The following is a 72,089-nucleotide window of genomic DNA, read 5'->3' as shown; positions in this document are numbered from 1 at the left end:
ACCAGCACTCACCACCGAAGTACCTACATACAGTATACCAAACATTCACTCCACTGACTCTCCACAGTTCCTGTTCCTTTACCAGCAAGTGCCCTGAATATCACCACCAATACTTCTTCCCTGTTTACTAAAAACCCCAATTTCCATGGCCTTTCCCCTGTTAAATACTATCTTTTCCAACACCTGACTGACTCCAAACCTACAACCTTCTTCCTGATCACCCATGCTAATTATATCCTCACCCACAATTACTTCTCCTTTGAAGGCATCATCTGCAAGCAAATCCATGGTACAGCAATAAACACCCACATGACACCATCCTATACCAATCTATTCATGCGCCATCTTGAGGAATACTTCTTAAGCACCCAGAATCTGAAACCTATCACCTGGTTCAGATTCAATGATGACAGTTTTGAGATTTGGACCAAAGGTTGTGATGAAGCAAGCTGGGATCTCTTTACTTCCTCTCTTGTTTTGCCATCTGCCTCCTTAAATTCATTTTATTTTTATTTTTGTCTAATTACCATGAACATGCATGAGTATAATCTGCATTTCCATAAGAAGGAAAGGTGGGCCCTCAGTACTAAGCATATAGCACCAGGTCTAATTTGGTGCTTTCGTGTATGTAATTAATTTCCTAATTTATTTTGACCAGCCTAGTTGTAGGACAAAATCAGTAATTGTTTCATGACGTAGTTTCAATTGTTGACTTATGCCTTTGTCTGACAGTTCACCTACAACCAACACTGATAACTCTGGCACCTCCAGTTGACACGAGTTCACCACAACAATGCTGTACTCTGTGATTGCACATCTGTCTACACTGACTTCATCCGCAACCTGGAACATGTTGGTATCCTGCCTCTCCATGGTACCCACTCCACTACAGGTGGTCTCTGCACAGACATTGCCCATCAAAGTTCTCTGGCAAATAAATTACTGGTTCACATCACCCACACTTCCTCCTCAACATACACCATTCCTTTGATCAGAATCATCATGCTATTATCTTCACCTCTGACACCATGCCCCATCTCTTTGGTCAGAACCACTGCTGTTCCCTGTGGTGACACTTTCTTCTTCAGCTTCAGCCATACCATCCGTTCAGCATCCATACCACACCAACCACACCTTGAAGAAATGGTCCAGTCATGACTCACAGAAGTGCCAGCCAACGTATGACAGTCATGTGCGTCTGCACACCATCACTTCAAGAAATGGTGCAGTCATGTCTTGTGAAAGTGCCAGCCATGGAACCACTGGCGTATTGTAATAACTGGCACCCAGGGAACGACAGTTTATCAGCCACCTCCCCACCCCACATCAGTATTTGGAGCTCAACACACTACTGGCACTCCCCTCCCCCCTTCCCCACCTTCCTCAGCACCCATTGTATGACACTGCACTTTACTGATGTCCTGTCCCCCATTCCCTCCAGAAACACATATAGTGATATAATATATAGAATTTACTTTAATAATAATGTATTTTCTGGAAAATCTTGTTTGTTTTGGAACCATTTGCTCTCCCTCTGCAATTCATGTCCGGGGCATGATAGCCCCCCCCCCCCCCCCCTTTCTTTCAAGAAATACATGAGTACTAGTGCACAAAGTGCCAGCGACTGCCACAGTTTTTTTCTTCTTATTGTCCATACTTTCTAATATATGAACTACTCTTGAAGTGCCAAAATGTACTAAAACAAATAAAATGTCTATAAAATGCCAAACCTTACAATCTACCTCTAGTGAGACAGTCACAATTCCTGAAATTCATCGCCCATGGCCTCTGACCTGCTAGGGAGCACCACAGTCCTGGTTCCATGAAAATCCACCACATTACGCCATACACAGACAGACCCAGTTTGCAGCCAGATCAGTGAGACTAGATCTGGCAGGCATAACCTGCACATTAGTGGGAAAATATGGGCTTCAGATTGGCAGGCCCAATCCGTTAGAGATATCCACAGAAATAGCCTGTGATTTTGACTCGTCATGGAAGTCCACTCATGTAGTCAGCTATTCACGTGTCAAAGACACCATGTTGATGAAATGGGACCACAGAGATCACCCACACAACAGATAACTTGCAAATATACTCTGAGAATGAATACTAATGAGAATAGGTAGCAACTCACTGTAAAGATGATCACTGAGCCACAGACAGGCACACAGAAAAGACAATCACACTCTCACAACTAAATTTTTGGCCATAGCCTATGAAATGCACCTGAGTTGGGGACGGCATGTTGCTACCAACTACTGGTATACCTGAAAACCCAGCAGACATATGCTAGAGGTGTTTAATGGTGCTGTATGCATGGTCCACCAGGTACAGCTTTTGTTCCAGGGCAGCGTTTTTGTGAGCCAGCAGATGTAGCTGAAGATCTGATGGCAATTTTACAAGCCACAATGACCAGAGTATGAGGTTGGGTAGTTCGTCATGCTGACCTGAGCTGGTAAGTGACACCAAAGTTGAGAATACATATTGGTCCCTAAAGACACTTCATGAATAATAGACTGGATGGTTTCTGCAGGGGGCCACATTATGCAGTGGGTCTTTGCAGTTGCATATTTGTGCTGGCTTGGTGGCGTGAGCAATAGATCACTGACCAGATTTGGCTCATTGTGTACTGACAGATAAAGCATGCATCATCTTCCAACATGCAATGTATGTCCAGGATAATATCTATCGAATGAACCATGTTGTAAGGCTGTCCTTTTGAAGTTGTGGAAGCTTCAGAAATCGCCCGACAGATGGCTGCTGTAGCGTCATTGTCAGATGGTGTTGGGAGTGGGGGTAACCAGAAACTGGTATACGATCTGTCTGTAATTCAGCACAAGTAAGTGTCTGTCCACACAACACATGAGGTATGGGAGAAAATGCAGTCATAGGTTGTTGATGCAGGAATGTAGTGATATATGAGTCAGATGGAAGTACATGCTCATGTGTCGGGCTGGCAGGAAATGTGTTTCCTTCAAATGTTGTGGGGCACTTTAGTGATGCCAATTCTTGTTTCAGCTGTGGTACAAAGTCCGGGAACTGCCACATGTGTAGACATGGTGCAGTCTGTGTGTGCCATAGATCGTGGACAGTACTACTGGTTAGGTTATGTTGTGCTTGTATGGGAACACATGGATGTGAAAATGCACTTGGAACTTTTGATGTCTGAACTATCAGCAGCTCATCAGTGGAAGAGGCTTTAGACAAACTCATGGCTGCCTTCACATCACACACCACATGGTGGTTCATTAGTACTACTGCACATGAATAATGCAAAACGAGAGTAGCAAAAACAGGTGTGTGGTCGTGTCAAACAAGTCTGGAGGCACCACTGTGGAGAACAGGTCATACTATTATATAAGATCCTGAACACCACTTTGTACGTGAAATCTGTATTTGTTGAGAACAGTGTACACAACATACCATCACAAGTCAAGTGCCAAAATAAGACTAAAGAACAAAATCTTAATGGTGGCACTAGTTTGAATAGTCAAAGACTTGATTCTAGTGGTTGATTACCACCACAACATTCTTGAGAATCTCCTCACTGTGGATCTTACCTAGTCTAATCTATGGTCTGGGAGTTTATTCCACTTGTTGTAAATATAGCCACTCATCCTTGTCTTATATTATGCCTATAATAAAGGCATAATAACTTGCATCCATTTAGGTGGAGATGTTCATTATCTGTGACTTCCAAAAGATGTTCTGTTGTTCATAGCACATTAGTAGAACTCAATTTTCAATATCTTGTAGTGATATGACAATATTACCTTGTTTATTTGAGGGAGAATCCCAAATACAGGGTGTTTCAGAAGGCATAGTAAATATTTTAGGAGTAATTCAAATGAACCATTCCATATAACAAATATTCAGATATTCCTGGCTACAGAGATACAGTTGTTTACAGAGAAGTTTTTGTTTTGCTACAGGTTTATCTGTCAACCATAATTTTTAATCATGCATCAAGTATTTATGCATGCTGAACATTCCAGTGTGGTATTTATGTTTTGGTTTCATGACAGAAATGCTGCTGCTGTTTGTAGAGATTACAGTAGATAATATCCCAAATGCAGACTACTAGATTCAAGATTGTTTTCTTTTCACTAAACTACATGAGACTGGTGCAGTTTCCAGCAATGGTATCTCATCTGGACTTGTTGATAAACAAGTATGGATGAAGTAGAAGACATTATTCAAATGAGTGATTACAGTCCTTCAACAAGAACATACAGAATATCGTTGTTCTACATACAAGAATATGGTGGACATTATGTGTGATACATATTTACAGTCTCTATCCTTATCATTTACAGTGGATTCAACACCTGCAAGATGGGGATGAAGGTAGAAAATTGGAATTTTATTATTGGCTTATCGTTAAATTAGACGTTGTGGCCAGTGGTAAGGCATCTATAAAGGCCTTCATTCAGTCTTCTTGCTAATCACAGTAATAACAGCTGTGATAATTCCTGCTATCAGCTCTTATATTATTAAAACAGACATTTCACACAATAAGCTACACCTTAGAAAATCTTTGTGCTGGGATGACAGGTACAAAACCTTTAACAATGTGAACATCTTCCATTTTCCCAGAGCTATTACTTCAATCCACACTTAAAAAACAAACTAACAGTCACCAGTTGGGGAGGGGGGGGGGGGGGGAGATCTTAGAAAAATTTAAAGTAAGATAGATTGGTTCACTGCTTAACCTAATATGGCATGTTAAAATTTCATATGAACCTAAACACTGATGTACACGATACAATAAGTATATATTGAGTAGTGCCCCTTTGCCTGTCCACCAACTAATAAAATACTTGCTTACTATTGTATTATAATGGTAGCAACTTCACTAGCATATCCCTCCACTATGTTGAAGTGTTCCTTTGTACACTGATATAGAATAATATGAAAATAATAATACTCATTCTTTTTATTATTAGTTAAATGGCAACCCTTTATCCAAGAGTCCAGCAAGTTGTCAGAAATTTTTGAATATAGCCTACTTTTACACATAGGATTTTATAGCTCATTATTCCCTCACTCAGTCAAGATTGGTCTAAAGTTTTGAATGTTATACATACCTTACTGGATCAGTTAATACTACTGCTTTTGGGAGTGGAATTTTAATGACCAGAAATTGTCCCTCATACAATGGGTAAATTTGCTTATGGCTTTCTCACTTTTAATGCTTCCTTTGTTAGAAATTCATTAACGTTATTGTATGATACTGTGATGATATTATCATTTTCTTCCAGCTGTTCAGTCCACCTCAGAATTTGTTCTCCTTCTACTCATGCTCCTACTATTTCTACTGGAGAGACTTTTGTTGTGTAGTGTGGTAGTTCACCCAATATCTTTTCAAATTCTGCTACTACTTCAGTCTATCATGAATGACTGTTTGCAGAATAGTTTCAGCATATCCTGCATATCTCATACATGACTCTCTGAGTGACGTTGCTTTGCAGATGTCATCTAGAAATTAAAATATGATATATATTTTTGCAAACTGGAAATCCTTTGAACCATTTCACCATGGACTGTGTTCCATTGTCAGACAAAAGATTGTTAGGTTTGCTAACATTTTCAAAACAATAATCTCTTAATGTAGTTATCACACTGTTGGTCATTGCTTTGCTCTTTTTAGTGGATACAGATTATTCAACTTAGACCAGCATTCCAACACAACAAAGATGTATCTCATTCCTTCACATCCACAGAATTCCACTGCTTATAATTCCAATAGCTTGCTTGGAATAATAGGCTACAGCTTTGTGCATACTCCAGTAGTTTACATTTTAACTTTTTGACAAATCTGACAAGATTTTAATGATTCCTTCACTTGGTAACTTATATATATTTACAGTAGCAATACTTATTCATATGCATGATATACACACACCAAAAAAAGTTTTGCATCACCCCAGTTCCCAGAACTCTTGAAGATAGACATTGACTGTGGGCATTGTATCACAGACACAATTTCTTTGACTTTTCAGAGAAGTCACTAAACCCGCCCAAAGATATAAACAACCATGCATGAGCTGCACCAATTAGACAGAGGGGGTCTGACAGCTGATCAGTTCCACTCATTACACCAGGAAGGAGGTACACGGCTCATGTTGTCTGTAGTTCAACCATGCCTAGACGGTCAATACCATAGTCTGATTGCCTCCGCATTGTTACTTTGTGCCAGGAAGAACTCTCAATGAGGGTAGTGTCGGGGCACCTTGGAGTGAACCAAAGCGATGTTGATCAGACATAGAGGAGATACAGACAGACAGGAACTGTCAATGACATGCCTCACTCAGGCCACCCAAGGGCTACTACTGCAGTGGATGACCGCTACATATGGATTATGGCTTGGAGGAACCCTGACAGCAACACCACCATGTTGAATAATGCTTTTCGTGCAGCAACAGGATGTCGTGTTATGACAAACTGTGCGTAACTTCACTCCTGACGTCCATGGTGAGGTCCATCTTTGCAACCATGACACCATGCAGTGTGTTACAGATGGGCCCAACAACATGTCAAATAGACCGCTCAGTATTTTCGTCATGTTCTCTTCACCGATGAGTGTCGCATACTCTTTCAACCAGATAATTGCCGGAGACGTGTTTGGAGGCAATCCGGTCAGGTTGAACACCTTAGACACAATGTCCAGCAAGTGCAGTAAGGCGGTGATTCCCTGCTGTTTTGGGGTGGCATTATGTGGGGTTGACGTACACTGCTGGTGGTCATGGAAGGCGCCATAACGGCTGTACGATACGTGAATGTCATCCTCCGACCGATAGTGCAAGCATATCAGCAGCATATTGGAGAGACATTCGCCTTCATGGATGATAATTCGCACCCCCATCGTGAACATCTTGTGAATGACTTCCTTCAGGATAATGACACTTTCGACTAGAATGGCCAGCATGTTCTCCAGTCACGAACCCTATTGAACATGCCTGCAACAGATTGAAAAGGGCTGTTTATGGATGATGTGACCCAGCAACCACTCTGAGGGATCTATGCCAAATCACTGTTGAGGAGTGGGACAATCTGGACCAACAGTGCCTTGATGAACTTGTAGATAGTATGCACACGATAAATACAGGCATGCATGAATGCAAGAGGATGTTCTACTGGGTATTATAGGTACCAGTGTGTACAGCAATCTGTACCACCACCTCTGAAGGTCTCGCTGTATGGTGGTACAACATACAATGTGTGGTTTTCATGAGCAATGAAAAGGGGGGAAATGATATTTATGTTGATCTTTATTCCAATTTTCTGTACAGGTTCCGGAACTCTCAGAACTGAGGTGATGCAAAACTTTTTTTGATGTGTGTATTTTTGAACAAAAATATGCATAAACTGTATGTATGTACCAAGTTTCTGATTTTATGGTACCTTGTGGTACACATAGTAATCATTTATATGCATTGTTTTTCCTGTGAAATAAGATTCCCGTGTACAGTTTCAACTGCCCACTAGTGTTTGTATTATTTTGTTGTAAATTGTCAATATGAACCCTTGAATGTACATCTTGTCTTTGTTCTTTTTGTAGATAGAAAGCTCTCATATCTTATTGGTATTTATTAATTAAAAAAAAAAATACATTGCCTGGTATTTATTAATTAAAAAAAAAAATTACCAAGTTTCCTCTTTCTTTTATGTCTTGATTTGAATGGAGGCTTACATTTAGTCTACATAGTTCATCTGGTACCATGTTACCTTGTCCTCTTTCGTAGGTAATAGAAAATCTAAATCACTCTAGAAAAAGAGCCCCTCTTGTGAGTGTACAATCTTGTAGTTTGCTTTTCAATAGAAATGTTAACATACTGTGATCAATGTGTGTTTTTCTTTCATTTCCTACTAATAATCAAACAATGGAAAATTCAGGATGTAATGTAACAATATTAGAGAAGGGAAGTTGCTACTCACCATATAGCAAAGGTGCTGAGTCGTGATAGGCCTATCTTTCCAGTCTCCCACAACCTCCCAAAATCCCACAGTTCCTCATAACTCAGTAACATCTGGGACTGTAGAAACTGAATTACATTCTCTGCCAGGGTTTTGATTACCTCTCATCATGCCCTAAAATGAGAAATGTCCCCCACTATCCTTCCCATCCCTTCTACAGTGGTATTCTACCGTCCAGCGAACCTACACAATGTACTCATCCATCCTTACACAACACCTGCTCCCAATCCCTTACCTCATGGCTCATACCCCTGTAATAGACCTAGATGCAAGACCTGTCCCGTACACCCTCCTACCACCACCTACTCCAGTCTGGTCACTAACATCACCTAGGCTGGTCACTAACATCACCTATACCATCAAAGGCAGGACTACCTGTGAAACCAGTCATGTGATTTACAAGCTAAGCTGCAACCACTGTGCTGCATTCTATGTAGGCATGACAACCAACAGGCTGTCTGTCTGCATGAATGGCCACCGACAAACTGTGGCCAAAAAACAAGTGGACCACCCTGTTGCTGAACATACTGCCAAACATGATATCCCTCATCTCAATGACTGCTTCACAGCCTGTGCCATATGGATCCTTCCCACTAACACCAAATTTTCTGAATTGTGTAGGTGGTAACTTTCTCTGCAACACATCCTACGTTCCCATAACCCTCCTGGCCTCAACCTTCGTTAGTCACTGTCCTCACCCATCCAGCCCCCTCTCTGTTTCCATTCCAGCACTACACAGCATTCATTTCACCACCACAGCCAGCATTTACGTGAGTGTGTGTGTGCGTGCGTGTGTATATGTGTGTCTATAGCTGACAAAGGCCTCAACGACCAGAAGCTATAATTGTGTGAATCATTTTGTTATTTACTACTAATAGATACTTAGATTTCTGAAACACACATACTACACACAAAATCCCTTTTTCTGTTACTTTGCAGTTCTGTACGTGCTCTGTAGGCATTCTCCTGGCAAAAGCTATTGTTCTGTGTTCTGTTGTATTGTATTCTTGAAATACATGACATCCCAAGTTGTAGTCTAATACATCCACAACTAGATGGAAAGACAGAATGAAATTTGAGTGAAATAGTAGAAGTGGGTTTGTTAAAATTTCTTTCATATTGTTGAATGCCTCTTTGCAATGTATATCCCAGTTCCATGCTGTGTTTTGTTCTAGCAGTTTCATTAAATTAGATGCATAAAGAACTGCATTTGGAAGTAATTTTCTGTAATATCCTACCATTTGTAGATAAGATTTAAGGATTTTTTAAATGGATCTAGACAGAGTTTAGTTGCATCTAATCTGTATGGATCAGCCTTAATTTTTACTATGTTTATAATGTGCCCCAAAACTTTACTTTGTTTCTTCTGAATAGTTATTTTGACAGCTTAATTATAATACTTAGGAATTTAAACTAAGGAAAAATTCATTGAAAGTTTTGAGGTGTTCTTTGCGTTTCGTGGATACCGCTACTGCAGGATCCATGTATAACAACAATTTAATACTTCATTCATTACCTGTCAGCTTAGTCAATGCTCTTATGAATACTGATACAGAAATATTTAGACCAAAGTTTTGTACTTGGAGCTGGTATGATCGTCCTTCAAATAAAACTGCTGTGTATTTTCTTGAATCATTGTATGGTGCAATTTGCCAATATTCTGCATTAGATACATTGTGTTTATGTACATTGCACTTGCATACTTTGTTAACATTCCTCTATGTTCGTTTCTGGTTCAGTTATTTTATTGACAGTGTGAGCATCCAAAATCAGTTGCATCGTTCCATCTGTTTTTTTAACAACTGCTATAGACTGTTGTAACAACTATCACATGTCTTTATTTATTGGCTCAAGACTCAGTTTCGTACATTGTTTGTACATGTGATATAGGACAATGGTAAACCTAGTTAGTTTACAATACAGTACTCATTTTGACTACATTGTTGACATAATAAAAATGCATAATGATGTAGGTTGGTGTACTACATTGCTTCTACATGTGATAATAGCAGTCATTACGTGAGGTGACATGATAAGCACAATGTAAACTATATTATGAATTGACAATTAGTGAAATTTGGCAAATGAGGTTTACTTATTATGTTCCATAAACTCAGACAAAGGCTAGAAGCAGTGGTCAAGCAAGAACTGTTTTAACTTTATTTTAAATGCATTTAATATTGATATGCATTTTAGGTAAGAAGGCATATAGTTATATAACATAGCTCCAGAATTGTACACTCCTCTTTTGCATAAGTTTGTATTTACTGTGTTCCTGTGTAGGCTCATTTTCTGTCTAGTTTCATACGTGTGTATATCATAGTTGTGTTTGAAGAGATTTTCCTTTTTTGAGATGCTCCCTTTTGTGAAAATTAGTGTTTTGTATACATACAAGCAAAGCAGTGGCAATATTTTCAGAGTTTTAAAAAGGAGTCTGCAGGAATCCTTACATTTACCTTTTTTATCACCTAGATAATCTTTCTCTGTATTTTAATTGTTTTTGTAGTATTTGTGGAATTCTCCCAAAAATTATTCCATACATAAGTAGTGACTCCATACTGCAATGATACATTGTCAGCACTGATGAGCAGCTTGTATTTTGAGTAAGGATCCTAAGACCCTATGCTAGTGAATTCAGTCTCTCATTTAAATTGTTTAGGTGTACCTCCCACTTCAGATCTGCCTGAACATGTACACCTAGAAATTTTCTATGACTGACCAACACATTTTTTCCTTTGATAGTGAAAACAGGGTTTGCAGAATGGAGGTTTTGTGTGGTATGAGATTTAGCTGAGACAGTTTTTTCAGACTTAATGATGAGCCTATTGGTCTTGAACCAGTGTGTTAAGGTACGTGTAATTGATACTAGAGCCTCCGGCAGATTTTCCTCATTCTGTGATTTAATTCTAATATTAGTGTCATCTGCAAACAGTACAGTGGTTCCATCACGTATTTTACTAGCAAAGTCATTTGCATGCAGCAGAAATAGGACAGGTCCTAGAACTGACCCTTGTGGGACTCCATACCTGATTTTCAGCTCATCACGGTAAAAACTTGAAATTTTTTGTCTTTCACTATCTTTGTATTTTATATCTGTAATCTGCAAACGATTACTGAGGTATGACTGGATCCACTTTTCAGACTGGGCTCTAATTCCATAATTACTTAATTTACACGAGAAAATGCCATGATCTATTACATCAAAGGCTGTACTTAGATCCAGAAATATCCCAGATACATGTTATCATCAACTGCTCTTAATACTTCATTTAAGAAGGCAAAAATTGCTTCCTGAGTTAACTTTCCAGCTTTGAACCCATGGTGGGAGTCACTTATCAGTCTCTCTTTATTTAAGAAAACTGTTAATCTTCTAAGGAACATTTTTTCCATAATTTTGCTGAAGCCTGACAAAACTGAAACCGGTCTATAATTATCAATATCACTTTTTGCACCCTTCTTATGCAAAGGTGTTACTTTTGCAGTTTTTAGATCATTTGGAAATAAACCACTATGTCAGCTAGTGGTTCCACAATAAATGTTGCACTAGCTTTGATAATAGCATCTGGTTTCTCATCAGCACCCACTGAATATTTATTAGCTAATTCTTTTAGGATCCTTCACAGTCCCTCATGTGTTGCTGGATACAGGAATAATGTGTTTGAATGAATTTTTTGATCTGAGTGACTGGTTGGCTGTTTGTCATGGTGTGTATTTATTAACTGCTGTGCTATATTTGACAAATAATTGTTGAAAGTGCTAGCAACATATTTGGGGTCATTTAGTTTATTTTTATTCATAATCAGCTCTATATTACTGTGATTAACTGGCCTGGTATCCATTTCTTTTCTTATAATTTGCCAGATTGCTGTAGTTTTATTCTTGGAATCACACAATATTTTGTCATTTTCTATTTTTTCCCCTTTTAAAATAACTCTTGTTTGAATTCTTTTGTATCTTTTGAAATATGCAATAAAATCAGGACTGGTATTATGCTTGAAGTACTCATACAATCTCCTTTTATTTTGACATGATATGATTATCCGTTTTGTAATCCACTTGTTTGTTGTTTTAGTAGAGTTCAACATAGTTGTTTTCTTGGGAAAAGCCATTTCAAAAAATGTTTGAATGAAGCCATAAACTTATCATATTTCTCATTGGTCTCATTACAGTCATATACACCTTTCCAACTTTCACCTTCTAGGAGAGAACAAAGATATTATACATTTTTTATACTGAAATTCCTTACAGTGTGTTGTATTCAACTGGGAATTTGGTGTCGTGAAACATTCATTGCAAGAATGTGAGCATAGTGATCATTAAAACCCATGTTTACAACTAGCTTGTTATAGTCATGTTTGCACATATTTATCGAGATCTGATCAATAATAGATGCAGAGGTAGGTGTTTCTCAAGTTGGTTCAGTTACCGTTGGACTGATGTTGAACGATTGTAGTAAATTTATAATGTCATCTCTGAATTTATCAATATTAAAGTCACCACATATAATTATATTTTTCTTGGGGCGAGTGAATTTCTTCCAAGAGTTCCTCCATGTGATTGTAAAACACTTTTTTGTCTGGTGACCTGTGTACACAAATAATAACTGTATTTTGCCTTAGTAGTTCAGCAATAGAGAGTTCTATATCTTTTTCACAGGACATTTTATAGTATTTAGTTACACTGTTGAATTCAATATTTTCTTTAACATGTATACAAGTACCCCCATGACTCAATATTTTCCTACAAAACATGCTTGCTAGTTGGAACTGAGGAAGGTATGTTTGCTCTAACATATCTTGTTCGAGCCAGTGTTCTGTAAAGCATAGTACAGAAATATCATTTGCATCATTTAATATTATTTCTATTTCATTTAGTTTATTTGGGAGCGACTGACATTTTGATGGAGTAATTTAAGATTATGGACAGTGAGGGAATCATTTCTTGCTTGACCACTTACCTCACTATTTGAGCTAGTGTACTTAGTGGTAAAAAATCCTCATGTTTTCCAGGTATGGTATTCATGGTGTTTGCCGTGTGGCTTGCTGGTTCACCGTTTGTTATATTGTACTTCACTATAACACTCTATTAATGTCCTATTGTAGCAATGGCTTTGTATATACTGGTATAGAGAGAGTATGGTCTTATGGAGAATTGGCTGCGAGGTTTAATCTTTAAAGTACAAACAAAATATTTAATAATTCTTAGTCTCATTGACAAGACATTTATGTGTTTACATAATAAAGTAATCAGATCCTCTTTCTCCAGAATGAAATTTTTGTTCTACAGCAGTGTGTGTGTGTGGTGATATGAAACTTCCTGGCAGATTAAAACTGTATGCTAGACTGAGACTCAGACTCAGGACTTTTGCCTTTTAGAGGGCAATTATGAGGGTCACTCCAAAAGAAATGCACACTATTATTGTAAAAATGCAGTTTTCATTCTGCATATGTCAAAGTTTTACAGTGTGTAGATACATCCTTCCTCAAACTTGGTTCAACCTGTTCCCGTGAGTGGTGCCATTGCAGCATGTGTTCAAGATGGCTGCTACACTTGACGTTTGTCAGAAGCAACATGCTGTCATACAATTCCTGTGCTGTGCAAACGAGACAGTGGGAAACATCCACAAGAGATTGAAAAAGGTGTATGGAGATGCTGCTGTCGATCGCAGTACAGTTAGTTGGTGGGCAAGCAGGTTATGTGATGAAAGCAGGCACGGCAATACTGTGGATAGTCCTCGCAGCGGCATGCCTCCTACTGCACTGCAGAGAGTTAACGAATTGGCGACTGCTGACAGACATATCACAGTGAACGAATTGTCACACTATGTTGGGATAGAGGATGGAAGTGTTTGCAGAATACTGAAAGTGTTGGCATTAAAAAAGGTTTGTGCCAGGTGGGTTCCCAGGATGTTGACAGTGGCTCACAAAAAAACAAGAAAAACGGTATGCAGTGAACTTTTGGAACAGTATGAGAATGGTGGAGATGAATTTCTTGGAAGAATTGTTACAGGTGATGAAACATGGCTCCATTATTTTTCACCAGAGATGAAGAGGCAATCAATGGAGTGGCATCATGCAAATTCACCCAAGAAATTCCAAAGGACTCTTGCTTGTGTACATCATGCCAAGTGGAATCATCATAAATTGTGATGCATATGTGATGACACTGAAGAAACTTCATGCTCGACTGAGTCATGTTTGACCACATTGGCAAAAGCAGGATGTTTTGCTGTTGCACAACAATGCACGGCCACATATCAGTCAAAAAACCATGGAGGCAATCACAAAACTCGGATGAACAACACTGAAACACCCGCCTTACAGTCCTGACCTGGCTCCATGTGACTATCATGTATTTGGGAAACTGAAAGACTCTCTTCATGGAACAAGGTTTGAAGATGATGACTCCCTTGTGCATGCTGCCAAACAGTGACTCCAACAGGTTGGTCCAGAATTTTACCATGCGGGTATACAGGCGCTGGTTCCAAGATGGCGTAAGGCAGTTGAGAGGGATGGTAATTATGTGGAAAAATGAAAATATTGTTCCTAAAGGATGCATTGACACACTGTAAAACTTTCAAATATGTAGAATAAAAGATGGATTGTGAGGAGATGAAAGGAAAAAGTTGGCGTAAACAGTTGGATGGGAGGTGTGGGGACCTCAGATTACTGTAGGATGAGGCTGGGATGATCTCAAGAGTGGAAATTGTTCAACAAATTTTGCATTCATGGTAGTGCTTGGAGAACCAAAACTGGAAGTTCCTTGTCACCAGAATTGTAACCCTCATTTTTGAATGAACAACATTCAATGAACACAAAAAGCTTATAGTTCTTGATGGAAATTAAGATAAACCTTAGGTCCAGGGAGTAAATATGCAACAGTTCCTGACTGAAAATGATGTAAATCCAGGAACTACTATTTCATTAAGTAAGCATATTGCAAGTACAGTATTAAGAAAATTTACCTTAACCTTTAGGGTGTTGGCAAACACTTACTTGTCAGTCAGAGCACTATGCAACACAAGTCTGAATCTGTTGAGGTAAATGGGAGACACTGCCATAGTTCATTTGCAGAAGCATAGCTGGACAGTATCAAATTAACAGCTAGACCACTACCTGCCTACCTTACATTTGCCTGCAATGGAAATTCACATGAATGGCCCCCAATACTGCAGTGTTCTCACTGCAGATGCTCTTTCCAAATGTGGGCCTTGTTACATATACTGATACATCCATATCTTCCATTTACATCCCTGGCTCACAGTACAAAGCCCTGTTTGAAGGATTTCCTTGGACCTAACAAATCAGGTAAAAACTGGACAGGATTATCTACATATAAAGAGCTATAAATGTCTCATATGGTGTATCTACTACACACATGAAATTTGTCCTCTTTGGAATTTTCAGGACTACACGAGTCATCATGTTACATCAAAAATGGTCTTCCAGATATCCCTTATGCATGTGCAACAATTTCTGTTAAGAGTTTACTAAGCACCATTCAGAAGCAAGAGTTAAATCCATTGTGTATAAGAATAAAGAACATTGAACAACTTCCTGTTGAAACTTTAAGGAGTCATGGGTAAGCATTATGTGTGTTGATGCAGTAATGATAGTCTTAAATGATGCAATGAAACATGAAATTCTGGAGCTGTTACTTGACTATGTTACATTGTACAGTACCACAGAAGGAAAGTTGCTATTCACCATATAGCAGAGATGCTGAGTTGTGACATTTACAATAAAAAGATTCACACACTCATAGCTTTTGGCCATTAAGCCTTTGTCAGCAGTAGACACACATACACACACACACACACACCCTCATGCAAATTCAACCTGCACACACTCTGCTTCTGCCACTCACAATGCCATGCTTCACTAACTGATCGACACAGCATCTGTGCAACTGGCATGAGCTCATCAGACACTACATCAGCTCTCCATTAAGCATTCATCACACCCCAACAACACTTTGGCACCTATGTCCACGCCTCCTCCATCACCACTCCTGCACAGTACTCGAAGGTCAGTGACACTTTGCTGCCCGGTGATTCCTCCCAGTGCGCCCTCAGACCAACAGTGACATTACTTCCACAGGTTCATGTGATGCATGCATAGGTGCAGTTACTAACGGTACTTCTCACAGAATCAATACTATGGAAAGATCCCCCATATGATACAAGGCTTGCCACTTATGATGAATCTTTTGCATTTCTTACTTTTATGTTTTCATTTTCCCTCTCCCTGAGGAACACAAACACCATTTGGCACATGGCCAGGACACACTCCAGAACAATATTGTTGAAATTAACAATGAGAAGTCTCATTTATCTCATGACAGTGTACATTTCTTGGCTGTATGGTATTGACTAAGGGCACCTGTCCAACATCCAACACATATTAAATTTATCTGTAACCTCTCTCTATTAAAAGACTATCATGAATTGTGAAGATTCCTAAGCATTATAAACTTCTACCAACATCACCTCCTTCACACTTACCAAGGCCCTTATCGGTAAAAGTACCTTGAGCATGAGGAATGTTCAATGGACTGATGACATTATCCAAGTATTTAAGTCCCTCAAGTCTGCTCTCACCGATGCCATCACACTGGCACACTTTGTACCTGAGGCATGCATCATCATCACTGCTGGTGTGAATAATACATCAATAGGCAAAGTTTTTCAACAGCATATTGGATGGCCAATATGCTGTTGAAAAACTTTGCCTACTGAACATCAATAATTTTTCTCCAAAAAAATCTCTTCATCACAATGAAAGTGGTCTATGTTAAACTGTGAACTCCTCATGGTCTATGAGCCAATCAGAATTTTCGTGATTACATGAAAGGGTGTGAGTTCACTAAAGACAGTGTCCATTGGTCATTTGCAGATGGCATCCACAATCTGAGAAAAGATGTACCTCCTTGACACCTGCAGCACATAGACCTATCAGCCAGTATATATATATATGAAGTTCTGACAATGTTGTCACTGATTACCTGTCCTGGATTAACATTATCGTGTTCCCCACTGACTGAGTAGGCCCTCCCGTCTCCGGCCATCCTGATTTAGGTTTTCCGTGATTTCCCTAAATCGTTTCAGGCAAATGCCGGGATGGTTCCTTTGAAAGGGCACGGCCGATTTCCTTCCCAATCCTTCCATAACCCGAGCTTGTGCTCCGTCTCTAATGACCTCATTGTCGACGGGACGTTAAACACTAACCACCACCTGAGTAGGCCCTCCTGCAAACCACTGACACTGAATTGGCAGACATGCTAAAGGACACAAAATGTGCAATGACTCTTGAGCCACACCAAGTACCTGGCCCATTGTGTGCAACACTTTGATAAGTACTCTCCAACCAGTGGTACAATCCCATCTCCAATGAGCAGTTTTCAGCTCCTTACACTCTCTCACTCAACCGGGCATTAAGGCTACCACTAACTGGTTACAGAAAGGATTATCTGGCTGGGGGTTAAGAATGATTGTCATGATTAGGTGTGGGCCTGTGTAACTTGCCAGAGAAGTAAAGTTGGATAACATACACAGCTACTTCTAGAACAGTCTAGCATCCCCAAAGCATGACTTCATCATACACACATTGACATCATTGGCCCCCTCCCTCACTTCCAGAACTTCTGATATACACTGTCAATCATCCATGAGATGGACTGAGGCCATTCCTTTATCCAATATTACGGCTGATTTGGTTGCCCATTCCTTCGTCAACTCCTGGATTTCTCATTTTGGTTGCCCTTCATCTGAAACGACTGACCAGAGCCACCAATGTGAAGCCACATTGCTCTCAAAACTTTGTGAACTGTGTGGTGTTGAAAAGTTCCACACCATGCCTATCACCCACAGAGCAATGGCACTGTGCCCTTAAGGAGGCACTAATGTGTCACCGCAGTTCCAGGTCAGAAGCACTACCATAGATCCTCCTCGGAAAATGAACCACCAACAAAGAAGACTTACATGTGTCAGTTGCCAACATTCTCTGCAGCAAACCTGGCCAAGTTCATCTAACACTCCCACCTCCCAAATGAGGATCAAATTCCTGTTCTAGTCATCAAGTATGTGAACGCATTTCATACATCCATACTCCTCCATCAAAACTGTGTTCCCTACCATGAGTCTTATTTCAAAAGCATCTTGTATCCTGTGATTATATTATGCTTTGCAAAAACTCCATCCATGCATCCCTTCAGCCGCTATATGCAGGCCCTCACAAAGTCCTCGGCTGGGGACAGAACATACTGGATGTTCTACTGAACAGCAAATGACAAACAGTCTCATTAAATATGGTAAATCCAGCATGGTCATGAACAGATGATGTATAGCTGTCTGTTCCCACAGCTTCACCAACTACAGCTGATGCTGCTGCTCCACAAGACACAGCCTTGCAGTGTTTGGCAACTTCACCTCTCAGTGTGATATCCCCCATTTAACTCTTCTCCCCCCCCCCCCTCCCCCCTGCCCCCCTCTTGATTTAGTGTTTAGCATTGAAATCACAGATATCAACCTGGATGACTTCTCTGCTGAGGTTCAAGAGAGTACTGCCCTCATTTTCAGTGTCCTCGTATCAACGGAACACAATGTCTCAACAACTCTCAATATATCATGGTATATGTTATCGTGAGGGTGTCATATAAGAACAATGCAAGCTGTATTTATTCCTTATTACCAAGCAAACTTAAATCCCAGCAATATAAGATTCCCATCAATTAGAAATAGAGACCACCAGAATAACACCATAGGCTTTACAATAACAATCATGGTGTGCACTTCACTGCTTGTGATAACACTGACATCTTGTGGTATGCATTCTACTGATTGCATTAACATTGGCTTGGACCAGCTCTGCCTGGCTTATGAGGTCCGTTCAAAAACCTCTGGAACATTTGTATTTCGCACCAGTAATGTGTTGGAGTGAAATTCAGAGTGTGTTGGAGTGAATGCAGTTGGCATCCCTGCACACATCTGTGTTTCATGTGTAACTGCCAGAAGTTTAATTGGTGTGTGTCTGCTAGCTATTTTTCAGTGCTGTATTGAGTAGAACATTATGTAGCATAGTTTGTGAATTTCAAGATGGCAAAGTTAAAGAGCAATGCGTCGGCATTAAATTTTGTGTGAAACTCAAGAAAACCTTCACAGAGATACATTAAATGTTGCAGTAAGTCTACAGTGATGAGTGCTTAAGTCACACTCAATGTTACAAATGGTTGACATGGTTTAAAAATGGCTGGATGGATGTTGAAGGTGACCCTTGTCCAGGAAGCCCTTTGACTTCTACTGATGACACTCATGTCAGGAACATCAATGAAATTCTGCATGGCAGTTGAATACTGACTGTCTAAGAGATTCCAGAAGAATGAACATTTCAGTTGGATCATGTCAGAAATACTGATCTAGCATCTTGGAATGAATTGTGTTGCCACTAAGTTTGTCCCATGGCTCATGAGTCAAGACCAGAAAGACCTTCGCCTCACAGTCTGTGAAGAGATTTTTAGTTGCAAATGAGAATGACTTGTTCCTTAAGAGGATCATAGTAGGTGATGAGAAGTGGCTCTATGGTTCTGATGTTGAGATAAAGGTTCAGTCTTCACAATGCATAGGGAAAGATTCTCCAAGACCAAAAAAAGCTTATCAGGTCAGGTCAAATGTCAAAGCCGTGCTGATAGTTTTCTTTGACTTTGAAGGATTAGTTCATCGTGAATTCATGCCACAGGCACAAACTATTAATTGATGGCACTATCAGGAAGTGTCACAATGCCTGCGAGTAAATGTGAGAAAGGAACAGGGTGAAATGTGGTGAGACAATTGATGGCTTTTGAATCACGATAACAAACCTGCAGTTTCATCCCTATTGGTGAGTGACTATTGCACAAAAAATGCAACCACTGTGCTGCCTCATCCTTTGTACTCTCCAGACCTGGCCCCTGCATACTTTTTAATTTCCAAAGTTGAAAATCCCATTGAAAGGACGAAGATTTACAATGATAAATGAGATTAAAAAAATTCGCAGGTGGTGCTTCGTGTAATCCAGCAAGAGGCATACTGAGACTGATTCCAGAAGTGGAAACAGCATTGGATGTGTGTATTAATTGTGGAGGAAAGTATTTCAAAGGAGACCATGCACAATAAGTAAAAGGTAACCACAGAAAAATTTTGTGGCCAAAGTTCTGGAATTTTTTGAACAGACCTCCCATATGTTAGAGCCTAGTGTGGTCCCATCAGAGGGTGTGCCTAATGACTAGCACCATCTGAGTAGTGGTACCACAGTAACCTACAGAAACGTTGTGCCAACTTCTTTGTTCCCAAGGTAATGGTGACACTACAAAGTCTTAAGCCCACAAGAGTACATGTTTTGATTTTTAAAAAGTCAAGATTAGCACGACAGCTATGTGTAAGTTTAATACAGCAACCAGTTTCAGTCAGACAATAGATCATTGTCACACTTTGAAAAAGACTGTACTTAGGTACAATGATCACAAACAAATAATTACATATTATATCTACACAACATTTGTCATGTAAAATATACTTCCAAAATGATGTCAATAACATGACATATGTCAGATCATAACAAACTGTAACATATATAGCTCAATGTTAAAGATTATTTGTACTATAACTGTGGAATGCAGGAAAATATCCTACTTAAACAGATGGTAATCGATTAATATGGTGAAGCACACTGCCAGACTGAAGACTCATATCTCCTTCTGTCACAGAAGCAGTCTCAAAGTTTGTACAATCCATTCCAAACACGTTCTCTGTGGACAAATGACAATTCATACAACCACTATGTCAATGAAAGGTACAAAATTATTAATGGCTACATAACATATGGTAACTTAACATCTTAACAGATAAAAATTAATGTATCTAAGCCAATTACAATGTGCTCATATTTATATTTATGGAAAATAAACTAATATTAGCTTGTTGCGTAGTTCAATGTAAGCATAAAGGAGAATTCATGAATAAATATTGTAAAAGAAACATATTGCATGTCATTATGGTACTTTATGTTCATGACATATCAAAAACAAATCTGGAAACCAAAAACTAGCTGTTGTGTGATAAAAAATAAAAAAAATATTTGCATGACATAACAAATGATAAAATTTACCTTTTACATATCTGTAAATGAGTATCTACGTTTTAAGAAACTGGAATCAATGCTCCCTAGCTGTAAAAGAATTTGTCTTTGGAGGAAAAAAAACCTTCACAGCATGAAAGACCTTGAGTGCCAAAACTCCCTGCAAAATGTATATCATGCAAAACAAAATATTGACTGCCTAAGTCTATACATTCATTAGACTCTAGACACTGAGATCGAGTGAGATGAACATGAAACAGGTTTGAGGGTCCACTCTAAGAACCAAAAACAAGAATTATTTGAATAATCCCTGGAGTGGATTGTAAGCAATACAGAGGAAACTTTCTGCATACCTTTTATAAACAAATTACCAGATGATGTGTTGCAACTGAAAATCAAAAGGTTCCGAGAGGTAAAAGGATCCTGACTCGAGACTAAACTTTGACGAGTATTTAAATAGTAATGCATACAGCCTTTTAATTAAATAATAAACAAATAGCTAATCTCTGTATAATTTGTAAGAATGTATACATAAAAGCTGTAGATAGCATAAGTGTAAACTGAGCTGAAATGTTGGGTGTTAATTTACAAGTACATTTCCCTGTATTAACATGAAACCATGCACTTGTGTATTAACCAATATAAACTGTATTTAAACATCTGAAGTGTTATTTCTCTGTAACTGCAAAAAATGTTTTATGTAGCTTGATAACTGTCTCTTGGGTAAATAAAAAGCTTCGATGTTGTTAGCTTCAAACAGTACAGAATTTTTTCTGAACATTGAGAAGTTTCCAAATAAAAAGAGAGCTGTTCTTAGCTAGCATCAAATACTTAACCTGTGTTGTCAGCTTTGAAGAGTTTATCTTCTTGCAGTAGCTATAGCAACCAAGAATTTCATCATTGTCCTGGAGATACAAATACTGACCAAATGAGTTCTAATGCCCAGATTACCTCATGCCACAATTTGTTTTGAGCTCCAGTTTTGTCTGTTTCAGAGTACAGCTGCACAAAGTTGGCGTGGTGTGTGCCATTTAGAATCAATTACACATAACTGATCAGCACAGGTGCCACATCAATAGTTCAAGCAAAACTAGGTGTACAACAGTGGCTCCATAATGGCCTTATGTAGGTTTTGCTACAATGATGTAATTGTTAAAAACAGAAATTTAAAGAATTACAATGATCTTTGACAGATAATAGTACATTAAATAACACTGAATAAATCATAAAATAACATTACATTGCATAACATATGAAATTCATTATAAAGCACTCTCATTCAGAATAAAAATAGCTAGGTACATAATTTCAACAATACACATTATGTTTTAGTTGGTTATTCCAACTTTAACAAAAATTTATTTCATATTAGTAAAATGATCTTCACCGAGTATGGCAGACAGTATATGTTTTTTTTTTAATTTCATAGTTACACTTTTATTTTAACTGGATTGCATTACTTGTTTTCTTGAATTACATTAGTTTTAAACTATATATCATCAGTACTGATTAAGGCTGACTTTTTTTATTTTTATTACTTTAAAATTACTTTTGTTTTAAATATGTTGTCACCAAAGATGGTTGTAGAAATACATAAATTTTAAGCAAACAGAATGGTTTTAAACATTCCTACCAATTACAGTGTCTACTTGAGACATAAGGAAAACATTGTACAACTTTATTTCATGATGACAGTTTCCAAAGTACAGTATTACTAATATTGTCCATATTTGGCTATGGTTAGGATTGCTGTTGGTGTGATAGTAGCTTTTCTATCAATTAATGTGAGTGTGGAAGTGCTGGTAACAAAGTTAAAAAAAGGGGAAAGGTCCTAAATGTTACGTCTCAACATCACCAATTTCTCAAATAGTTATGGTAATTTTGAATATTGTAATACACAAAACCAATAGCATGGAGCTTTTTAGGAGTTTTTTTAGGTTCTATGTGGGAAACAGTTACAGATACAAGCTTTTAATACTATGGAGATTTTTACATGCTGAGATACACATATAACATTTCACTGATGTAACAACATGCTTCTGTTTCTTTCTGGAACAAAACCTCCATGACACACTATCTGATCAATAATATTCAGACATCTGTTAGTGGACATTACTATGGAGTGTGTTCATCCTTCACCATTATGACTGACTGAACTCTGCTGGGGGCACTTTCAATGGTGTTTCTGAATATCTGTAGAGGAATGGCAGCACATTGTTCTTCAAATACTGAAGGCAATGATGATGGACCATGGGGTCTGGAGCAAAGTAGACATTCTACTTCATCCTAAAGGTTTTTCATTGTGTTCCGGTCAGGATTATGGGCAGACCAGCCTGTGCCAGGAACGTTATTGTCCACAAACCATTGCCTCCCTGATGCTGCTTAATGAGAGGGTGCATTATCATATTGAAACAGTCATCATCTTTGAATGTTCCTCTACAATACGCAGCACACAGTGCTGTAAAATGTGTGCATATCCTCCTGCATTCATTGTTTTCTAAAATTCAATAAGGGAATGACATCCTAACCAAGAAAAACCCCTCCATATTACAACACCACCTCTTCCATACTTTATGTTGGTACTGCATATGAGCGCAGATAATGATCTCTAGGAATTTGATAAATCCAAACCCTTCCATCAGATTTCCACTGGATGCAGCATGATAGCATGATTAATCACTTCAAAGTACTCACTTCCTGTCGTCCACTGTCTAGAGACATTGCTCTTTACATCACTTAGCATTAGTTGCAGAAATGCGTAGCTTCCAAGGAGCTGCTTGGCCATTGTACCCCATTGCTCTTAACTCCCTATGTACATTAATTGTGGTAGTTGGACTGATTTCATGCAATTTTTACAACCACCCTCCACAAAGCTCAATGGACCTTGTCTGTGAGATCTACCTAGTCTTGGTTTAGCTGTGGTTGTTTCGTCACGTTTCCACATCCCAGTGTTGTCACCAACAGTCAACTTAGGTAGCTGCAAAAGAATTGAAATGTTCCTGGTGGTTGTTACTTACGTGATATCCAATGATTAGTGCACGTTCAAAGTCACTTAGCTCTCCCGGCTGACCCATTCTGATGTTACTGCTTCCTTCCCTCATGGCAATCGAACATCTTATATTCTGAGCTCACATCAGATCAAACCTCCCTACTCACTGAATACACCAATTTCTTTTACGATAATCCTCAGTGAAGCAACTTTGCAAGCAAGAAACAAGCTCATTTCCCCTATAAGGAAGACAAAAATGGAGAAGTAGATAAAAACAACAGAAAACTTGGATTTGAAAAGAAGCAGGAATAAAGCTTGGATACTTCTAAGACACCTAAGCAATGATCCAAGAGGACTACTGCACATCATAGTATCACTGCCAATTAAACAGCACATCATTTACCATTGAATGTGAAGACAACCCACAATTGAACATAAACAAAAACTGCAAAAAGGAAAGCAAGAGGAGAGTAGTGACCTCACAACATCATTCTGCAAGGAAGAACTAGAGAAGGCTATCAGACAGACCAAATAGGGAAAATCAGCTGCTTGGGTGCATTCAAATTGAGCAAATTAAACATGTTGGCTTAACAACAAAGAAATAGATTCTCCAACTTTTCAACATCTTTTCTGCAGAAGCCAAATCCCAAAGATATGGTGGAAGAGATTTGCTGAAACATGGAAAAGAAACAAATAATCCAAAGAATTTTAGACCAGTCACAGTACTGTGTCACCTTCACAAATTTCTGGAAATACTGATTTTAAATTGACTGTCAGTTGTAGTTGACCCCTTACTTACACTTTATCAATCTGGATTTCAAGCTGGCAAAAGCTGTACTGGACTAAATCTCACACAGTTTATGGAAGGTGGGTTTGAAGCCTGTAAGGTGACAGGAGTGGTATTTGTTAAATTATCAGCAGCATGAGACATTGCCAGTCACCAGCTACTACTAGTCAAGGAGTACAACCTGACCATGGATTTTAGCCTAACCAGCTCATCACAACTCTTTTCCATAATCACAGGTTCTTTGCTGTCTTCCAACAACAGAATAACTGATTAAATTACAGAGAAACAGTGCGCTGTTTCTAATTAGGTTCAATATATATACAGATTACCAACCCACAGCAGCTAATAGCAGGAGCTTCATGTACAACAATGAATTTTGTCTAGCCACCCAGACCATAGATTTCGAATCAGTGGAGGACACTCTCGTAAATGCCCTTAAACAACTTTCAAGATGTTAAAACGCAAACCAACTTAACCCAAATCCCTCAAAGACATAAGTGTGCACCTTTAATTTTACAAACAGGGAAACTAGTCACGAATTAAAGACAGTGTGGTCACATGTGAAACTGGAACATTATGAGAGCCCAAAATATATATGAATGTCTCTTGATAGATCACTTACTTTCAAGAAGCACTGCATGAACTGCTAGTTAAAAGTTTCCACCATGGCAGAGTATGCATGTCCTGTCTGATATAATTCAACATACAGCAAATAGGTGACATAGCTCTCAATGACACCTGCAGAATCATACCAGGTTGCTTGAAATACACTCCAGTCAAATAGCTTTACTAGCTTGTAGGAATAGTACCATCTCCTGTTTTAAGGGAAATAACTGTGAATGCTGAAAGAAAAATAGTGGAGAAGCCATGCTCTGTATGCGTAAGAACTACACCCATGATGACTGAAGTCAAGGGGTTTCCTTAGAACATTGATGGCACTTAGAACCACTGCTAGAAAAGCTAGGTTGCAACTAGGGAGGGCTACAAGCTACTTTCCCTCTGGCAGGAAAGGGTTTCTGAAACTTTATGTCCTGGCTGTGATGAGGAATGGGCGACTTGGAAGTCCCTGAATTGGCTGAGACCTGGTCTTGGCATATAAAAGGTTAAATTGACAAGATGGGGCTATACTGATCAAGTTAATATTCAGTGTGCGCTGTAGGTGGTCAAGTTTTGGGAAAAAGTGGTATACTCATAACTGTATGTAATACAATGTTTCTGATAGGAGAGGAAAAATGCCTCTTTACTTACAACATAATACTCTCCACCCCCTTTTATACTGGCAGGTCCACCTCCCAGGACCTCTAGTGTTCAGTTCTGCTTTGGACAGGAGTTTCCAAATACTCTTGACTAGATAGCATACTTAGTCCTACTTACTCCCTTACATGATCTAGGTAGAGATGAAGTTTACAGGTGCTCAAAATGTTGAATAGTGATTAAAATGAGTGTAAGAAAACAATGATAGAACTATTAGAATACTCCAGCTAATGAAAATTAATATGTTATCGGGGTGAATCCAGCTACAAAAGATATATTTTTCTGACACTCTGAAGCCTTCTCATATTTATATTTATGCATTTCATTTGAGTTTACATATGCAGTTACTTTTTTTAACATCTCCGAATTTCTTTAATCTATTTTTATACCATTCCCATATGGGGAAGAAATGTCATGTTTGATTCTGAGATTAAGTGCATGACATCCTAAATACAACTTTGAAACTATGGAATTCTTATTTTATCTATTAGTAGTGCAGTTATTGTGCATTATATCTTCAATGTTCAATTATTTTTGTAGCTTTAACAGAATCTTCCTGAAGTATAGAATTCCAAATCTTACTCTTGTAAAGACAAGAAGCATTGATATATCTAAAAACATTGACGTTAATGATGCACATGCTATTCTTACTTACAATGCCAATCGGGTCCAACTGGTACAATTTCTGCAAACAGAAAGACTCGTCATAGAGGTAAGTCATGACAATATACTGACAACTGTCACTTTTTAAAATGAAATTTAATGTATTGATTCATTGTGTTCTGTAGATCCAGTCATTACCAAGAGCATTCAGGTATGTGAAATTAATCAAATTATGCTTTAACAAAGAGAAGTAACCATTATAAAATGCACCAATAATTAAATATTATTATACTGTATGTGGTTACTCTAGGTATATGCAACATAGCAAAATTATGGGAAATCCACTACTTTGAAAAAAATTGTTGTTTCCTCACTTATGGTGTTTATCTTCCCCTGCTAGCTTAATACCCACTTGATCTCATAGGGCAACAGCTATTTTTCTCAAAGGGCAACAGTTATCTACATTTGTAGTAATGCAGTCCTACTTACTATGAACATTGCTACTTTTCAACATCTGTCAAGAACTTCCAAATGATTTGATTTGTTTTATTTATTAATCTTCTTCTCCTGTTCTGTGCATGGGTATTATAAGATCTGGTACAAGTTAGTTTGTGATGAGAATGATTTGTTGAGAATATGTTTCAGATTATATTATGTGTACATTCATTATGTAATACTAATCAAAATTTTACCATACATAAACAACTTGCATTTTATGTACACTACCTGTCTGGTAAATACTGGATTTATAGAGAGACCCAGGAATAATATAATACTAAAATAACCATAAAAATTTTTGAATACCTGCTAATTAGATATACTCACACTTAATTTAACTATTTATTTCTTCAAATAATATAATCATAAATTACTAATTAAATAAGTAAGGCGAATTCTAAATCACAGATACTATACTACTTCACCAGGTGCCAACGTTAGAGGTATAAATGTTATAGACAACACTGAAATACTTAGCTCTGATAGCACGATGTGTTGTTAAGAGGTTGATTCAGCAACAAGATGCTTTCCCACACAGTTTTTAATTCTTTATTTATTTATTTGTCTGCATAAGTCTCTTTTTCAGTACATATATTGTACACAAAATATTGGACAGCTGTTGGTTTTACAACTGTCAAATATAATTTAAATAAATTTAAATTTTTATAAAGATTGGATCTGTACAGTTAATAATTACAAATTTGATTAAATATTGTATATTGTATATTATCCCCCCCCCCCCCATCAACCATGGACCTTGCCATTGGTGGGGAGGCTTGCGTGCCTCAGCGATACAGATAGCCGTACCATAGGTGCAACCACAATGGAGGGATATCTGTTGAGAGGCCAGACAAACGCATGGTTCCTGAAGAGGGGCAGCAGCCTTTTCAGTAGTTGCAGTGGCAACAGTCTGGATAATTGACTAATCTGGCATTGTAACACTAACCAAAATGGCCTTGCTGTGCTGGTACTGCGAAAGGCTGAAAGCAAGGGGAAAGTACAGCCATAATTTTTCCCGAGGGCATGCAGCTTTACTGTATGGTTAATGATGGTGGCGTCCTCTTAGGTAAAATATTCCAGAGGTAAAATAGCCCCCATTCAGATCTCCGGGTGGGGACTATTCAAGAGGACGTCGTTATCAGGAGAAAGAAAACTGGCACTCTACAGATCGGAGCGTGGAATGTCAGATCCCTTAATGAGGCAGGTAGGTTAGAAAATTTTAAAAGGGAAATGGATAGGTTAAAGTTAGATATAGTGGGAATTAGTGAAGTTCAGTGGCAGAAGGAACAAGACTTTGGTCAGGCGAATACAGGGTTATAAGTACAAAATCAAATAGTGGTAATGCAGGAGTCGGTTTAATAATGAATAAAAAAATAGGAATGCAGGTAAGCTACTACAAACAGCATAGTGAACGCATTATTGTGGATAAGATAGATACAAAGTCCATGCCTACTACAGTAGTACAAGTTTATATGCCAACTAGCTCTGCAGATGACGAAGAAATTGAAGAAATGTATGATGAAATAAAAGAAATTATTCAGATAGTGAGGGAGACAAAAATTTAATAGTCATGGGTGACTGGAATTTGGTAGTAGGAAAAGGGAGAGAAGGAAACGTAGTAGGTGAATATGGCTTGGGGGTAAGAAATGAAAGAGGCAGCCGCCTGGTAGAATTTTGCACAGAGCATAACAGGCGTTCTACGGATCGAAGCATGGAATGTCAGATCCCTTAACCAGACAGGTAGGTTAGAAAATTTAAAAAGGGAAATGGATAGGTTAAAGTTAAATATAGTGGGAATTAGTGAAGTTCGGTGGCAGGAGAAACAAGACTTTTGGTCAGGTGAATACAGGGTTATAAATACAAAATCAAACAGGGGTAATGCAGGAGTAGGTTTAATAATGAATAAAAAAAATAGGAGTACGGGTAAGCTACTAGGAACAGCATAGTGAACGCATTATTGTGGCCAAGATAGACATGAAGCCCACACCTACTACAGAGTACAAGTTTATATGCCATCTAGCTCTGCAGATGATGAAGAAATTGATGGAATGTATGATGAGATAAAAGAAATTATTCGGGTAGTGAAGGGAGACAAAAATTTAATAGTCATGGGTAACTGGAATTAGAGAGTAGGAAAAGGGAGAGAAGGAAACATAGTAGGTGAATATGGACTGGGGCTAAGAAATGAAAGAGGAAGCCACCTGGTAGAATTTTGCCCAGAGCATAACTTAATCATAGCTAACACTTGGTTCACGAATCATGAAAGAAGGTTGTATACATGGAAGAACCCTGGAGATACTAGAAAATATCAGTTAGATTATATAATGGTAAGGCAGAGATCTAGGAACCAGGTTTTAAATTGTAAGACATTTACAGGGGCAGATGTGGATTCTGACCACAATCTATTGGTTATGAACTGTAGATTAAAACTGAAGGAACTGCAGAAAGGTAGGAATTTGAGAAGATGGGACCTGGATAAACTGAAAGAACCAGAGATTGTATAGGGTTTCAGGGAGAGCAAAAGGAAACAATTGACAGGAATGGGAGAAAGAAATACACTAGAAGAAGAATGGGTAGCTTTGAGGGATGAAATAGTGAAGGCAGCCGAGGATCAAATAGGTAAAAAGACAAGGGCTAGTAGAAACCCTTGGGTAACAGAAGAAATACTGAATTTAATTGATGCAAGGAGAAAATATAAAAATGCAGTAAATGAAGCAGGCAAAAAGGAATACAAACATCTCAAAAATGAGATCAACAGGAAGTGCAAAAGGGCTAAGCAGGGATGGCTAGAGGACAAATGTAAGGATGTAGAGGCTTATCTCACTAGGGGTAAGATAGATACTGCCTACAGGAAAATTAAAGCGACCTTTGGAGAAAGAAGAACCACTTGCATGAATATCAAGACCTTTAATGGAAACCTGTTCTAAGCAAAGAAGGGAAAACAGAAAGGTGGAAGGAGTATATAGAGGGTCTATACAAGGGCGATGTACTTGAACACAATATTATGGAAATGGAAGAGGATGTAGATGAAGATGAAATGGGAGATATGATACTGCGTGAAGAGTTTGACAGAGCACTGAAAGGCCTGAGTCGAAACAAGGCCCCCAGAGTGGACAACATTGCATTAGAACTACTGACAGCCTTGGGAAAGCCAGTCCTGACACAACTCTTCCATCTGGTAAGCGAGATGAATGAGACAGGTGAAATACCTTCAGACTTCAAGAAGAATGTAATAATTCCAACCCAAAGAAAGCAGGTGTGACAGTTGTGAAAATTACCAAACTATCAGTTTAATAAGTCACAGCTGTGAAATACTAACGTGAAATCTTTACAGACAAATGGAAAAACTGATATAAGCTGACCTCGGGGAAGATCAGTTTGGACTCCGTAGAAATGTTGGAACACGTGAGGCAATACTGACCCTTGACTTATCTTAGAAGAAAGATAAAGGAAAGGCAAACCTACATTTCTAGCATTTGTAGACTTAGAGAAAGCTTTTGACAATGTTGATTGGAATACTCTCTTTCAAATTCTGAAGGTGGCAGGGGTAAAATACAGGGAGCGAAAGGCTATTTAGGGAGCGAAAGGCTATTTACAATTTGTACAGAAAGCAGATGGCAGTTATAAGAGTCGAGGGACATGAAAGGGAAGCAGTGGTTGGGAAGGGAGTGAGACAGGGTTGTAGCCTATCCCCAATGTTATTCAATCTGTATATTGAGCAAGCAGTGAAGGAAACCAAAAAAAAGTTTGGAGTAGGTATTAAAATCCATGGAGAAGAAATAAAAACTTTGAGGTTCGCCGGTAACATTGTAATTCTGTCAGAGACAGCAAAGGACTTAGAAGAGCAGTTGAACGGAATGGACAGTGTCTTGAAAGGAGGGTATAAGATGAACATCAACAAAAGCAAAACAAGGATAATGGAATGTAGTGAATTAAGTCAGGTGATGCTGAGGGAATTAGTTTAGGAAATGAGACACTTAACAGTAGTAAAGGAGTTTTGCTATTTAGGGAGCAAAATAACTGATGATGGTCGAAGTAGAGAGTGTATAAAATGTAGACTGGCAATGGCAAGGAAAGTGTTTCTGAAGAAGAAAAATTTGTTAACATCGAATATAGATTTAAATGTCAGGAAGTCGTTTCTGAAAGTATTTGTATGGAGAGTAGGCATGTATGGAAGTGAAACATGGACGATAAATAGTTTAGACAAGAAGAGAATAGAAGCTTTCGAAATGTGGTGTTACAGAAGAATGCTGAAGATTAGATGGGTAGATCACGTAAGTAATGACGAGGTATTGAATAGAATTGGGGAGAAGAGGAGCTTGTGGCACAACTTGACTAGAAGAAGGGATTGGTTGGTACGACATGTTCTGAGACATCAAGGGGTCGCCAGTTTAGTATTGGAGGCCAGCGTGGAAGGTAAAAATGAAGAGGGAGGCCAAGAGATGAATACAATAAGCAGATACAGAAGGATGTAGGTTGCACTAGGTACTGGGAGATGAAGAAGCTTGCACAGGATGGAGTAGCATGGAGAGCTGCATCAAACCAGTCTCAGGACTGAAGATCACAACAATAACATATCTCTTGCTGCTATTTTTATAGTATAATCTGGAATATCATCAATACCAGCTAAATAATTACTCTATAGTGAATTAATGACATTTAGGTGTTCATTTGGGCCAATTGGACTGAGAAAAATGAATAATTACTTATTTCAATATGAGCAAGTTATTTCATTGTTGTATGGTTGTATTACCAACTTTTTTCCTTTACTATTTTTCCAGAAAGAGTTGCATTATATGAACTGAAATGGTTTGCAACTGTCCTAGGATCAGTGACATTTTTCCATCATGCAATATCACAATATTTTTGGGAGCAGTCTTTTTCCACATTAGGTCACACACAGCCAAGTGGAGTGACCACATAAAGTTAATTACAGCTGAGGCAGAAGCCAGACAGATTTATTTGAAGAATCCTCAGAGAATGTAGTCGATTAACAAAACACTTGTTCAACCAATACTTGAATATTGTTTGTCAGTCTGGGTTTCGTACTAGATAGAATTGATGTAGGATATACAGGAAATCCAAAGAAAAGAGCATGTTTTGTTACGGTTCATTTAGTAAAAGCGAAAGTTTCACAGAGATGCTCAGCCAACTCCAGTGGCAGACACTGCAAGAGAGGCGTCCTGCATGATGGTGTGGTCTACCTGTTGGTGTACCACACCTCTAACCAAAAGATTATTTAAACACAAGAACGACACAGGCTTATGTTCCTAGAAGAGTCAGCCAATATATCTCTTTCCTAGTATAAGTTGTGAAAAGATCATGAAGACAAAACTGGAGAGATTTGAGCCTACAAAGAGCCTTAGCAACAATCATTCTGTGGGCAGATCATTCGCTACTAGAGAAAAGAAAAGGACGAAGTGACACTGGTACACAAAATTCCCCTGACCACACACTGTAATGTGACTTGTGGAGTATAGATGTAGTTGCAAAAGTAAATGTTCGGGTACCTGGATTCCCAAACCTATTGCTCAGTTCACTTGCTGATGCTGGCACATAAACAAGAATTCTTCTATGACCTCGAACTAGCCTAATGACTTCATCTGAAAAATGTCTGCTTGGCACCTGTGTCAGATATATATATGGCTCCCATAATGTACTGTCCTTTATTTTCTTGTGGGATGCTCTCGATAGTACGGTCCTCAGTGCACATATTGTCCTGTCGTGACTGGTGAAAGAAAAGGAATAAATAAATTATTTTTTGGGCATACCACTAATGCTATAGGCTTTTAGTCACTTTTTATTCCTGTCTCAAGTAATGACATTCCATTGCGATCCTTAACAGTGGTTGCTGGATACAGCATATGACATCAATAATTGGCTTACGGCTGGGAAGAGATGTGTAAATGAAATACTGAAGTGAAACATTTGATGTTAATCTGAACAACATGTGACCAATAGTGATTAATTTTCTATTTTACTTTATTGCTATAATGAATTATATAGCCAACATGAAGTCTGTCACGTTCCCCTTCTTTATTGTGATGACAAATTGGTAACCAACGAGACTGTATGTATAATGAGCATCACCGAACTACTATTTGGACTTAGAGAGGAGAATTTGAAGGTAATTTTCTGGAACAACAGCAGCCACTGGAAAGGTTAGTACAACCTATATATTCAGGGAGGCATATGAAGACAGATTTTCTTCTCTGGGAGGGGGACATATTCCATGGAAGTGACTTTTGTAATACATACAATCTGCACAGTTTTAATCTCACTATTTCAAAGTTTTATTATTCGCCAATAGATTTACAGCTTTATTCTGTGCATTAGTAAGTGAGGTCTAATAATAATCTGAAGCTTTCTGTCATGACAAAAGTGCAGATACCAGAATAAGAGATAACTTTTGTATCATAATGTGTTATTATGCATAGAAACCAGCTTAATTGCTTAAGATACCTGAAATAATTTGAATTGTGGATTTTTAAACAGATCTAAAATATATATCTTCAATCTCCTCTATCTGATACCAGCCAGGCCTGATGAAGGGATGGGAGGAGGGGGGATAAGGAGGCAAGATCCCCAGAGCCCAAGTCTCAAGGTGGGCCAAAGTCTCTCAAGGGGATGGAGCTCCCAGGGTGGTCAGTTGAAAAATATGTCAGACACCAATTGTAAAATAAATTTTGTATCATACTGGGTTTTGGAACATGTCCAAAGTTGCAACATTAGTCAGTCATCAACTCATAATTGAGGTCTGTGTTTTGACATCATCAATATTATTGATACACCTCCACCAACATAAGCTTGCACATCGCAGTTCACTTTTAAACTGGCTGTTCTATGAATGACTAAAAGAATGCATGCACCAAGCACCATCTAATAGGCTAGTCTAAGTACATGGATGCCACATGGCACAACACTATTAGCTCCATAATGCTGTACCACTCCTCGTGTCACATGACTGTTGCTCGAGATTGTCATTAATCGAGCACTGCTTGCTTTAATTTGTGTTTAATAATCCTGTATTTGAAACAAATGGAAATCTTACCAGTGAAAACGTTTTAATTAGAAACTGCAATTTTTATCATCATTGATACTGCGAGCTGAATTTTTGCCTGTTTTCTTTCCCCGTTTATCGGTTACCAGTAATTTTTTTTAAGCGAATATAAGTGAGTCAAATAAACAAGTGAAAAACTGCTCAATAAGATTATAAAACCAGTTGGTCCTTCCAATTCCTGTTCCTTAATTCTCTTTTCGTCAATGGGAGGTAGCATCTACCAATGATGAAGTAAAGAATTACCGCAACTACTCCCTCTCTGGGTTTCCCCGTCTGTTCCTAAAGATCACCATTATCGTGCTCACCTGTTATTTGTCAGCTGCACCCACAGTGGGGAAACTACTGGAGGTAAGACCTACACTTTTGCATATAGTAAGGCCAAGAGCTGACTATAGTGTGCATCCACTTTGTCTCAAAGCCTTCAAGTTAGGAACACTGACACCGGTTTGTTTTACAAACTTCCGATAGTTGTGGATTTAGTCTCAAAGAGTGCAAGCTTGATTTAAGTGATATTACCATTGTAAAATCTAAACACAAGTCTGGGGAAACAAGACAAAAGAAAAAAGAGAAAGTCGAGAATGGGAATAAACCCAGACAAGTTTACTCAGACTCGGATTTGTTTCAACTTCAGTGTACAATGGTAAAGAAAATGACAAATGCAGTCACCTGATGCTCAAGCTGCAGCAGTGGAGAACCTCAAAGATAAATCTCATATGCGACTGTCGAATAATTATTATGTATTAACCAATGTATACGCCCCAGGAGGTCCAAGAAAAACCTGGGAATTTTTTCATCCAGGAAAAAACCAGGAAAAAACTGGAAATTTTTTAGAATTTCTGGAATTTTTCATTGTTTTAGTTTTCAATTAAATTTTTATAATTTTGTCTGGTAAGAACCAGTACTCCAACAAAGGATATTACTGTATCCTGCTACTGCAGAATAATACTGTTGCAATAAAACATGAATGAGAGAAAAAACAGAAAAAGGAAATGTGCCATATAAAACAACAAAACACAGTGCTCATACAAGCATCTTCCAATAACAAAATGTGTCAAAGGCATTAGGAAGACTATTCAATGCTGCATAAAAAAAAATTGCCTCATATGAGTGTGACATCACAACTGTTTAGCAGTTACGAGCGGGCTCATGCACATGCACAGTTGAGTTGCATATGAGTAGTACCTTCTCCCACTTCTGGCTACAGAAATGTGGCTTTTGGATGCATAATCAGTCGCAGCAAGCAGGTAGATGCTACTGGGAAAAATTCTACTGACATGCCCAAGCCGCCAGATTCACGCATACAGTGAGGGGGGATGGGAGGGGGGGGGGGGGCAAACGGGCAAACCGAATTATCTGACCTGGGCAGCAATTTTTGGGGGGGGGGGGGGGGAGGGGGGGGGGGGCAAATTCGTATTCTTGTGGAAAAAAAAACCTTGTTTCACAAAGCACCTAGCATCCAGCGCAAGTTGGACTATTGATTATTCATATGATCCATTCCTTGTAAGACTGATTATATTGATGATATGTGCAGAAAAATTTAAAACTAGTGGCAGGTACACAAATCTGAGCATCAAAGAAGTCATCCAGTTTCCTAACAATGCCTTCATAGGGTAGGGTTGGGGGCTCTAACTGAGGGAAAAACTTCCTATACATGTGAAAGTGTAACATTTCTATCACAAAAAAAAGAAAACGTTCATGAGTCACCTGATATATTGTATGCTGTTCAAACTGCAAGTGGTACACTGTCCATTCCTCAGGTTATGCATCAAAAGAATGAAGGTGTGGAAGTGGCATCTGGCCTCTGGTGTTCTGTGCTTCAGTCATTATTGCCCGCTGGGTTTGTTGTATGTCCATCAAGCTGCCCATAGTTGCTAGCAAGGAGTTGATTGGCTCTGAAACTGAATAAGTGGAGTGAGTGATTAGACTACAGAAGTCGCCATTGCATACAGAAATTAAAGACACTGTAAAATATATTCTACACAAAAATTATGAGCTTTTTTATGAATTTTCAACAAGTGCCACACTTAAGCACCAGAGTTCTCTCCAGTGAATGTCTGATTTTTCGGTAATTGAGATGGCCAAGAAAGACAGTCAGACATCTACAAAAAGGTAACAGATTAATAAGTTTATTTACAATATGTACACTTCATAATTGAGGTATACAGAACTTTGAATTGCTATGAGTTCTTCTGTGTAGCTGAGTTATGTAGAAGGAGAGTGATATTCTTTCTACTTAGATGTATTTACTCACTGCAGTTTTCCTACTAAGGTCAATACAAGTCTGCAGGCACACTGATTCCACTGATTCTGGAGATGAAGCTCTGAGTGCATCTCCTTAAAAAAATTCACTGGTCATTCAAGAGTCACAGGCAGTGAGGTCATGTGATAACAGTGTCCTATGTGGGTGCCTCACCTATCGGAGATAGTAAGCGACGGGAGGGCGAGCCCACTGGTGATGTGCTGGTGAGACATTTAGATGTGCCACCTTCTGTGCAGTACACCCAGTACAGTCTTTGTGAAAGATGCTTGGAGCACTTGCAGGTGCACCCAGCTCTTACAAGCCAATATATCACACTGAATTTACACTGATAACTCTAAATGGTATGAAAATGTTGAAATTCTCATGTTGACTTCATCTTTTTGGGATACTGCAGTAAAAGCAGCAGTTGAAATTAATTTTGCGAAGAATTTAATTAATAGAGATAGCAGTTTCAATGTGGACAAATTATGGAATCCTGTGCATTCTTTAGTAAACATGCAAAGATGTTGCTACAGTGCAACTGACAATGACACTTTGATTTCCAAGTGTAGATCAACTGCATAGCAACTGGTTCAATGTATACATACTCTACCACCAATCAATCTCTCCGATGCATGTGTATCTCTAGTATAAAAGGATAGAATGAGTACTGTAGCTTCAGTCTATTAGCTCACTCTGAAGGTGGCCAAACGGTAGAAGGCTGAAATATTGGAAGAATAAGTAAAATTTGTGCGGCTGCACTCATTACATTTACCAGATTTACTGCACCTCAAAAACATGAAGATGCACACAAAACTAAGTTTGTTCAAAACTGGCACATATTGCCAGATCTCTGAGACCTATGGATACCATGACTAACTATTTTGCTGAAGGAATTCATACTCATATTGACAGATTGAAGTATGTGTTGCTATTAAAATCAACAATGCCTGTGGAAAATCTTTAGCAAGGTGGCTTCCATATGGTAACATATAATTTATTATCATGAAAGAGTTATGAGATTTTCAGCTTCAAGAATCTGACCCCTGGACAAAAAGAACTGGAGTCATCTCAATATGACAAGCTAAGTAAACTTGAAAGTTTAGTGTAATCTTTGCTCCTCTCAGATATTCATGAAAGACTTTGCTTATTAATTACTTAGACTAGACATTGTTTAGTGTGGACAATAGATGGAAGAAAGGAGGGGGAAAATTACATGGTGGAGTGTTTATAGTTGTCATAAGTAGTTTACCTTGTATTGAAATTGTAGTACATAGTTTCTGTAAGTTAGTAGAGATAATGCCATGCTTGACAGCCAGAATATATTAATAATTGGTTTCTTTTACTGACCTCATGACTCAAATGAGATAATTGATGAACATTTCAAACAAAACTTGAGTCTCATTTCAAAGAGGTACAGCACTCATATATTTATAGTTGATGCTAACTTCAATCTATCCTTGGTACATAGGTGAAAATACATGTTTAAATTGGTGGTAGTCATAAAACATCACCCAAAACATACTGAATGCTATCTCAGAAAATTATTTTGAATAATTAGTTCAGGAGCCCACTCAAAGTGTAAATTGTTGCAAAAATATACATGATGCCTTAGCAACAAATAAACTCGAGCAAATAGAGAGCATCATGATGAAGACATGGATTGGTCACCACAATGTTGTTGTAGCAAGACCCCACCAAAAATAAATGCATAATATATCTATCTAAAAAGGCAGATACAAATTTGATTTATGTGTTTCAAGAAATAGTCTTCACTCCTTCCATTATAACTGTGAAAGCATAAACAAAGATGTGGTTTGAATTCATAGGAAGTCGTGGTAGTTGCGAGGTATATACCAAATGAGTGGTACTGATCCCCCATGCTACTCAAAACAGGTGAGAACATTGTTGCAGAAGTAATGAAAAGAGCATGCAAATTTTTTGAACCTTTTCACAATGAAACTCTGTCTTGAAATCTGGCAGAAAATCCAAAGAAATTCTGGCCATATGTAAAGTATACCAGAAGCAAGTTGAAATCAATACCTGCACTGTGTGAAAGCAACGGAAACAGTATTGATGACAGTGACACTAAAGCAAAAGTACTAAACACAGTTTTCTGAAGTTACTTCACCAAAGAAGATGAAATAAATATCTTAGCCATAAATATCTTCAAAGCAGCAAAGCCGCATCTATCACTTAATAAAGGCAAGGCCTCCAATCCAGATTGTACACCAGGTAGGTACCTTTCAGAGTGTGCTAATGCAAAAACTCCTTACTTAAGAATCATATGCAACTGCTTGCTCAGCATAAGATCTTTATCTAAAGACTGGAAAGTTGCACAAGTCACATCAACACTCAAGAAAGGAAATAGAAATAATCCACTGAATTACAATCCCATATCACTACAGTCCGATCCATGAACAAAGGCAGTTCACACAGGTTGAGAGACAGATGGGGATAGGATTTCTGCCAATTTCAAGCAACAATTCTGGTATGTGCCTGCACATACTTCATGTCTGATGTGAGCTTGTATCTTGCAAATTATCTCTTTCACTTCCCTGTGTAGGATTTGTCACTTACACCACCATCAAACATAACAACCCACAAAGAATGGAATAAATATTCACTAAATGACTCATTAAGATCATGTTTAATGGTCACATTGTGTATGACATTAACATCAGAGCACTCAGGACAGTACTGAAGACTCATTGACTGTTGGAGAATGCATGATGTAACTGCACAGGATGTTTGTGACTCCAACTATAATGCTGATTTACAGGTACATATACTGTGTTTGAACATTGTGAATGACCTTGAAGAAAATGATTTATTGGCAAATAGCCAACATGGATTAAGAAAATATTGTCATGTAGAAGAACATTTAAGCAGCTGAATGATGAACACTAACTGCACTTAATGGAGGTTTATTCAGCACTTGCACATACAAGGGTGTGGAGCAAACTGCCTCTGGCCAGAACACATACAGTATATATATATAGCTACAGAACATTCCAGTACAATGATTCTTTACATTTGTGGATACTTCTAGAATGTACTCAAACCGAATATAGAAATTAAAATTGTACAGTCCAGTTGAGTTTTGAACTCATGACCCTCCATGCAACAGTTCAGTGCTGTAACCACTACACCACATCTTTACTCAGCTCCTGGTGTGACATTGCTCCCTATTTAAGAGAGCAGCGCCTTGGTGTTATGTCGTCCTAGTTGAGGAACAAGTCATCGGTCCTGCATACTCCGACTCTCGTTGACTGATGCTTGCCCTGCAGGTGATCTTCTTAGAACTTCATTTGCCACTATGCTTTTCATCAGCTTTCTGCTTGTTGCCTGTCTCTGGAGATTTAAATTTACCCTGGGTTGCAGGATCCTTGTACGGCTTCCTTTGCAGGACATGGACCATATCTCTGATCTTTCATCATCTTGTGTCGGGGTCGAAATCTTCAAATTCATAAGTAACATCAGACAACTCTCTTGCAACCTTATAAGGCCCAAAGTAGCGCCTGAGGAGCTTCTCAGAGAGACCAACCTTCCACTTAGGAGTGAAGATCCAGACAAGGTCACCAGGCTGGTAGGCAATGCGGCAATGGCTCGTGTCATATCTTTGGCAATTGTTTTCTTGAGCCTGCAGCATCCAGAGTCGAGCTAACTGGTGAGCTTCCCCTGGCTGATGTAGTTGGTGTCCACATAATCAGGATGTAATGGAAACACAGTGTCCATTGTTGTAGTTGCCTCATGGCCATATACCAGGAAAAATGGTGTAAATCCTGTGGTGTCTTGTCTGGCAGTGTTGTAGGCAAACGTCACAAAAGGTAGCACCTCATCCCACTTGCTCTGCTCAACATTGACAGCACGTTGGCCAAGGTCATATTAAGGTGTTCAGTAAGCCCGTTGGATTGTGGATAGTAGGCAGTCATCATGTGATGAGTAATGTTGCACCAACAGTTCATCTGTCACAAGATTCAACTGTAATTAATGACCTTGGGGCACTATGTTTTAATATAATGTCTTCCTTGATGAATTTGACTACCTCGGATGCTTCGGCTGTTTTCCCGGCTTTTATAATGGCGTAGCATGTCAGATAATCAGTGCAAACAATAATCCATATCTTGCCATTAGCAGACATTGGAAATCGCCCAAGGAGGTCAATCCCAACATGCTGGAAAGGCGTTTCGGCTGGTGGAATTGGTATGAGTCAGCCAGGTGGTTTCTGAGGAACTGCTTTTCTCCTCTGGCACTCTCGACAGTGTGACACATAGTGACGGACACTCCTAAATAAACCTGGCCAGAAAAATCTCTTGCAGATTCTATCATATGTCTTAATAAATCCTAAATATCCAGCCTTAGGTGTGTCATGGAATTTCCGTAGAACATCTAAGCGCATGTGTTTATGAATCACTGGTAGCCACCTCTTTCAAAACAGATCAAAGTTTTTCTTGCAAAGCAATCCATTAACTACCTTAAATTGTCCTTTCACATCCTCTGACTGATTTAAGGCAAGCAGAATTTGAGATATCTTGGTGTCCTTCTTCTGCTAAGCAGAGAGATCCTGGAGTGCTGCAAGACAGTCACTATCTTCATCAAAGACTTGATGGTCTCGCACAGGATTTCTTCACTGACAGTCAGCATCTTGGTGTTTTCTTACAGTTTTGTACACTATGGCAATGTCATACTCTTGAAGGCATAGTGCCCACCTGGCGAGTTGTCCTGTTGGGCCCTTAAGACCTGTCAACCAACAAGTGAATGATGGCCTGTAACAACTGTGAATGGCCTTCCATAGAGATACTGCCGAAATTTGCAAATGGCCCAGATCACAGCAAGACATTCTCTTTCTGTAGTTGAGTAGTTTCTCTTGGTAGTTTCTCTTGGCTTTTGTAAGTGTCCTACAAGCATAGGCTATAACCTTCTCTTTTCCATCCGAAATTTGCACCAGAACAGCACCGATCCCATACCACTGGCATCTGTGTGTAGTTCTGTAGGTGCTCTCTCATCATACAGACCAAGTACAGGGTCAGTCATCAGAGCTTTTCACAGCACATCAAAAGAATCTTGTTGAGCACCACCCAGATAAATTTAGCATCAGCTTTAACAATGCTTGGAGTGGCCTGGCTCTGATACAAAAGTCTTTGATAAAATTATGGTAATAAGAACATAATCCAAGGGAGCTTCTCACATCTCTAATACTTTTAGGAATTGGAAATTCCATTATAGCTATCATCTTTTCTGGGTCTGGCCATGCAACTTCGTTTGACTCAAGGTGTCCAAGTATTTTGATTTCTTTTGTTCCAAAGAGACACTTTCTAGTATTAAGTTTCAGTCCAACTTGTTGGAGACACTTAATAACGGCCTCAATCCTTTTATCTAATGTCTCTGAGAACACTATAATGTCATCTAAATAACAAAGACACATCGTCCACATCAGGTAACATAGAAGATTATCCATCATCCATTCAAAAGTTGCTGGTGCATTACACAAACCAAATGGCATTATCTTAAACTCATACAGACCCTCAGGGCTGATGAATGCAGTTTTCTCACTATCAGCCTCATCTACTTCAATTTGCCAGTATCCCGGGTACAAGTCCATGGTTGAGAGAAACTTAGCCCGTTCAGACAATCTAGTGTATCGTCAATTCGTGGAGGAGGGTAAACGTCCTTTTTAGTTATCTTATTAAGCTTCCTGTAATCAACAAAAAAGTGCCAATTGCCATCCTTCTACCTAATGAGGACCACTGATGATGACCATGGGCTCTGCAAAGGCTGAATGACATCATTCTTCATCATTTTCTCTACCTCATCACAAATCATATGACGTTCCGTTGCTGACACATGCTATGCTCTCTGGCTTATTTGTTGATGGTCTCCAGTGCTAATCCGGTGCTTCACCATCGATTTGTCTAATTTGTTCTTCACCTGTGGATTGAAGCATTCAGAGAACTCTTGAAGAATAGCAAGTAGCTTCTTTTGTTGTTACTTAGTGAGATTTGGTGATAGTGGAGCTAGAAGATCTTGTCTCGTAGTAGTAGTGCTAATTTCGGCCACAGACTTGGCATTGGAGGTTTCTATGAGACTCAGCTGTTCTAAAATTAACAGCTCAGCATTTGCTACATACATGCATCTTGGAAGGATCTGCTGTTCTCGGCGAGATTTAATTATCCACAATTCACTGAATCCATTCTTAAACGAGACAACAGAGGCTGGGATGACCAAGTTATTCTCCAGTGGTATGCTTCTCTTACATTCCACTACAAGATCCATGGGTTGATGCATGGCATGACACATCTACATCTACATACTCCGCAATCCACCATACGGTGCATGGTGGAGGGTACCTCGTACCACAACTAGCATCATTTCTCCCTGATCCACTCCCAAACAGAATGAGGGAAAAATGACTGCCTATATGCCTCTGTGTGAGCCGTAATCTCTCTTATCTTATCTTTGTGGTCTTTCTGAGAAATATAAGTTGGCGGCAGTAAAATTTTACTGCAGTCAGCCTCAAATGCTGGTTCTCTAAATTTCCTCAGTAGTGATTCACGAAAAGAACGCCTCCTTTCCTCTAGAGACTCCCACCAGAGTTCCTGAAGCATTACCGTAACACTCACATGATGATCAAACCTACCAGTAACAAATCTAGCAGCCTGCCTTTGAATTGCTTCTATGTTCTCCCTCAATCCGACCTGATAGGGATCCCAAATGCTTGAGCAGTACTCAAGACTAGGTCGTATTAGTGTTTTATAAGCGGTCTCCTTTACAGATGAACCACACCTTCCCAAAATTCTACTAATGAACCGAAGATGACTATCCGCCTTCCCCACAGCTGCCATGACAGTTACCTTTCTAGCACTGACCGCAGGAATGATTACTTCATCCAGCACACATAGTCTCCACACACTCAGATGCGCATCTTCCTGTCCACAGTATCTCATCTTGTCTAGCATAATATTCAAGCAACTAACATCTATAATTGCCTGAGAAGCTTTCAAAAAGTCCATCTGAGAATGATGTCATGACTATGCTCTTGTAAGATGATGAATTCTAAGGGCTATGTATGACCACTTATACCCACACAAATGGTACATCTTCCTGTAGGTTTTACATATTTCCCATTAGCCACCTTCAGCAGAGATGTTTTGTTGTTGACGAATACAGTTTTCTGCAACTGGCGACGGTACTTCTCTGAAATGACTGAATATGATGCTCCAGAATCCACAAGAACTTGGGCCATCCATGAGTATATCAATGTAGTTTCCTATCATTTTTGTAGTGATCGACAGCGGAGGATTTTTCTCTTAGGTGGCTGCTGGAGAGGATGCTCCACAACATGCCGATCAAGGTCTCCATTGCTGTTTAGAAGCTCCAGCCAGTCTTTTTTGATGCATTGTCTCGATATACTGGCACCATTTTATGAATTCGTCTGCTGCTGAAACCTCCTTCAGGAGTAGGCTTGATACATGTCCTCAGTAAAACCTCTTGAAGCATCTCAGTTTTTTGCTTTCCGGGCAATCCAAGTGCCTTCTGAACTTCCTCTCTCACTATCTGACAAACAACACTTGTGAAGTCAGTTGCTTCCTCCATCACAGACATCAATACGATGTTTGGAAGCCATTCAAACTTCTTGCATGTAATTCTTTTTTGACCTTCAAGGAAGGTCCCTCGCTCTAGTTTCTTTGTGGTGGACAGGTGACTGGCTGGAGCTTCTAAACGCAATGGAGACCTTGATCAGTGTGTTGTGGAGCATCCTCTTCAGCAGCTAGTTTGTGGTGATGGTGACCTAAGTCGTCCTGCACCCATATCTTCTTGCTCATCGTCGTCGTAACGGAGCTGGCTTCGGCTAAGATTTGTCTGCTGTCTTCTGGCACAGGCATCATGAAATATCCACCACCTTTCTCAACAACAGCACACCACATGTCCCGGTCATCCACAGTGGAAACATACTGGTTGGTTAGCCCGGGTCCTCCAGACATCAGTCTTCCTTGGTGCCCAAACAGGTTCCACATGCCATGCGGCATTGTAGGAATGTAACTCCACTTGGGTCTCGACTTTTTCATCATTTTAGAGGGAAATGAAGGACAAGAGATTGGGTTCAATGTCTGTTCCACTTCCTCCCTTATGACCTCTTGAAGCATCTCAGTTTTTTGCTTGCCAGGAAATCCTAGTGCCTTCTGAACTTCCTCTCTCACTATCTGACGAAGAACACTTGTGAAATCAGTTGCTTCCTCCATCACAGACATCAATACAATGTTTGGAAGCCATTCAAACTTCTTGCATGTAATTCTTTTTTGATGCATTGTCTCGATATACTGGCACCATTTTATGAATTCGTCTGCTGTTGAAACTTCCTTCAGGAGTAGGCTTGATACATGTCCTCAGCAATACCCTTCATGAGATGTAAAACCTTAACTCCCTCTTTCATTCTAGGATCCACTATTTTACACAGCTCCAAGACGTCTTGAATGTAGGATGCTGTAGTTTCTCTTGGACACTGTGCCCTGCACTTTAATTTATCTTCAGCCTTGTACTTCTGTCGTTATGTGTCGCCGAAATACTTGCTCAGTTCTGCCTGCAATACTTCCCAGCTTGTGAACTTCTCCTCGTTGTTCTCATACCATTGCTTGGCAGTGTGCTCCAAGTAGAAAAATATGTTACCCAAACACACGGTGTCATCCCATTCATTAAATTAGGCTAAACGCTCATATACCTTCAGCCACTTGTTTGGATTTTGGCCATTGTCACCAGAGAACCCGAAAGGACATTTCATGTGGTGGCACACTGTTGCTGTCATCATAATGTCCTCTTCTTCTTCTGTCTCTGGTAGATTGCAATCTGTTGAATACAGTTCGAACGGGTTTCTCGCTGCGTAAACAGCAGCTCTATCATGGCCTGTCGAGACCCAGGTGAAGTTACATTCCTACAATGTCATGTACGGAAACTGTTTGGGCCATTGTGCCGTCGATAATGTGCGCTGCCTCAAGTTCAAATACCCAGCGCCACCACCAGAATAATGTCATGTAGAAGAAGTTGTAAACAGCTGAATGATGAACACTAACTTCACTTAATGAAGGTTTATTCAGCACTTGCACATACAAGAGCACAGAGTGAACTGCCTCCAGCCAGAACACATACAGTATATATACAGCTACAGAATATTCCAGTACAGTGATTCTTTACATTCGTGGATACTTCTAGAATGTACTCAAACCAAATATAGAAATTAAAATTGTACAGTCCAGGTGAGTTTTGAATTTACGACCCTCCGTACAGAAGTTCAGTACCGTTACCACTACACCACGTCTCAGCTTCTTCTGTGACAATATCATTCTTGTGAAACACAACTACCTCTCTGTTCTTACAAAGTAAAGAGTACTATCAACAGGGGTGTCAAGTTGATTTCATATTTTTGATTTCAATGGGCTTTTGACACCATTCCTCACAAGCAATCTCTAATCTGATTGCATGCTTATGGAGTACTTTTTCAGTTGCACAAACGGATTCTAGATTTACTGTCAGAAAGGTCACAGTTCACAGAAGTTAACAGAAAGTCCTTGAATATGACAGAAGTTATATCTGGAATTCTGCAAGGAAGAGCCCTCTGCTGCTTCTGATCTATATAAATGATTTAGGAGACAATCTGAGCAGCACTCTTAGGTGGCTTACAAATTCTGTCCTTTACAATCTTGCAAAATTATCAGATGATCAAAACCACTTGCATGATGATGTACATAATAATTCTGTATGGCATAAAAACTGGCAATTAACTCTAAATAATGAAAAAGTGTGAGGTCACCCACATGAGTACTAAAAGAAATCTGCTGAATGTATTACAAAATAAATCACACAAATATAATGGCTGTGAAATCAACTACATAATTATGACTACAGCAATGAATAATTTAAATTGGAACAAGCACACAGATAATGTGGGGAATGTGACTGACAGATGGTTATTTATTTGCAAAATACTTAGAAAATGTAATAGGTCTACTAAAGAGACTGCTTACACTATGCTTGTCCACCGTCTTTTGGGGTATTGCTGCATAATGTGGGATCTTCATCAGATTGGATTGATGGAGGATATCAAAAAAGTTCAGGAAAGGGTATCTCATTTTGTATTATCATGAAACAGGGAAGACAGAACACCATGGATATGATATGCAAATTGGGATCACACACATTACAACAAAGGTGTGTTTTGTTGCGGAAGGATCTTCTCATGAAATTTCAATTTCCAACATTCTTCTCCAAAAGCCAAAATATTTTTCTGATGCCCATCTATATCATCATAATAAAATAACAGAAATCAGAGCTCACCAGCAAAAATTTAAGTGTACATTTTCCTGCACTCTGTTTGAGAGTGTAATGGTAGAGAAATAGCTTGAAGGTGATTTGATGAACCCTCTAGCAGGCACTTAGTTGTGAATTGCAGAATAATCATGTAAAAGTAGATATAGATGAGCAGTTAACAGAATATAAGCAGATGGTAACCTTGACGTACTGCACACTCAACCGTTAGGTGCAAACTGAATTTTCCTAAGATATTTACGATAAGCCCCCCATGAACCACGGACCTAGCTGTTGGTGGGCGGGCTTGCGTGCCTCAGCAATACAGGTACAGTATGTGTAACCACAATGGAGGGGTATCTGTTGAGAGGTCACACGAACGTTTGGTTACTTAAGAGGGGCAGCAGCCTTTTCAGTAGGCAACAGTTTGGATGATTGATTGATCTGGCCTTGTAACACTAACCAAAACGGCCTCGCTGTGCTGGCACTGCAAACGGCTGAAAGTAAGCGGAAACTACAGCCATAATTTTTCCCGAGGACATGCAGCATTACTGTATGGTTAAATGATCATGGTGTCTTCTTGGGTAAAATATTCTGGAGGTAAAATAGACCCCCATTCAGACCTCAGCTGGGGACTACTCAAGAGGACGTCGTTATCAGGAGTAAGAAAACTGGCGTTCTATGGATTGGAGCACGGAATGTCAGATCCCTTAATTGGGCAGGTAGGTTAGAAAATTTTAAAAGGGAAATGGATAGGTTAAAGTTAGATGTAGGGGGAATCAGTGAAGTTCGGTGGCGGGAGGAACAAGACTTTTGGTCAGGTGAATACAGGGTTATAAATACAAAATCAAATAGGGGTAATGCAGGAGTAGGTTTAATAATGAATAAAAAAATAGGAGTGTGGGTAAGCTACTACAGACAGGATAGTGAATGCATTGTTGTGGCCCAGATAGACATGAAGCCCATGCCTGCTACAGTAGTACAAGTTTATATATCAACTAGCTCTGCAGATGATGAAATTGATGAAATGTATAATGAGATAAAAGAAATTATTCAGATAGTGAAGGGAGGCAAAAATTTAATAGTCATTGGTGCCTGGAATTCGATAGTAGGAAAAAGGAGAGAAGGAAACGTGGTAGGAAATGAAAGAGGAAGCCACTTGGTAGAAATTTGCACAGAGCAGAACTTAATCATAGCTAACACTTGGTTCAAGACACATGAAAGAAGGTTGTATACATGGAAGAAGCCTGGAGATAATAGAAGGTATCAGATAGAGTACATAATGGTAAGACAGAGATTTAGGAAACAGGTTTTAAATTGTAAGACATTTCCAGGGACAGATGTGGACTCTGACCACAATTTATTGGTTATGGACTGTAGATTAAAACTGAAGAAACTGCAAAAAGGTGGGAATTTAAGGAGATGGGACCTGTATAAACTGACTAAACCAGAGGTTGGACAGAGTTTCAGGAAGGGCATAAGGGAACAATTGACAGGAATGGGGGAAAGAAATACAGTAGAAGAAGAATGGATAGCTTTGAGGAATGAAGTAGTGAAGGCAGCAGAGGATCAAGTAGGTAAAAAGATGAGGGCTGGTAGAAATCCTTGGGTAACAGAAGAAATATAGAATTTAACTGGTGAAAGGAGAAAATATAAAAATGCAGTAAATGAAGCAGGCAAAAAGGAATACAAACGTCTCAAAATTGAGATCGACAGGAAGTGCAAAATAGCTAAGCAGGACAAATGTAAGGATGTAGAGGCATATATCACTAAGGGTAAGATGACATTGTTGACGGGAAAATTAAAGAGACGTTCGTAGAAAAGAGAACTACTTGTATGAATATCAAGAGCTCAGATGGAAACCACGTTCCAAGCAAAGAAGGGAAAGCAAAAAGATGGAAGGATTATATAGAGGGTCTACACAAGGATGATGTACTTGAAGACAATATTATGGAAATTGAAGATGATGTAGATGAAGAGGAAATGGGAGATATGATACTGCGTGAAGGGTATGACAGAGCACTGAAAGACCTAAGTTGAAACAAGGCACCGAGGGTAGACAACATTCCATTAGCACTACGAATTGCCTTGGGAGAGCCAGGCCTTGGGAGAGCCAGTCCTTACAAATCTCTACCATCTGGTGAGCAACATGTATGAGACAGGTGAAATACCCTCAGACTTCAAGAAGAATATAATAATTCCAATCCCAAAGAAAGCAAGTGTTGACAGAGGTGAAAATTACAGAACTATCAGTTTAATAAGTCACGGCTGCAAAATACTAACGTGAATTCTTTACAGGTGAATGGAAAAACTGGTAGAAGCCAACCTCGGGAAAGATCAGTTTGGATTCCATAGAAATAGTGGAACACGTGAGGCAATACTGACCCTATGACTTACCTTAGAAGATAGATTAATGAAAGGCAAACCTATGTTTCTATAATTTGTAAACTTAGTGAAAGCTTTTGACAATGTTGACTGGAATATTCTCTTTCAAATTCTGAAGGTGGCAGGGGTAAAATACAGGGAGCAAAAGGCTATTTACAATTTGTACAGAAACCAGATGGCAGCTATAATAGTCAAGGGACATGAAAGGGAAGCAGTGGTTGGGAAGGGAGTGAGACAGGGTTTCAGCATCTCCCTGATGTTATTCAATCTGTATATTGAGCAAGCAGTAAAGGAAACAAAAGAAAAATTTGGACTAGGTATTAAAATCCATGGAGATGAAATTAAAACTTTGAGGTTTGCTGATGACATTGTAATTCTGTCAGAGACAGCAAAGGATTTGGAAGAGTAGTTGAATGGAATGGACAGTGTCTTGAAAGGAGGATACAAAATGAACATCAAGAAAAGCAAAACAAGGATAATGAAATGTAGTCGAATTAAGTCAGGTGATGCTGAGGGAATTAGATTAGGAAATGAGACACTTAAAGTAGTAAAGGAATTTTTGCTATTTGCGGAGCAAAATAACTGAGTATGGTCAAAGTAGAGAGGATATAAAATGTAGACTGGCAATGGCAAGGAAAGCATTTCTGAAGAAGAGAAATTTGTTAACATTGAGTATAGATTTAAGTGTCAGGAAGTCTTTCTGAAAGTATTTGTATGGAGTGTAGCCATGAATAGAAGTGAAACATGGACAATAAATAGTTTGGACAAGAAAAGAATAGAATCTTTCAAAATGTGGTGCTACAGAAGAATGCTGAAGATTAGATGGGTAGATCACATAACTGATGAGGAGGTACTGAATAGAATTGGGGAGAAGAGAAGTTTGTGGTACAACTTGACTAGAAGAAGGGATCATTTGGTAGGTTATGTTCTGAGGCATCAAGGGATCACCAATTTAGTATTGGAGAGCAGTGTGGAGGGTAAAAATCATAGAGGGAGACCAAGAGATGAATACACTAAGCAAATTCAGAAGGATGTAGGTTGCAGTAGGTACTGAGCGATGACGATGCTTGCACAGGATAGAGTAGCATGGTGAGCTGCATCAAACCAGTTTCAGGACTGAAGACCACAACAACGACAACATTTATGATAAACATATTACCCTATATGATGTTAATAGTTTGAATTTAGTAATATCACTGAGCTATAGGCTACTACAATAATGTGATGTACAAAATTTGTAGAAAATTAATGAAATAAAATACATGACAAAAATATTTAACATATCTACACTCTAAATTCCCTAATCAGAAGTATGTCAGGCATATTTAGAAATATAATCATTTGTGACAGTTTATGCAAGTCTCATTTAATGGATTAGTTACTTTGCAAAGGGTGTCATTTCAAACAAAAAAATTATGGCAACAAAATGATAGTGGTGAAAGTTGGAATCTATCAAATGCATTAGCTAAGTCTGCAATGGAACATGTAAGTTTTTTCTAAAATTTAACATTAATTACACCTTAAGATTATTAGTTTCAAGAAAATCAGAATAGTTTACTGACAAGTTTGTGTGCCAGTCTTTGGAATGAGTAGTATCAGTATATCCAAAATTCCCTTTTACCTCATTCAAAATCTGCTTTTTTATGTTGTAGTAATGAATTCTGTTTTTAGTAACTTTTAATTAACTTGGCTTCTGGGAAAACTATATGTCTTATTGAACTCAGTATATAGAAAATAATTGTTTAAATAATCCATTTAAGTGGGGCAATGTTTGATTAATGTTTTGATAGATTCATATACATAGTACATATGTACAACATAAATACTTGGATGAAAACTGAAAAATGAGTAAAGAAAAAAATATTAATTATTAGCATGAGCATGATCATAGCAGGTGAAGTGGTTTGTGTTTGTTATGTTATGTGGTGAGATAGGGTTGTAGCATAACCTCCACGTTATTTAATCAGTACATTGAGCAGTAATAGAAACCAAGAAGAAATTTAGAAACAGAATTAAAGTTCACAGAGAAGAAATAAGCAGATCTTGTTCCGTATTGCTTGGCACAATTTCTTAATGGTCTTGCAATAACCATGTGCATTGATTGTTTGACCTCATGGTAAGAAATCAATCAGCAAAATGACTTTTCTATCCCAAAAACGGTGCACATGACTTTTTGAGGTGTCAAGATTTGCTTAGGCAAGGATGAAGTGTGCCTCCATTCCATTAATTGCCATTTTGTACAGGGTTGTCATATGAATCCCAGGTTTCATCCTCTGTGACTATCCGAGAAAGAAAACCATCACCTTCATCATTGTAGCCTGTCAAAAACTGAAGCACACAGCCCATCCATTGTTTTTTGTGATGTTCAATAAGAATTTTGGGAACCCAGCCTGAGCAAAGTTTTCGAAATTTCAGTTTTTCAGTAACAATTTCATGAATTAGTGATCATGAGATTCGCAGAACTTTCATAGCAAGGGCAATCACAAGGGAACCTCCCCATTGCACCCCGCTCAGATTTAGTTATAAGTTGGCGCAGTGGATATGCCTTGAAAAACTGAACACAGATCAATCAAGAAAACAGGAAGAAGTTGTGTAGAACTATGAAAAAAATAAGTAAAATGTACAAACTGGGTAGTCCATGCGCAAGATAGGCAACATCAAGGATAGTGTGAGCTCAGGAGCGCCGTTGTCCCGTGGTTGAGCAAACTTTAATTTGTGACCAAGTAAATAATTACTAAATTTCTTACATCTCCAAACTGTGACTAGAAGTTCCTTTTCTGTGATCATATAATTCTTTTCATGTTTGTCATTGTTCTATGAGAAAATCATTTGAATGATGTTCTGTGCAGTACGCACCACTGTCATCTCCCATCACACACCACCATTTTTATATTTTGTCTATATATCCTGTACGTATTCTGCTATGTGAGTTATGTACCAATACTGTCATCTCTCATCATATACCATCTTAACATAATTTTTCAAATTGACTTGTCCTATATCATGATGTGCTTTGCTGTACAAATTATATGATCTACAGGACCAATAATAAATTAAATCAAATTACCACATTAACTCTTTTTCTTGAAATAAATGCACAGCTAATCCTGTTGTGATGAAGCAAGCTGGGATATTTTTACTTTCTCTCTTGTTTTGACATTTGCCTCCTTGAAATTCGTTTTTTCACTTTTAAGTAATTACCTTTAACATATGTGAGTATAATCTGCATTTTCATAAAAGAAAAAGGTTGACCCTCAGTTTTAAAGAATATAACGCAAGATCTAATTTTGTGCTTAATTTTATGTATGTAATATACGCTCCTGGAAATTGAAATAAGAACACCGTGAATTCATTGTCCCAGGAAGGGGAAACTTTATTGACACATTCCTGGGGTCAGATACATCACATGATCACACTGACAGAACCACAGGCACATAGACACAGGCAACAGAGCATGCACAATGTCGGCACTAGTACAGTGTATATCCACCTTTCGCAGCAATGCAGGCTGCTATTCTCCCATGGAGACGATCGTAGAGATGCTGGATGTAGTCCTGTGGAACGGCTTGCCATGCCATTTCCACCTGGCGCCTCAGTTGGACCAGCGTTCTTGCTGGATGTGCAGACCGCGTGAGACGACGCTTCATCCAGTCCCAAACATGCTCAATGGGGGACAGATCCGGAGATCTTGCTGGCCAGGGTAGTTGACTTACACCTTCTAGAGCACGTTGGGTGGCACGGGATACATGCGGACGTGCATTGTCCTGTTGGAACAGCAAGTTCCCTTGCCGGTTTAGGAATGGTAGAACGATGGGTTCGATGACGGTTTGGATGTACCGTGCACTATTCAGTGTCCCCTCGACGATCACCAGTGGTGTACGGCCAGTGTAGGAGATCGCTCCCCACACCATGATGCCGGGTGTTGGCCCTGTGTGCCTCGGTCGTATGCAGTCCTGATTGTGGCGCTCACCTGCACGGCGCCAAACACACATACGACCATCATTGGCACCAAGGCAGAAGCGACTCTCATCGCTGAAGACGACACGTCTCCATTCGTCCCTCCATTCACGCCTGTCGCGACACCACTGGAGGCGGGCTGCACGATGTTGGGGCGTGAGCGGAAGACGGCCTAACGGTGTGCGGGACCGTAGCCCAGCTTCATGGAGACGGTTGCGAATGGTCCTCGCCAATACCCCAGGAGCAACAGTGTCCCTAATTTGCTGGGGAGTGGCGGTGCGGTCCCCTACGGCACTGCGTAGGATCCTACGGTCTTGGCGTGCATCCGTGCGTCGCTGCAGTCCGGTCCCAGGTCGACGGGCACGTGCACCTTCCGCCGACCACTGGCGACAACATCGATGTACTGTGGAGCCTCACGCCCCATGTGTTGAGCAATTTGGCGATACGTCCACCCGGCCTCCCGCATGCCCACTATACGCCCTCGCTCAAAGTCCGTCAACTGCACATACGGTTCACGTCCACGCTGTCGCGGCATGCTACCAGTGTTAAAGACTGCGTTGGAGCTCCGTATGCCACGGCAAACTGGCTGACACTGACGGCGGCGGTGCACAAATGCTGCGCAGCTAGCGCCATTCGACGGCCAACACCGCGGTTCCTGGTGTGTCCGCTGTGCCGTGTGTGTGATCATTGCTTGTACAGCCCTCTCGCAGTGTCCGGAGCAAGTATGGTGGGTCTGACACACCGGTGTCAATGTGTTCTTTTTTCCATTTCCAGGAGTGTATTTTCTAGTTAATTTTTTCTATTACTTGTTAGTATCTTTTGTTATAATGTAAAATCAATAATTGTTTCATAACTTAAATTCTATTGTTGATGTATAAACAAATATAAATTCTGTACTAATTGTAAACATTTGGAGGAACAACAAATAGTATTCTTAAAGTATCTATTTGGCTCTATTTGAAAACATGTTAGCAAAGCCAGCCCTTAATCAATTCTAAAGCAATTAACTGTTATGTCAAAAGTATTGTTTGCATAGCAATATTTATTAATTTCATGGTTTAAACAAATAATTCAGCTTAATGCTTCTAGTGGGAGAAACTGTTAAAAAGAAGGAAGTTTTCGATGTATTCAGTTGACTTAATGAGTTAAGTTTTAATTGTAATTTCTGTAAATTCAACATTGGACAATGTGTAGTTTCAGTACCTATTATTGTGAGGATATATAAGGGTCCAGTTTTTGGTCATGAGACAGTCAGTGTATGGCTGAGTTTCAGACGAGAAACCTGTGTTGGTTAGATTAACAACAATGCATCAACTTAACTGTGAAATAAGTGTAACACAATTAGGCCATGAGTTAAAACAATGACAAAGTCTGTTTCTATATGTACCTTTTTATTCTTCAAGACATATGAACTATGTGGTTAGCCTTTTACTGCTCATAGATATTCAACAGTAAACTATTGTAGCAGAATGTGGATGGTCGCCTGAAACCTATTAATGAGACTTACTGAAAGTTAAACAATAGTGCACTGGCCATATAACAATGTATTATTGGGGAGGTTGTGAACAGTTTATTTTTTTTTTATTTACGCGTCAAGTTCCATAGGACCAAATTGAGGAGCAATCTCCAAGGTCATGGAACGTGTCAGAAATTACGACATAAAAGTAATAACAGATAAAAATTAATGTTCATGAACCTGAAAAAAGTCAGCCCATAGGTTTAAGTAAGCGCTATCAGCAGTACAATAAGAATTAGCTTAATTTTTAAATGAACTCCTTGACAGAACAGAAGGAGTGACCCATGAGGTAACTCTTCAGTTTCGATTTGAAAGCCCATGGATTACTGCTACGATTTTTGAATTCGAGTGGCAGCTTATTGAAAATGGATGCAGCAGCATACTGCACACCTTTTTGCAAAAGCGTTAAGGAAGTCTGAACCAAATGCAGGTTTGATTTCTGCCGAGTATTAACCGAGTGAAAGCTGCTTATTCTTGGGAATAAACTAATATTGGTAACAAGAAATGACAATGAGGAATATACATATTGAGAGGCCAATGTCAAAATAACCAGACTCGTGAACAGAGGTCGACAAGATGTTCATGAACTCACACCGCTTATTGCCTGAACTGCCCGTTTCTGAGCCAAAAATATCATTGTAGAATGGGAAGAGTTCCCCCAAAATATAATACAATACAACATAAGTGAATGAAAATAAGCAAAGTAGACTAATTTTCGTGTCAAAGTATCACTCACTTTTGATACAGTTTGAATATAAAAATGGCAGTATTAAGTCTTTGAACAAGATCCTGAATGTGGGCTTTCCACAACAGCTTACTTTCTATCTGAACACCAAGAAATTTGAACTGTTCAGTTTCACTGATCATATGCCCGTTCTGTGAAATTAAAACGTCAGGTTTTGTTGAATTGTGTGTTAGAAACTGTAAAAACTGAATCTTACTGTGATTTAATGTTCGTTTATTTTCTACAAGTCATGAACTGAGGTCATTTACTGCACTATTTGAAACCGAGTCAATGTTGCACACAACATCCTTTACTACCAAGCTAGTGTCATCAGCAAACAGAAATATTATAGAGTTATCCGTAATACTAGAGGGCATATCATTTATATAAATAAGGAACAGGAGCGGCCCCAACACTGATCCCTGCCCCCCCCCCCCCCCCCACCCCCATTTGACAGTACCCCACTCAGATCCCACGTCACAGCCATTGTCAACATTGTGAATAAAGATCTCTTGCTTGCTGTTGCTAAAGTAACAGGTGAACCAATTGTGAGCTACTCCCCGTATTCTGTAATGGTCCAACTTCTGGAGCAATATTTTGTGATCAATACAATCAAATTCATGTTATTCAGACAGGGTTCGTTAATGCTTTGGTTCCCTATTCAACATATAATCATCAGCTAAACTTATAATAATGCTACTAATTTCGCTCTACATTGAACTATCACCTTTAATCTCCACATAAATCACTCCATCTAACTCATCGCAGAGCAAAGCTTCATCAATATCATCATTGTCATCAGGAAAATCTCTGAAATTTATCACAAAATGCATCAGTAAGTACATCATTTTCTTTTACACAGACATCGTCATTAGCATCCATATCACCAGCTACTTCAGCAATCCTGACAGTACCATCATTAATAGCATCATCATTATCAGAACTCAAATCATTATTCATAGCATTGTCATTTAAGCACCTCCCTGCTTGAAACTTCCTGGCAGATTAAAACTGTGTGCCCGACCGAGACTCGAACTCAGGACCTTTGCCTTTCGCTGGCAAGTGCTCTACCATCTGAGCTACTGAAGCACGACTCACGCCCCGTACTCACAGCTTTACTTCTGCCAGTATCTCGTCTCCTACCTTCCAAACTTTACAGAAGCTCTTCTGCGAACCTTGCAGAACTAGCACTCCTGAAAGAAAGGATACTGCGGAGACATGGCTTAGCCACAGCCTGGGGGATGTTTCCAGAATGAGATTTTCACTCTGCAGTGGAGTGTGCGCTGATATGAAACTTCCTGGCAGATTAAAACTGTGTGCCTGACCGAGACTCGAACTCGGAACCTTTGCCTTTCGCGGGCAAGTGCTCAACCATCTGAGCTACCAAAGCACGACTCACGCCCAGTACTCACAGCTTTACTTCTGCCAGTATCTCGTCTCCTACCTTCCAAACAGAGTGAAAATCTCATTCTGGAAACATCCCCCAGGCTGTGGCTAAGCCTGTCTTCGCAGTATCCTTTCTTTCAGGAGTGCTAGTTCTGCAAGGTTCGCAGAAGAGCTTCTGTAAAGTTTGGAAGGTAGGAGACAACATACTGGCAAAAGTAAAGCTGTGAGTACCGGATGTGAGTCGTGCTTCGGTAGCTCATATGGTAGAGTACTTGCCCGCAAAAGGCAAAGGTCCCGAGTTCGAGTCTCGGTCGGGCACACAGTTTTAATCTGCCAGGAAATTTCATATCAGCGCACACTCTGCTGCAGAGTGAAAATCTCATTCTGGAAACATTCCCCAGGCTGTGGCTAAGCCATGTCTCCGCAGTATCCTTTCTTTCAGGAGTGCTAGTTCTGCAAGGTTCGCAGGAGAGCTTCTGTATAGTTTGGAAGGTAGGAGACGAGGTACTGGCAGAAGTAAAGCTGTGAGTACCGGGTGTGAGTCGTGCTTCGGTAGCTCAGATGGAAGAGCACTTGCCCGTGATAGGCAAAATTCCCGAGCTCGAGTCTCGGTCAGGCACACAGTTTTAATCTGCCAGGAAGTTTCATATCAGCGCACACTCCGCTGCAGAGTGAAAATCTCATTCTGGACCTCCCTGCTTACTCTTCACTCTCCCCAAGCACATGACTCTTTGCCTCTACTCACCAACAGATCCACTCAGCATTTGTGCATCAGAAAATTTATTCTTTAATCTCACACTGCCAACTCATCATAATTCACATTATTATTAACATTAATGACTACTTCATTTCTGTTTCTTGATTCGCCAAACAAATTTGTCACAATATCACTAGTAATATATATATTTTAGGTTTCCTCTTGCTATTCTCTTCTTGTTTCATAACTTCTAGAATATCCCCCCAGAATTCTCTACTAAATTCTATGCTATTCACTTCATGTAGTTTACTGGTGGCTCCACTCTGGTTTGTCCTAAAATTATTGTTTGCCTGATTATGCTATCTACCATTTCTTGCCTCAGATCGACAGGCCACCTGTGAGTCAAAACTTGGTTTCTCTGACTTCCTCTATTTTCAAAGTTCCTATTGCCATAGTTCCTATGATTACCATTTCCCCTTTGCCTGTTTCTTTGTTCATCACCTCTCTCTTAATCCCTGCACCTATCATTGCAGTGATTATCCCTCCTCTTACTATTATATTTATCTTGATAATTGTTTCTATCATCCCTCCTCTTATCTCTATCTGCATGATCATGATTGGAAAAATCCCATTCCTAAGAAAATGATTTTCCCCCTGTCTCTCCCTGTGTTTATCATTTTTCTCCCAAGCCATATCTAGTTTATCTACATATCTTAAAAAGTCTTCTACTGAATAATCTGAGCCATACACCAGTCCCCACTGAGCTTTATGGCTAATCACATTATAAGGGTGTCAGTTTGAATGTTTTAAACTGTTCGGCACAAAAGGTTTCCATTCTGTAATTACCATCTTTAAAACAAGATCCATTTAAAAACTCTGACTTAATTCTACATTGCTTAGTTTCTACCCAAATTTGCTGACGAATTATCTTTCAAATGCTACAAAACTCATATCTGGATTATTTATGTAGTTTTCCCACGACAGTTTCTCACCATATAAAAACGTTTTTACAAATTTTATTTTCAAGTTATATGTTATATGGGTGGAAAAATTGTCTTTGCATTGACTCGTCTATGTTGCCCATGATATGCCTCACCATCCAAAAACTTTTTTACAAATTTGATTTTCAAGTTATCTGACATGTAGGTGGAAAAATCGTCTTTGCATTGAGAGATGGAATCTACCAGATGGATTTTATTATCACTTGGAAAATTTTTGATACTAATATTACTCCAGATACTATTATTGTAAAAATACTCTCTCCAACTCACCTACTTTAGATTTTATTTTTTTAACGCTGGTAACACGTGCATCAATGCAACTTTTAACGTTGGGAAGATTGTCATTAAAAATTTTAGTTATTTCTAGTACCAAAATTTTTATCATTACTTTCAGTTTCATGAACTAGGGATTTTTCTAACCTTTTTGTCCTAAGCTCCACTCCCACGATCCTGTTACTGATTTTGTGACATTCATTTCTGAAAACTTCTTTTAAACTAACCTTATTATTCTCAAACAATGGAAAATCCAGGATGGACTGTGAAAAGGAAAGTTGGTAGTGTGGGCTCAGTTGCTTGAGAGACTGCAGTCATGTGTGTGAATTGTGTCTGTGTGTGTGTGTGTGTGTGTGTGTGTGTGTGTGTGTGTTTGATGTCTAATTGCGATGAAGGCCTCACTGCTCGAAAGCTATTATTTGTGACAGTCTTTTTGTTGTGCCTATCTGCGGCTCAGCATCTCCACTATATGTTGAGTAGCAACTTTCCTTTCCACAATATTGTTACATATTATTCTCAAGCTTTTCTGTTTGTTTTTTTTTTTCTAATATTCACCTAACTTTGATTTTAGTTTTAGTTAAGTCTTTTTTGACTACCGTCATAACTTCTCCTTGCTTCTTCACATAATTTTCTAGCTTATCACAACTTTCCTTGAATTGTTTACTCAGTTATTCTGATATATCTTCTATTAAACTTGCTAATCTCTCAAACAAACAATTGCTACTACTACTGTCCATGACTTCTCTCTCATCAAAGCCAAGTAAAGATGTACAGACACAACTCACTCCATGACCAACTGCTCCTTCTTAGACTTTACACTACTGTGACTCTACTCATTATTCTGCTCATCTTCCTCCTCCTCCCTCCTCCTTTCATCAACATTTTCTACACTTACATCTCCCATACTTCCCAAATATTTAAGTAATCAGAAATCTATAAAATTTTAAAAAAGTAAAATTGCAACAAAAAGTTCTTCACACAACGTACACTCACTATCACTTTGAAGAAAAGTAGGAACAGTTGTTAAAATACCTTACTGCAGATGATGATGTAGCTGCTGGCTCAGTTGTATGATGTTGTAGTTTGCTGCACTCATGGTTGAATTTGTGCATCATATTTTTGTCCAAATAGTTTTTCTTCTTTGTTAATTGTCTCCATTGTCCAAATTTTGTTTCAAATATAGATTGTCCAAAACATTTCATCAAAATATACGTGAAATTTCAAAACTATGTTAGCACTCCAGTCAAAAATTTACATTGATTCCAGCTCCTCTGCCAGATGAGAAGTTTCCCCATAAAAAGTTCTTCAGGTGGAACAAAATATTTAACCTGTTTATAAACTAAAGTTCTGGTTTAACAAACACCAACCAAGTGTGCCACATGTAGTTTTGAATTACTGTCATGTTTATTTCATAATACAGCTGTACAAATTTGGCACAGTGTGTGCCTTTTCGAATCGATTACACGTTTACTAAACCGATCTGCACAGGTGTTGCATTGATACTACAAGTTAAATTAGGTACACAATGGGTGTTCCACATGGGCATTACATATATTCTTCTACATTGACATGATTATTAAAAAATAAAATTAAAGAATTCCATGAATTTTGATTGATAACAGTATATTAAATAACAATGAATAAATCATAAAGTACAATGACATTACATATCATATGAATTTAGATACAGAGTAGTGTCATTCACAGTGGAAATAGATGCATTAATATAATAATACATATTACATTTCAGTGAATAATTCATAAAATATAGAACATAAATTCTTCCTAGAATGTTTCCTACCTTTAATAAAAATGTGCTTCATATTAGTGAAACAATCTGTTCAAAATTGGGTCTGGAAGATAGGATATGTTTTTTAATTGTATAGCTATACAGGTATTGTAACGGAATTCTGTTCTTTGTTTTTTGAACCACATTAGTTTTAAACCCTGTATCATCAGTAATGATTATAACTGAATTTCACTGATTTTAATTACTTTCAAAGCAGCTCTGTTTTAACCCTCAAGTGAGTGTGCCTGTGTATAAAGTACTCTAGTCAGAAATATAATTTTGTGCAGTTTCACTGTCGCTGTATAACTGCAAGCTGGTAGCTATACCTTCATTATTGCTTCAGTTAATACATTCTGTATATGTGCACAAAATGCACCACATGCCCACTAATTTTATAAAAAATGGCTCACCCAGTTGAGGTTTAAATGCGTTGTTAACAACAATGATGGTAACAGAATTATAGCAACAATAAGAGAATAGAATGTTTTTAAACATTCCTATCAATTACAGTGTCTACTTGAGGTATAATGAATACCTTGTGTAGCTTTATTTCATGATCACAGTCCCAAAGTATAGTACAAGTGATATTGCCCATATCTGGCTATGTTTAGGGTTGTTGTTGATGTGCTGTTATCTTTTCAATTAAATAATGTGAATGAGAAATTGCTTGTTACAAACGTTAAAGAGACAGCAAGGTCCTAGCTGTTACAGTTCAGTATGTTATGAAAAGGACAGATTGCTAATCAGCATAAAGATGACACTTTGAGCATGATGAAAAGACTGTTAAAAATAAGCTTTTAGCCCAAGCCTTCTACAGGAAAGAGAAATGCACATACATTCACACACACAAGCACACCTCACATACACATGACAACTACCTCTGGCCACTCCAGCAGATAGTCTGGATGGAATGGCTGGAGGTAGCAGTAATGTGTGTGAGGTGCACGTGCTTGTGTGATTACTCAGTGTATCATCTTTATGTCGAATAACAATTTATACTTTGCATAATATTGTTGACATTCCAACATGGAATTTCCATTGTTAGAAATACTAGATGTTTACATCTTTCAAAAATTTAAGTGTTAAGACGTATTTTCTGAAACTATTTGTGTGGAGTATAGTATTATACTGAACTCAAATGTGGATAATATGTGGTACAGAAATTTTTGAAGACTTGTCTATAAAGAATGCTGGGGATTAGATGCATAGAGCAGGTAAATGATGAAAAGGCACTGAATCAGACTGGAGAGAAAAGAAATTTATGGCATAATTTTATTACAGGAAGAGACAAATTGAGAAGACACATCCTGTGACTTCAGGTAATAGTTAATTTGGAAAGAACTGTAAGTGGCAAAAATCCTAGATGGATGCCAAGGCTTAACTGCAGCAATTATGTTCGGATGAATGTAGTTGTAGAACTTAAGTAGAGATGAATAGAGCTGTTTGGGTTAGTGGAGCTTGGAGATCTGCATAAAACCAGTTTTCCAGATCATATTATTATATCCAAAATTTCATATAAGTGACTGTAGCATTAACTGATGCTGAAATTTGTAAATCACTTTTGTTCCTCCACATATTTGGACAAAAGTATAAAACTGCATGCTTGTGTCCATGTACTGTATATGATTACATCAGTCTCTTGGACTAATTTTACTCTTACATCTGTAAAACACACCCCATCATTGTTTCTACAGAGTATTTTTGTTTTCAGTTTTATGTTCATTCTGAAATTTAGCTTACAAATTTTAATACTATTTTTTGTTTTCTTTCAATAGACTCTGTTAATATCATAGTATTTTCTAATATTTGTGTCATTCACAAACCTCTCAAATTGAATAAACATCAAATTAAATAAGTAAAATTCCATTCTTAAGGTGTATGGTGAAAGAGAGAACACTGAGAATGTCACAAAGGCTAAAATATTTGGACTTGATGAATGTGATGTGGATCATAGACATTGTCAACAGACATTGTCTACTGGACGAACATATCGCTGCGGGGCTCTTTCAGCAGCCAAACAGGAGCCTCAAATAGCTCCTGTAAAACTTGCTGTTGCTGGTTTTGATCTTCACTGTGTAATGAAGGGGAAGACAATTGATAGTGCAGGTGCTCTTTTGACTCCTGCAAGTTCTAAGCATTATTACCCAGTATCAGCAGGTGAGATCACATCCACAGTTTGTTACATACTTTTCTATTTTTGGCACTTACTGCTCATGTATTTCCTCCCCTGTAATAATTGCTTACATGTCAAAATATTTCTGTAATGACTAAAAGTATTTTTTTCAAGCTGCAAATATTGTATTCAGTTTGTTCAGGTTTTTCCATTCTCCTCACAAATGAATGTGAATGTACAGGCAAAGCTGAAAACTCTGCAAGGTTAGTTACCAAACAGATTAAAAAAAGTCTACAAAATTAAACTGCTATCAAATAAAGCTATCATATATTTTTGGTTACCACACAGTAGATAACATAAACAATTATATACCCTGCTATCCTTCCCCCTCTCCACCCCATCCTCCTCCATACTCACACCCAGTTGCCTCTCCCATCACTCACTGCTGCAGCTGCTCACAGTGTGGCTTCAGATGTCAGAGGCTGCAGTCACGTGTGTGTGAGTTGCATTTGCTTCAGGTGTGTGTGTGTGTGTGTCATCAGTTTTTGACAAAGCCCTTGTTGGCCAAAAGCTTATTTTGTGACAGCCTTTTTGTTGTGCCTATCTGCGACTCAGCACCTCCACCATATGGAGAGCAGGAACTATCATTTTCATGACAGTGAAAAAATAATATAAACTTATACAAAGTCTAGCTTTTGTAACAAGAGGATTATCATCTGAAAAAAGAAGGGAGTCAATGGAAGCAGTATTACTTGAAGATTCAAATTGTGCACTTCACAATTACTCAGACAGATCTTTGCCTTTTACTACCAATACCCTATCATGTCAGGTTATGAGACACATCCAGATAGCTCAAGTGATATCACACTGTGTGTGAATGGCACAGGTTCCAGCTTAGCTTCCAATCTGGAACATACACAGCTATCCAATAAAAAAGCAACACCAGAAAGGATGTTTGTCGTTTCTGGCACAGAGCACCCTATCTTTGATTCTGACCTCTTTGAACTCTTTTTGTTCTATGTCTCTTGGCACACAACTTGTTTACTTCCATGTTTGTTCTTCTTGCCTCAGTGTCTAATAAAATCATTTATGGTATTTAAATCCAGCCTTCTGTGACAACCCACAGTGTTTAGGACGGGTGGTAGGGACAGAGCATTGAGTGACATTATACTGAGTGCACTATCCGTAAATTACCTCGAGCAATTAAACAGAGAACTGACTCGTGGAGATAACATCTTGGACCTACTGATAACAAACAGACCCGAACTTTTCGACTCTGTAAGTGCAGAACAGGGAATCAGTCAGAATCAGGGAATCAGTAGTACTATAAGTCCATTGCAACATTCCTGAATATGGAAGTTAATAGGAATATAAAAAAAGGGAGGAAGGTTTATCTGTTTAGCAAGAGTAATAGAAGGCAGATTTCAGACTACCTAACAGATCAAAACGAAAATTTCTGTTCCGACACTGACAATGTTGAGTGTTTATGGAAAAAGTTCAAGGCAATCGTAAAATGCGTTTTAGACAGGTACGTGTCGAGTAAAACTGTGAGGGACGGGAAAAACCCACCGTGGTTCAACAACAAAGTTAGGAAACTACTGCGAAAGCAAAGAGAGCTTCACTCCAAGTTTAAATGCAGCCAAAACCTCTCAGACAAACAGAAGCTAAACGATGTCAAAGTTAGCGTAAGGAGGGCTATGCGTGAAGCGTTCAGTGAATTCTAAAGTAAAATTCTATGTACCGACTTGACAGAAAATCCTAGGAAGTTCTGGTCTTACGTTAAATCAGTAAGTGGCTCAAAACAGCATATCCAGACACTCCGGGATGATGATGGCATTGAAACAGAGGATGACACACATAAAGCTGAAATACTAAACACCTTTTTCCAAAGCTGTTTCACAGAGGAAGACTGCACTGCAGTTCCTTCTCTAAATCCTCACACAAATGAAAAAATGGCTGACATCGAAATAAGTGTCCAAGGAATAGAAAAGCAACTGGAATCACTCCTCACACAAATGAAAAAATGGCTGACATCGAAATAAGTGTCCAAGGAATAGAAAAGCAACTGGAATCACTCAATAGAGGAAAGTCCACTGGACCTGACGGGACACCGATTCTACACAAAGTACGCGAAAGAACTTGCCCCCCTTCTAACAGCCGTGCACCGCAAGTCTCTAGAGGAACGGAAGGTTCCAAATGATTGGAAAAGAGCACAGGTAGTCCCAGTCTTCAAGAAGGGTCGTCAAGCAGATGCGCAAAACTATAGACCTATATCTTTGACGTCGATCTGTTGTAGAATTTTAGAACATGTTTTTTGCTCACGTATCATGTCGTTTTTGGAAACCCAGAATCTACTCTGTAGGAATCAACATGGATTCCAGAAACAGCGATCGTGTGAGACCCAACTCGCTTTATTTGTTCATGAGACCCAGAAAATATTAGATACAGGCTCCCACGTGGATTCTATTTTCCTTGACATCCAGAAGGCGTTTGATACAGTTCCACACTGTCGCCTGATAAACAGAGTAAGAGCCTTCAGAATATCAGACCAGCTGTGTGGCTGGATTGAAGAGTTTTTAGCAAACAGAACACAGCATGTTGTTACCAATGGAGAGACGTCTACAGACGTTAAGGTAACCTCTGACGTGCCACAGGAGAGTGTTATGGGACCATTGCTTTTCACAATATATATAAATGACCTAGTAGATAGTGTTGGAATTCCATGCAGCTTTTCGCGGATGATGCTGTAGTATACAGAGAAGTTGCAGCATTACAAAATTGTAGCAAAATGCAGGAAGATCTGCAGTGGATAGGCACTTTGTGCAGGGAGTGGCAACTGACCCTTAACATAGATAAATGCAATGTATTGCAAATACATAGAAAGAAGGATCCTTTATTGTATGATTATATGATAGTGGAACAAACACTGGTAGCAGTTACTTCTGTAAAATATCTGGGAGTATGCATGCGGAATGATTTGAAGTGGAATGATCACATAAAATTAATTGTTGGTAAGGTGGGTACCAGGTTGAGATTCATTGGGAGAGTCCTTAGAAAATGTAGTCCATCAACAAAGGAGGTGGCTTACAAACCACTCGTTCGACCTATACTTGAGTATTGCTCATCAGTGTGGGATCCATACCAGATTGGGTTGACGGAGGAGATAGAGTAGATCCAAAGAAGAGCGGCGCATTTCGCCACAGGGTTATTTGGTAACCGTGATAGCGTTATGGAGATGTTTAGCAAACTCAAGTGGCAGACTCTGGAAGAGAGGCGCTCTGCATCGCGGTGTAGCTTGCTCTCCAGGTTTCGAGAGGGTGCGCTTCTGGATGAGGTATCGAATATATTGCTTCCCCCTACTTATACCTCCCGAGGAGATCACGAATGTAAAATTAGAGAGACTCGAGCACGCACAGAGGCTTTCAAACAGTCGTTCTTCCCATGAACCATATGCGACTGGAACAGAAAAGGGTGGCTTGCGGAGCATAAATGTAGATGTAGATGTAGATGGTGACCCCGACATCATTGTCGTGTGATTGCGAGCTATTTTGTGCTTTTTTTCATCATTAACAAACTTTGTGTGCCTGCCCACATTTTTCTCACCACAATGAATTACCAGTGTATCTCTGTGCTAGTGCTACACACCTTATTAATTGTGCTTGTGACCCCAAGTGGTCAAGTGTACCTAATGCGCGTTTGGTTAAAACTGAAGAATTATTTACACCCAGCCATGCCTTAATGGGCTCCACATGGCCACTGTCTAGTGCAGCAGCACCAAAATGGCCACAACATGGACATCATGCACAATCATCGACTTCAAGATGTTGTGGTTTACAAATCATCTTTGCAGTTACCTTCAGTTTTGTTTGATGCACAGACGTAGTTGCAGAACTGTGATTTGAACATTTCTACACATGGGGTAGCAAATTCTTATATGCCTAGTGTGGCAGCATGCCCCCCTCCCCCCACACAATGTCACGGCAATGCCGGTTGCCTCGACTGCACCGGTTTCTGTGACCCATTGCATAGTGGTTGCACCACGACCACCTTCCACGCATTTTCATAACGGCACCACCCGTTCTGCCCATGCTGGTTTCCATGTTAGCCCCCCGTGGATGTGCTGCAGCTGCCTTCTGCCCAGTGTTGCAATGGAACTGACCATTATATCCATGCCGTGCTTTTTGTCGGGCATGCAGTTTGGACACACCATGCTGACTTTTGCACCCGCCCTCTCCACACCATGTGCTGCATGCAATCCCCCCCACACAGATCTTGGGTGATGTACTGGTCACCACTACTGCTATCCCAGTGTCAGAGGCGTCTTGCCCTGCTCTCCATCTGCCAGTGCTGCCTCAACATGTGTTACCCAGCAGGTTTCTCAAGCTACCTGCTTTACAAAAAGATAACCCTAAGATGTGGTTCGCATTAGTGGATCACCTACTGGACATTCATGGCATTTCAGATGATGATGCACATTTTGCCTGCCTAGTGAGTCACCTCCACACCTGTCCAGACCTCATCAGCGATTTGCTTCTCTCACCGCCTATCACACACAAGTATTCGATGGCAAGAGCACTGCTCATTGAGTGCCTTTCTCACCCTCCAGTGGAGGCTTTCCACCACATTATTCACAACAAGCATCCTCTTCCTGAGGATTATGCTCAGTCCCATTGTTTTCTGGGTATGGTAAACTTTTACCACTGCCAAATTCCTGAAGTGGCTTCCATACAAATCGCCCTCACGGACGCCCTCTCTGGCAGAAACACCATGGGGAAACGAAAGTTGGACTGGACCAGACCATCCTCGACACATTAGTTACAAAACTGCCCTTGCAAAAGCTGTTACACTCACCCACCCTCATCCTGTGTCCCGTGTTTTGATCATAAGTGATGCCAGTTGTGGTGGGGCAGGGTTTGTCATCGTTTCTCATTCATACACTCTCTCTCATTCATTGTCCACCTACCTCAGTATGGCTTCCTTATGACATCCCTTCACTCTGCAGTAACAGATACTTACTAGGCCATGTAACGCAGTATTGATGAAGCCATGACCTAATACCTACCACACAGAGGCCACATAACCTAAGTTGCAAATCAGTTCCTGTAAGCTCATTTTTTTAACAAATTTCGGGAGGGAGGGCAGGGGGGGGGGGGGGGGGGAGGGGTTAATGCAGTTTACCTGCAGTAAGCTTTCGGAAATTTTAGTACACTGGTTTTTGTTCTTAAGGAAGCACATAAATTTGCTCTCAAGTCCAAATTCTATTTTTAGCTGCTCTACTATTCCCATCTCACAGTCTGTACAAAACGTTCTTACATGAAAAAAGCAACCAGAATATCTACCAGTCTGAAGTGATTAATGTTTGATCTGACAGTTACTGATTCACTACTATAGCGAGTTAAAACTTTGGTCATACCATTGGTCTTCAAAGTTAGAAGTGCTCACCCAAGTATTCCATAAAGTACACGGAATATGCTGCGTGGAATTTCACTAAGACCAAAATACCACACGCTCATAACACATCAATTTGTAACTTAAACTGCCTGAGTCACGACACTTCCTAACAGCAATGAATTCAACAGTTCTTCATTTTACAAGTTATATTCTTAGCGACATTTAGCATGATGTTACCCATATGAAGGTTGGCTAGCAACACTCTCGATGCTACCCCACTCCATGCCTATCTAACTTTCTGCATGTGGGAACAGCTTGATTCTGATTGGCTAATGGTTTGAATGACCTATCAGAATGATCTTTCTAGATCATTCTTGTGGCAAAACTTGCCTGAGCCAATCACTAATCAGAAAATCATTTATGTTATTCCAATGCCAATTTCTAATATAATAATTAATAAAATATACCAAAGTACAAAATAAGCTTTAAATTAATTTAGAAACGTATTCCACTTCTGACTACTATTCTGGCTGCTCTCTTACAAAAGCACACATCAACATACGTCATCAGCTTCGTGGTTGCACCACAATTTTCCCACGATTCAATTTCATAAGTTTTTACATAAAATAGTATTAAGCTTTTATGTATGTCCCACAGATATTCTCTCATTCATTCCCATGCATCCACACAACAAAATAATAAGCAAATAATAATTTTGAATGATTCTTGTACACTATGAAATGCAGAGTAATTTAGGTTTTGAAAAGACAAATTCCAATTAAGTGATTTTATACTCTGAGAACTCTGGTTATGACTTTAGATGATAATAAAAGAAAAACTGCAATTGTTCCTAACTGAGTTTTGAAACATAAGCGTCAGTTTTTCGATATGTAAGTAATTTTCTCAATCTCTGGAACTATGAGAGATAAAAGTCTGACATTTTTACAGGATCCTTTTCTTAATAACAAAAGATACTGTACCAAGTTTGAACAAAATCGGTTGATAATTACTGTGGTTTATTTAGATTCGTAGGGGGTATGTATTTACGTTCCTACTAGATGGTACTGGAGACCGTTCTCACAGCCGATCGTGTCAGCTGCGCTGTGAGTCATAGCGAAGACACAATCCTGCAGTCACTGGGCTACATAGCTACATGCTTTACTGCAATGAATCTTACCTTTTAATAACTTGCTACATTATACAGTGACTCAACAGTGGGTGCTATTTTATAACAGCACACCGCAGACTCAACCCAACCGCTCCGCTTCTTTTCAAAGAAATTGACTAAGATTCAGTGTAAGTAGTCAGCTTTTGACCGTACGCTCTTCACTGTGTATGAGGTGATTACACACTTCTGCAGTGACCTGGAGGGGTGACCTTTCATGATCTACTCAGATCACATGCCTCTCACAGATGCTATTTGTAACTCAGCTAAAGACCTTCCGCTGAAGCATTTCTGCCAGCACATTTCCGATGCATGCTATATCCGTGGTACAGAAAATGTTGTGGCAGACTACCCATCCCACATCTGCATGCTAACTGCACCATTGAATCTGGAAGAGCTGTCCCGACATCAGGCCAAAGATGATGATATACAGCGATTAATTTTGGACAACAAGTCATCGCTCTCTGTCCAACCCCATATCCTACATGGGTCAACAATCCCTGTCCTTTGCAACATCTTTACGGGCACTCCCCACCCCCTGGTCCCCACCACCCTTTGTCATGGGGTCTTTACTGCTTTGCAAAACTTGGCTCACCCTGGAACATGAGCCACAATGAGGATGGTTCCTGAGAGCTTTGTTTGGCCCGGCGTGAAGCACAACTGCCACACTTGGACCCACGTGTGCATACCATTCCTGTGTAGTAAGGTTGGCAGGCATGCTCATCGTCCATTAGGCAAGTTAGATGTTCCAAGAGGGCGCCTTCGGCACATCCACATCGACATCGTTGGTCCCCTACCCCATTCTGAGGTGTACAGATACATCTTATCAATCGTCGATGACATAACCCACTGGGTTGAGGCAGTCCCTCTTGTTGACATCACAGCTGAGACTGTCGCTTGTTCGTTTATCTCAGTGTGGATTGCTTGTTTCGGCTGTCCCCTGTCTCCCACGACTGACCAGGGATGACAGTTTGAGTCCATCCTCTTTGCATGACTGTGCGAACTCGTCAGTGCCTCTGCAGTGTTGCTAAATTCCACACCACAGATTACCTCCTGTAGACCACCTGCAGGCAAACAACCTGGTTAAACAGTGGCATCACACTCTCAAGGCCACAGTGGCTTATGGTCTGAGGCCCTCCCTTGGGTCGTGCTGGGCATTCGCTCAGCACATAAAGAAGACTAGAACACATTGCTCGCTCAGATTCTGTATGGTGAACCCTTCCTCTTTCCAGCAGAGTTCATGGAGGATACACCATTGGCCGATACTATGGATCTTCTGGCTCTGGTTTTACAGGTTTGTGCACATGTCGTATGCCTCTGCACCCCCCCCTGCCACACCCTCACTCCACCCCACCTGTGTTCGTCCACATTCACATGTGACTTTGTGATGCTGCACAATGACTCTGTGCAAGCAGCCATGCAACCACCTTATTTGGGCCCTCACCAAGTGTTAACGTTGGGGTGCAAACACATTTGTAATTCATCTACATGGATGACCACAGTCCCTGTCTGTTAATTGCCTTAAACTGGCATGGTCACCCTCCGACCTGCATTCTGACACTTCCAACTCCTTCCTGTCACTGCCACTCTGCTTCCTGAAGCCACCAACCTGCCTTCAACCGATGTCTCTCCACCTATGCAGCAGTTGGCCACACAGGACCCTTGCAGCACAGTTTCTGACGAGCCTGCTTCTCGTGCCAGCTGCCATCTAAAACCACCATGCTGGCATGACGATTACAAATTCGAGATTCAAGAGATCAAGCTTCCATCTGCCATGCTCCACCACACTTCTGTGAAGGTGAGGGAGGGGTGGCGGGGGTGCTCTGTGGCATCTCTGGCGCAGAGTGCCCTGTCTTTGACTCTGACGTTTTTGTTCTACGTCTCTCGGCATGCAACTTGTTTAGTGCCATGTTTGTTCTTCTCGCCTTGGTGTGTAATAAATGCATTTACAATATTTAAAGTGTGTTATTACTGCCCAGTCTTACATGATAACCCACAGATAGTAAATAAAAAAAGTTTACTTATTGTGAGTGTAGAGTAATGTAACAAGAATACAGGACTGCAATTGTAGCTGATTTGAAGAGATGCAGTATAGCAATCTACCACAGTTTACAGTAACAAAGGCTGTAAGTAGTCTGGAAACAGAGTCAAACTGAATGTCATGACAAGTGCAAACCAGGGTATCTCCCACGGGCGGCAATTTCAGGTGGCACCAAATTCATATCTTTGAAGGAAAAACTCTTGTCTCACAAAGCACACATTGGTATATTGATTATTCATATGATTTTGAAATGCATCCCAGTTTGTTTCTAATCACTTTGAACACTTTCTAAGTTGATTTCTAAACGAATCGTAATTTGATTTTGGAATACACGCATAGTGTACATGATGTCTCTGTCAGGGGAATCCCCATTGCATCTAGAAATAAAAAACTTTCTTGCAGATAAAAGGGGATAGGGCTACTAGATCAAAGCCAAATAAACCCAAATGGGTGAATGTTAATCGGTGTTTGTTTATGTGGTTGACTGGGTGTGCAAAGGGCCAGTGGTGTTATAATTATTAGTAACATCCATAGATTCAAACTAACAGAGTGGACATAAATGGCTAACAGGAATAACAGGTAAGAAAGATTACATATTATCATCTCGGTGTATCCAAGAAAGTGAAATTTTAACAGAAAGTTTTTGCTAGAATGCTATGTTACTAAGGAGCAGTTGTACTGTCCCCTGTTAGCAGCTGCTTAAGTTCTATTCTTGGAAAAATGCAGAAAACACTTTGTACAAACATGTAATAACCACCTAGTCAGAGAATAAATATGGGATAAATGAAATGGTGATTCTGACTGGCTTAGGAAAGTTAACTGGAGAATAAGTT

The 72,089-nt window shown here is 39.4% G+C and overlaps 1 long non-coding RNA gene across 1 annotated transcript; it reads right to left on the bottom strand.

Annotated features, from left to right (window-relative positions):
- Positions 1 to 20,537: 20,537 nt before the first annotated feature.
- On the bottom strand, positions 20,538 to 59,874 carry LOC124597470. Its single transcript, XR_006978540.1, has 4 exons — positions 59,790 to 59,874; positions 35,985 to 36,178; positions 26,775 to 26,804; positions 20,538 to 20,760 (listed from the first exon to the last, which is right to left on the bottom strand). It is a non-coding gene; the product is annotated as an uncharacterized LOC124597470 (long non-coding RNA).
- Between the last annotated feature and the right edge of the window lie 12,215 nt (positions 59,875 to 72,089).

This window comes from Schistocerca americana, chromosome 1, assembly GCF_021461395.2.
Source record: "Schistocerca americana isolate TAMUIC-IGC-003095 chromosome 1, iqSchAmer2.1, whole genome shotgun sequence".
In the NCBI taxonomy this organism is placed as follows: Eukaryota; Metazoa; Arthropoda; class Insecta; order Orthoptera; family Acrididae; genus Schistocerca; species Schistocerca americana.
The sequence above is the reverse complement of the archived record's forward strand: the minus strand, read 5'-3'. Positions and strand labels throughout refer to the sequence as shown.